This window comes from Ambystoma mexicanum, chromosome 3q (genome assembly GCF_040938575.1).
Source record: "Ambystoma mexicanum isolate Mex_15411 chromosome 3q, UKY_AmexF1_1, whole genome shotgun sequence".
NCBI classification, from domain to species: Eukaryota; Metazoa; Chordata; class Amphibia; order Caudata; family Ambystomatidae; genus Ambystoma; species Ambystoma mexicanum.
This window is the reverse complement of record NC_090926.1, coordinates 771,749,093-771,821,181: the sequence shown is the minus strand read 5'-3', so window position 1 is coordinate 771,821,181 and position 72,089 is coordinate 771,749,093. Positions and strand designations below refer to the sequence as shown.

At 47.5% G+C, this 72,089-nt stretch overlaps 1 pseudogene; it reads right to left on the bottom strand.

Moving 5' to 3' along the window:
* Nucleotides 1-34,494: 34,494 nt before the first annotated feature.
* Nucleotides 34,495-35,431, bottom strand: LOC138448011 (large ribosomal subunit protein uL3 pseudogene; annotated as a pseudogene).
* Nucleotides 35,432-72,089: the final 36,658 nt, after the last annotated feature.

Sequence of the window (72,089 nt, the reverse complement as noted above, 5' to 3'; positions counted from 1 at the left end):
GTGTTTATACCGCAGGGCCTTCATACGCAGGGAGCTTCCCTCAGTATATGCAGCTATTTTGGTGCTGGCCAGGTGTACTGGGCGTGTCCGCCGGGGCAGGTGCTCAGTGGCACAACAAAGGCTTACTCACGCAATGTGTCTTGCCGGAGTCAAGTAAACACAGATCGCAATGTACCCTCATTATTACAATACTGGTCCCATTTCGTGAAAGCCAGCGCGCCTTATTTATGAAGAATACTATTGGTTTGACAATTTTTTTTCCATTAATTAGACTTATTTTACTTTCTCCCTTCTAAAATACCACTCTCTCCAATGCCCGTGTTAATGGGAGGTCCTCTCTCTTGTCTGTACGCAGATGTTGCAGGGCTCCACACTACGACTGAATAACCGCAGCTAAAAGCTTCTCCTAGCTAACCAAAGACCAGCAGCTAGTAGACGGCGTTCCGCAAATCTAACGTCCACATACAATGCAAAAATATCGTTTTGTCGGTTATTTGTGACCCATTCTCATTTAAATGTTGTGTAGATGTGTCACATTGTTTATTTACGGATTCTCTTTAATGCATAAAGGTAAATCCACACAGGGGAGCTTGTTCGGCATTTGTTGGCCTGTGGAACCAAATGTAGCTCCTGGTAGCTGTTTCTGTCACACTAACCAGGCAATTTCGAAGCCTGCCCTGGCGTGTACACTCTCCTAGCCATATGCTTCCCATAGACGTCAACTGGAGCTCTCTCTGCGTTGATGCAGTTAAGATGATGAAAACAATAGAAGGGTATGTGATGTGAGAACATGCAGAACGTTGGGGTGTATCTGTTCTGGGGTCCATGCTAAGTATGCTAAGGGGGCAGCTGGGCTATACCCTAATAGGTAGCGATTAATTTGCAACAATAGTAAGTGCCATTGCCGAAAAATGTTCTAGCATGCCGGTACCCCACCAGGACGGCGGGACACCAGAATTACTGTTAACACCCATTGCACCTCCCCACAGTGTCAAAATATTTGGGGTTGTAGCTGCTATTCAGACTGGCTCAGTGGATTGTGATGGTTGCACCAAACAAAACAGTTGTGAAATTTACAAATACCAATCACCAGAATTCAAAATAGCCTAACATACTAGCTGGGCCTTGAAAGGAGAAACCAAATGTTTAACTGCTTCTTTAAACACATTGGGCCTCATTACGACTTTGGAGGTAATCCAAAATCGTGTCCGGGTTCCCTGAATATGGAAATACCGGGCCATATGGAGGGTCCGGTATTTCCTCCTTCAGGGAACCCGGGCCCGGTCCTTCTCCATTCCCATTGGGAATGGGTAGGGAGCTAACAACGGGCCCATTACGAACGGGCCCGTTGTTAGTTCCCTGGTCCCCTCGCAGGACCCGCTCTGGACGTCTGGTTTTTGCTATGGACGTCTGGAAAAACCAGACGTCCAGAGCGGGTCCCGCGAGGGGACCTCGTAATTGTGCAGAATGGGTTTAACAGCGCCAGCACCATTACCGGCGCCGTTAAACCCATTCCGCACAAGTTATAATGAGTCCCATTATCTTTCTTATCGTCTTCCTATGACTCCACAGGTGGCATGTGGGATATTTTGACCGTTTGTCCACAGATTATCGAGTAAAAGAGCTTCTTTCGTGTAGTCAAACGATGGACAAATGCTGCCAAAATCCTTACTGAACTGATTAGCTTGCCTGTCAAGCACTGCAGCAAGATGATTTTCCATAGATGGGCATCCTGCACAAGCACACTGCTTGGCTGTGACCTTAATCCTGGCCGCTTCCTTTGTGGCGGAGCTGGCTGTTGAGTGACTTTCCTGTTTATGTCTCCTCTTTGCCAGATGTCCCTGTTCCCCACCAATGGCACTGGCAACTGCATAAGACCAATGTCAGTCACTTTCCAGCATGTCTTTAAGACTCAGTGCCTCTGTGGCCTTGCACACGTCTGCTTATCGGCTCACCTCATCCTGGCTGTGCACCAGAACAGAAAAAGGCATTGCTCCTCTGAAGAATTCCCTGCATGTGCTTGCTAGCTGCCCCCATCTGCAGAGACACAGCATCATCAGAGCTGTGTGTGCCAGGCACTAACCATACATTGCGACCTCTCAAAACTCCTCATTCTATGTATCAGAAGGTTATCCAGTCCTGTTTTCTAATTTGCATTGTGTGATGTAGTCCTGAATTAAACATGGCAAAGTCACAACTAGAAGTTCCACAACGGAAAGAAATCAGGAATGGATGATGTGCTCACAAATGGAGTGGGAAAACATGAGATCTTGGTAACACTAACACTGACACAGGCATTTGCATGCCCGCCTGATTCATTAATTAGATGCTCCCTATAGCATGGCTGCTTGGCTACTGCCAACACCACCAAGCCACTCACCCCTCTAGTTATTACAGTAGTGGAGCAGCGCAGTGTCATGAAGATTGACTGGAGCAGTGTGTGGATATGGCCAGCACGAGCACCCAGAATTGTCGGATTCTTGCTTGTTGTTATTCATGAAAATAGTTAAATAACACAGCCACACCGGTGTGGCTCATCAGGTTCACGAAGAACAATGAAGATTACCCCTGAATACTGCGCAGGGAGTCTTGATTCTATTAAAGACGAGGAGGCGAGCATTATGATTCAACTTCTTTAATATTAATCTTCAGCAGATTAAAAAAGTAACAGAAAAAAACTGTGAAAATGCTGCTTTCACCTACTCATTTTCCTTTTTTTCCTTTGCTTTTGAAACTACATTTCCTTTTGTCTCTGTAGTCCCTGCCAGTGACTGCCCAGTCCATATGTCACTCCCTGTCATCTGACTCCTCTTCTTCTTTGGATGCTCTGAACTGATCCATCTCCGTAACTGTAACCAAACGAAAAAACTCACCAACTTCAGGCTTCCAACTGCCTTATCTCCACTGTGCGCTTGCTGCTTCGCATCCCTTGCCTCCATCTGTGTTGCCTGCTGCACTCCATCTCTCTGATAGCCTTCTGGTCTTCCCGTGCAGGAAATAGAAGGCAGTTTCGTTAGGGAGGAATCAATGAACTGTTTGTCACATCATAACAATATCCTCATTCCATGATTCAAACAGTACATGTTCAGGGTGGGAAATTAATGCTCCCCCTTCGTCTTTAATAGAATCAAGACTCTCTCTGCAGTATGCATGGGTAATATTAATTCTATGTCAAGACAGGAGGAGAGCATTATGCTTGTTCAAAGCTTCCCATCACAGCTGGTGCCAACCCTTCAATCTGTTTAAACTAAAAGGTCTTAAATGCGCTATGGCTAGCTCAATCCGCAGCCTGCTTAATGTCTTGGAGTGTCACTCCTGTTACGTACGTTTTAGAGGCCATTGCTCCTCTTACTGAATGCGCTCTGAACCTATTTAGTTTTATACCTGCTAGCTGCATGACTTCTCGCACCCACCTGGAGATGGTGGCTGTTGCTATCGCTTGGAAAGGTTTCCTGCATGCTATTAAGAACTGTGTGACACCTGCTGGTCTCAACTCAGCTGTCCTACTTTCGTACTATCGGATACACGCTGCCACTCACCACGTTTGGGTGGTTTGGTAAATATGGATACAAAATCGATGAAGAGTTCGTCTTTGTTCTCTTATCTAGGGTAAAAGTTACCCCTTCTTGGCCAAAAGTCTTCCTGTTCACCTCCAGCACTCTGATGTCTGCTACTCTCCTGCACGATACAAGGCACAGTAGCATGGCCAGTTTGCCTGATAATTGTTTCAAGGATAGGTACTTGTTAGCTGGCCAGCTCGCCAAGAGGTGCAAGACTACTGTTAGGTCAGAGAGCTGTATGTATTTCGGTTCCGGGGGAACCTTGAAGCTGGGCCACTTTTAGGATACTCACTACTGATGGGCTCTCCCCTACTGGAATTCCATCTATGGGTAGGTGACCTGCCGATATTGCGGACCTATACACTTCAATGGTCCTGATTGCCTTACCATCCTGCACTAGAGATGCCAGGAAATTCAGGATGGCTTCTATAGGCCCCGAAACGGGATGAACATTTCTCTCTCTGCACCAAGTCAACCATTTAGTCCAAGCCGCATCGTAGCTCCTCCGAGTGGATGGTGCGCATGACTCTGCAATGAGCTTAGCTGCTTCTTTTGAAATCTCCTGATATGCTGCACGCTATCAGTGGGAGAGTCTCTTTCACTCTCAGAGGATGAGACGACCCAGCTGGGTTCGTGGGCAGGCGTTCTCTATCCAGTAATATATGAAGAAAATCCATGTTCGGCTCCATCAGGGTGGGAAACCATACCTCAGCCTTTCACATTGGAGTAATGAGCACCAGCTCTGCCTTTTTTCACATAATTTTTGCCAGAACTCTGCTCATCATTATCAAGGGGGGAAATGCGTAGTGTAATCTCCCACGGGAAATGCATCAGCTCCCAGCGCTGACAGGTCTAATTTCCAGCTGTAGTCGCTGTCTTTCTGTGCATTCAGTCAAGACGCAAATAGGTCTATTTGCACTGGTCCCTATAGTTGTTACTGCTGCTGAAAGACCTCTGGGTCCAGTTTCCAGTCACTGGAATCTGTCAGGTATCGGGATTTCCAGTTTGCCACTACATTGGAGCCCCTGGCAGGTACTTCGCTGTGACTGATGCCCCTGACTGAAGGCAGAAGTGCCAAAATGCCTTCGCTAGCTCTGCCAGGAGCTTGGACCTGGTCCATCCCATGTGACATGTGATTTATGTACTTCACTGCTGAGATGTTGTCCATCTTCAGCATGATGCATGAGTTCGCTCTCCCTTTCATAAATGCTTTGATCGCGAAGGATCCAGCTAGGAGTAATAAGTAATTTATATGGAGGTGCAGTTCTTCTGCGCTCCATTTTCCTCTTGTTTCTAGCAATCCGCAGCGTGCCCCCCCATCCTATCCTGATGGGGTCTGATTCCATAACTAGGTCTGGCCGGGCTCCGAAGATGGCTCGTTCCAGGCGTCCATGTTCATCAACTACCATTCCAGCTCTGGGATGGACCTGCGATCTAGCGGAACTGTCTGATGGTATCTCAGACCCTGTTGGACATGTTTCATTTTCAGACTCTGGAGAGCCCGATAATGTAGGGGACCGGGAAGATGGCTTGGATAGATGACGCTGGCAGTCCCACTATCCTTGCCAGCACTCTGAGGGAGATTATCTGTTTGGCAAGGCATGCACTGATCTCCTTTTTGATGTCGCACATTTTACTGACTGGTAGTTCTAGTGTCACTAGCATGGCGTCTAGCACGAAAACTAAAAAGTTAAACCTACTTGCTGGGGTTGTATCTGATTTCTCCTGATTAACTAGTAATCCAAGAGACACCCAAGATGTCTGATTGTCCAGCGGTTCTCTGTTGTCCGCTAATAGTGTATCGTCCAGGTAGATGATCATATGCATCCCTTTCTCTCTGCTCGCTACTGCTACTGGTATTGTAGAGCAGGTCCTAGACCCCTCACCCCCTCAAACTGAATACAGGTAACATGCAAGACTGATCAATGATTCCAGTATCATCAAAATCAGCATTAGTGTTTTTTAAGACAAAAAAATACATATACGGCCACATATATTTTGTGGGTTCAGAATGACCCAGGAAATAAGGGGTGTCTCAGGTAATACAAGCATTTAATGAATATGTAAAAATGTAGTCTGAGAACTGGACAGAAAATGAGTTATGTATCAAAGTAGATTGGTTCACCGTTTGGTAGCTGAACAGAACATTCAAGCTGAACAGGCTCAGATCGATTCTAAGATGGATTCCAAAAACATAATGGCTTCAGGACCAGGTGTCAGAAGGGCTGACTCATTTTCATCTGGAATATTCTTTGGCAGAAGTTCACTGTAGACAAGCTTGTCTGGTATAGTATATTTAGAATTTCTTGGCAGGAAAAGCATGGTATAGCCTGCCAAGTGAATTTGGCAGGTCTCTACAATCAGATATGGGGCTGCTTTTGGCAGACATCTAAGGATTTATAATGAGGTCCGGCTGAATCTCACGCAAGCATATCAAATTATGTGTCAGTGAAATAATGCTTGCCACGGTGAAGTCATGTGGGCTTGGTGATTGGCAAGCAAGCCAGCCAATTGGAGACTAGGAGGGCTTATATCCTAGTTAAGAGAGCCAATTGGGAATGTATCCTGAATTTGCATGAAAACATGAGGTCATTACAATATGCCTATAAAAGCAAAATGATTTTGGGAGCTCAGTGTACCTTCCAGCCTGTCTTCTGATCCTGTATTAAAGATGACGTTGAAACTGTATCCCGGTGTCCGTTTCAAGCCTCTGTCTTTGTCCTGTCTCCAGTGCCTAAGTCCACAGATGTCAAAGTTGGGAGTACAGAGGGTCCCCCTTTATACTTGGTGACCAGCGAAGGGTCCCTGAAGATTTTTCAGCGACAAGAATCCAGAAGCCCATGCTTTTCCAGGAGGAAAATAAAAAAAATGTATTATTAAGAGGTTTGTGGTAGTGAAGACAAGTAATCAGTGGTCTTTAAAAAAGTAATCATAAAAGTAATCAGTGGTTTAAAAAAGTAATGTGGTAATAGAAGTAATGGAGGGCTGTTTAGAATAAATATTGAAGTGTTGATTGAGTAATGTATGGCGAGGAACATCAAGACGAGGAGCGTCTATGTATAAGCCCAGAGTCCTACGCTCAAGGAGCGTCTAGAAGGAGTTATTCCAAAACCCAAGGGGTACTTAGGCGGCGCGCAAACAAGGTCTGTGAGGAGATACATGTTGAAATCAACTAGTCTGTCTGTTATGTGTATGTTGTGAAATTAAGATGTCGAAGAGCGACAATGAGTGTATTAAATTGAGATAAAAATCAAGAAAGGTGATTTGCACCAATTTAAAAGTAAGGCAGGGGTCAGTGAAAAGGTAATAGTTGGAGCAAACCATTGATGAGCGCGCATTTAAAATGCAATTGAAGAGGAGCCAGGCAGAAAATAAATTGAAGTTGAAAAAAAAAGTGTGGCTATTTTGCACCCTTGCAGCAGGAGGGCATCTGTAGACAGAGGGTTAATTTTTATTTTCCTACATAGTTGACAGCTTTAAGATACTAAATGGTTTTGAACTGTAAAGATCCACGCAGCGTTTAATCTAAACGAAGAGCACAGAAGGCATGAGAGGGGAGAGAAATGAATCTTGCTTTAAACAGGGAACTACGCAGTTACAAAGGAAGGAATTTAGGGGTCTTAAATCAAATTGAGGCACAATCAGACATTAGGTCTTTTCTCCCCAGCTGAAGGCGAAGACAATAAGATGTATTACACATTTTTAAAGTGAAATTCCACAGAGATATGAATGTTTGTTTTTATGCAATGTGTGTAATTGGTGGAAAGCCAGCACTGACACACACAGTGAAATATGTTCAAATCCGCGCTGCTGGAAGCAACTTGGAGGTCTGTTCAACGTTGAAGAAATAACAGTTGGCAGACTGATTTATGGTTGTAACAGAACAGGGCTAGTTCTGTGAGTTAGTGTAGCTGAGACAGCTTGCGCAGAAGAAGCAGCAATATGCTGTTGACAAATGTTTTCAGCGAGGCTATGGGTGAATTTGGAACCATTTGTATGTGCATTCACATTAAAAATAGGGAAAGATACATAAAAAATGATGAAATGATTGAAACAAGTAGCTATTAGTAGGGCTAAAACCAGTATGTGTGTAAATATGTAAGAAATATGTTTAGTGATTCATTTGTGCAACTTTGGAAAATTAGTTTTTTTGGTACTAGGCTGGAAGTGGCCTGGGGCTCACCTGTACTCATATGGAAATATAGATTTGAACCAGGACCCATTACATTTTTGTTTTTGGTTAGGTTTTAAGGTACAAATGTGTAGTGTTTATGTTCCTTAGTGGGACACTCAGCTAGGGGTCAAAATGACTGATACCCGCTGAGTAAAATGACAAATAAGTAGGTTTTGAAAAACGGGATTTATTTTCATAGCATTAATGTGTCATCTTCAATGCAGACAGCACAGAAAGACTAGGGCAGACGAAATTACATCGTTGGCCTATCGTTTTGTTATCATCCAGTCAGGAATTGGGCGGCACGGCTCTTATATCAACAGGTCCTGGTCCCGATGATGATCTACGGTATAGAAGCCCTCCTAAATATGGATTTAAACTGGTTGCAGGTGTGGGAAGGGAAATACTGGAGAAAGATCTTAGGCCTCCCTACCTGCATACCGACGGCCATAATTAGGTTGCAACTAGGATTTATTTCTTTAAAATCGCTAGTGCTCAAAAAAAGGGCAGAACTAAATCTGCTGATGCGGAGCAGAACAGGAAACCCTCTGATTGACATATTGAGAGTGGAATCTTGTAAAGAAGCTGGTATTTGTCCTTTTAAAGACAAGGGGGACATCTACCTGAAAGATATCGGGTGGCATATTCGCTCTGAAGGGTTTACTTCTAAAACTAAGTTGGCACTCTCCAAAAAATCAGAGATGCATGATTGGATAAGCAATTATGCCCATTTAGAGAATCTAAAGTCCTACCAATTTATTAAGCATGTGCTGTACTCATACAAAGAGCCACAGTTCTACCTTAATCTTTGTCCAGCAGTCAGACTCAGGCGTTTCATACTGTTACTTAGGATGAATTACCTGCCGGTTTTGGTGCGTACGGGCGTGTTTAATCAGGTACCACAGTCTGAACGATATTGTCGATTATGTCAAAACCAGCTAATCGCAGAATCAGGGAGACATGTGTTAACTAGTTGTCCCAAACTACGTATGACATACCAGACTTACTATGGGAGATATGTACATAATTTTGATTTTATTTCAGAATTGGCTTTCTGGTGGAGCAGCATAAATTCACAGAATATAGGCCGCTTGATCGCAATGTATGATGTATGGTTGGTAGTAGAAAGCCAACTTGGTATCTCCATCTGAAGCATCTGTGTGTTATGGCCACATTTTCTTAATAGGGTCAGTACTTAATTTTTAAGTTGTGATTTATTATGAGTGAAGAACTACACACTGAAGTATTGTCATGATTTTAAGATTTTATGAAATTCAGATTCCTTGGTAACATGTGGTTGTTATTTTGTTCTAACGAATATAACAATCGACATTTAGGATTTTATAACTTTTGCATGATTTTAGGATTATATGATTGAATAGCTCTGGCAGTATGTACTAATTGTGTAGTAGTTAATTAATGTTTATATGCTTACATAATATGTATTTGTACTTGTATTACATATTTTTCATTTCTCTTTCTTTTCTTTTATATGTGTAAAGTTTATTTATAAACTATATCACATTTTATCACATTAAAAATAAAGTTAATGTGTGGTTTGGGAAACCATATGCTGGGAGAAGCGCTGAATTGAATTGATATGTTGTGAGATAATTTAATCCCTGGTTATTGTATATGGGAGAGCTGGGGAGCCTCATTTAGTCAGTGTTTAGGGTTGTATGAGTCATTTCCCATTGTAAGGGGGTGGTTGATCATTTAATGGGGTGGTAATGGATGATTCATTGTTGAGAATACACTAAGAGCACCCCTGAAATGTTGATTTTATGTTGGCAGATAGCCGTCCCTTGTTGAGGAGGGATGGGGCATTTAGAAAGAGCATAGGTCCTGGTGCATGAATGGGCCAATTGTGTAAATGAGGAGAGAAGAAACATATTTGTTAAATAAGTCTTCAGTGTGCTATGAAGGAAAAGGACAGATTGGCAAATGGAAGCACAAAAGAGTGTTATAGGTAATTAGAATGTTGAGAATATTGGTAATTGGGAATAGAGAAAAGGAATGGGATATGTATTGCAATACAATGTAGAGTCATGGGGTGTTATACATGCAGGTTCAAGCATGTGCACCAAGGTTAGAGCACAATGGAGGGGTTCCAAAAATGGAACAATGTTTCCCTCACCATACATTATATCTATGCAATATAGGGGGATTTGGAGACGAAAAGGAAAACATGTGTTCAGGATCACACAAATTGAAAAAGGTGTTTGATAGAGTAAAAATGTAATTATGAGTGTAAATTATAGTAGGAAGTAGGTTAGTGTATTAGTGAATGATATTGAACTAAGCACAGTGAATTTGTATAGGGAATAGCAAGAATAAATAAGATAAACACACCTTTTTTGGCAAAAATATTGGAAGTGCATGTAAAGATGAACATTTTTTATTTGGAATAAGGAAGCAGTGGATAATGAGGGGAACCGCTCGCAAAGCACACTGAGGCTACGGTCTCACACAACACAAGTAAGGGGAATGATACATTTAAACAGTTGGATTGAGAAAACATTAGGTTAAAAAAAGTATTTTTTATAGAAGTATACACCCTGATTGTCTGACTTCTAAGAATAAGAAATCCACTATTTAGGGTTTTTGTAGGGTTTTTGTTAAATGAAAATGTATTTGTGAAAACAATAAAAGCAGAAAGCTGTGCACAGTTATTGAGCACAGAATGGAGTATTATTACACCTGTTTAAGTGATTTATTGGGGAAGAAATAGAGATGATTGAGGATAGAATCTCTTATGATATGCTTACAAAAAGAGGGGGAGTGACACACACACATACATGCATACACATGAGAAGGCATGCATACACACATGCACACAGGATTTTATGGAAGCACAGGCGATCAATGAACTATAGACAATGCATTTTAAAACACACATAGGCAGTCAGAAGAAGGACTTCAATATTATATTGGGAAAACACACACACACTCGATGCTTTTGGTTTAAATTAAGAACACCAGTTAGGGATATTGTGTTTTGCTAACACATGATATGAAAGAAATTCGATTTTTTGAAGACTACAAATAAAAGAGGATGAAGATCCGATTGCTTATATTCAGAAGCACTGAATTCTTGTAGCACTTAAGCAGGGGTGAAAACAGTGGCAGTATTGTACCACATTGTATGTCAGGGATTGTTTGGGCAGGTACAGAGGCACTTGGGAAGCAAGTGGGAAGGGAAGCAAAATAGTAACCTGAGGTACAGTTGACTATGATGCGTCCCTGTCAGCTGTTGCAGGAGAAAAACAGGAAGAAAGACAATGCTAGGAAAACTTGAGGAAGCCAAGTTAGTTCAGAAGAAATTGTCAAAAGAATGCTATAGAGGGGGCAATAACTAAGGTAGTTTTCAGAATATACAGAAAGATAATCAAAATGTGCAAGTAGGATTTAATTAAGGGGGGCTAGTCAGGAGAGCTCCTCCTATATTTTGAATATTTGGGATGACAGAGCACATTGTGTTAACATGCAGAAGCCAAGGATATGTACAAGAGGGGGCCAGCTCATCCCCTAGTATATAGCTCACAAACTAGGGAAGGGTTTGTTCAGGGTCAGGCATTGTTTCAGATGCAAACGCGGAGAGTACAAAAGCCACAGCAGCTAGAGCATGTCCAAAACGGATTCTCTGCAGGGGCAATTGTAGTGACCCCCCATGCAGATTCAGCAATATGCGAACACAGAGCAGGTATGGACACCCAGAATAGAAGGTGTCACTGTGATAGGAGGACATTCTTTCACAGGAACAGGGGTATGCATGCACCCACAATAGAGCAGCTCATAGGACGACTTGATGTGTTCAGAATTATGAGTGACACTAGGCCCCAAGAGGAGCTAGGGGTTAATGTGGCAGTAAGAGGCACCATCTTTGCTCTAATGGTAGACACTGGGACTGCACATCCATGAACGAAGGAGGAAAGGTGTTTAATGGTGGGAATTGCCATGGGTGATCAGGTATTTTTTTTAAGTATGGGTTGAGTTCCTTATCGATGAGTTATCCGTCTCCATCGGAGAGTGTGACATGACTGAACCTTTGTTATATTTGTGACTGAAACCAGTTAAATATTTTGGGAGGGGATTGAATGGCAAAATGTAAAATGATGATTTTTTTTTAGGGATAGTGTGTTCCACTTCTGAGATATTTATATTGGCATGCACAGGGCAAGTGGCTCTGTGAGGTGTTTTAGTAAAACCAGAGGTCTTTTTTTTTATCATGAGGTGAGCATTTTTGTTAACATGGTTACCTAGCTTAGTGTGGAGGACTATGAGGATAATTTGATGAGTTTTTGCTCAGACCATAGATATCTATGGACAAAGAGGGGGGACAGGTACTCCCTCTAGAATTAGAAGCAGCCATAGTGCAAAAGAAAATGGCAAATGTTCAAGGGAATGGACCATGGAGAACAGTAATAGCTCTCAAGGGAGGGTCTAGATTGATTGACTTCACTGATGACACATATTTTAGACAAGACTAAAGAAATGATGAAGTGGTGTTTCTTTAGGAGAATCATACACTGAAAGAAGAAAGTGAAATTATTATTGCATGTGGCTATGATGTAGCAGTGCTCAGCATAATTTTAGGAAAGCTTGGAGAGAGTGCCAAGTGTCCTGTGGACCATAGGCCCTTATGACATGGGTCTAGTAAAACGAATAGGGGAACAAAATAAAAATACACACCAGCAAAGGATTATAATATGAAACATACGAGGGTTTGTGTTGCAATTAGACTAATTAATGTAGGCTAATCATAAACAGATAAGGATACAAGCACAGGAGTAAAAGGCTCAAGCCAAAAAAAGGTATGTCAATTTAGTGAAATAAATAAATAAATAAAAATTAATGGATATAAAAAAAACACACAAGTGGATAAGGTATCCAGATTTGTAAACCGAAGAGCACAATGGATGGTTCTGGTTATAATTGAATATTGTAGTGTAGTTTAATAAAAGAGACAATGGGCCTCATTACGACCTTGGCGGAGGACCATGGCGCTATAAGCACCATGGTCCATGGCGCTAAGCTGCCAACTCCGCCATGGTGGTTGGCGGACTTACCGCCCCATTCCGACCTTGGCGGGGCGGTAAATCCCCAATCCCCATTTTACCCTTCCCCATTCCCATTCTTACCCCATAGGGCATAATGGGAGTGGGGAAGGCGTTAATTACGCCACCGTAAATTACGGTGGCGTAATTAACTCCATGGTCCCTTAGCGCCATGGATTTTAACGCCTGCAAAAAGCAGGCGTTAAAATCACCATGGCGCTAAGGGACCTCGTAATCAGGCGGTAAGGGTCGGCGCAGTTAACGCTGGCGTAAACCCCTTACCGCCTGGGTCGTAATGAGGCCCAATGTGATTAATGAAGGGCCAAAGGGGTATGGATGGCCAGGATTGATTTGATAATATGAGAGAATGTTTTATAGAACTAGACTAAACAACACATGTGAGTAACAAAATGTTGTTTAAATGTATATGATGAGGATGATTTATGTTTTACAGACGAAAATTATTATCACCCTTGAGCACAAGAGGAATGTCTACATGGCCTTAGCGAGGAATAGCAAATATAATGGGAAGAAACATTATATCATGACAAAAGTAATTATTTAATTGAACAGGTAGAGAAGGCAGAGGTGAGTGTCAGTTGACACAGCAAGTGTGTGAACACTCTATTGATCATTACTAGGAGTTAGAGGACCCAGGTGAGGACAGAAAAAAGACAGCTAAGGATACAGTCCTTTGAATAGACAGCAATTTTCCCAAGAAGGGCGCAAACAGGTGTGATCACAGAATAGCATGCATATGTAAGTATGGCCATATCTAATGACAAGGACAAAAGAAGACTTTGGATGAAAGGTGGAGTAACCTTTTTGAAATTCTGGTAAATGGCGAGATGCCAAATGAGTACATTTGGAAAAATACATTAAATATTTAGGGTAGGCAAAACAATGTATTTCTTATGTGTCACACTCGCATGCACTTACTAGAATCTTGCTGCGATTCAAATAACAGGGGAAGGCAAGATTAGTGTAGGTGGAGCAGCAAGCGGCGAGTGGCAAAATATGTCAATTATATCTCACCAGAATAAAGGCACAGCAACTAAAGTAGAAGACTGCGGTCCCACGCTAGTAAATGTGAGAGTGAAGAAATGACAGCAGTAAACAAGGGTCTATGCTAAGGAAAAACCTGACCACTTTTCCAGTCCCAATATAACTTTGCCTCAATTTCAGTTTTCTGAAGAGAGCGAGAACCCATAGCAGCATCATCTTCTTCAGCTACGGATGCACCAAGAAGACAGAAGAGGAGCAATTAAAGAAGAAGACATCCTTTTTTGAAGAAAATATACATGTTTGAATTTGTTATGTTGTCTGTTTGTCGTTTATTATTTTTATTATAAAGAAACAGACCAAATTACTCTTTGGTCTGAGAATGTCGACCATAGAGGAAACATTTTCTTTCATATATTATTCAGTTTTTGAACACGAGAACCCATGAGAAAGTAGGGCAATCCCAGACACAGGCAGATGTATATATTGTATAACCTCAGATCATAGCCAAGTCCCAAAGTCAGACAGTATATGTATTTAGTATAAAGTAAACCTAAGATTTGTGAAAAGAGAAAAAGAAGCAGCCGACTTTGTTATATTAGAAGGAGAGAAAATGTAGTAGAGATTGGTTAGGATGCTGGAGTGTTTAAAAGAAAGACATAGGGCCTCATTACACGGTAGGTGCTAAACCATGGTGCTGAAAGGGGCCCCTAAGGGTCCCTCGTGCTATGGAAACAAGGCAATAACCATACACGAAAAGATGTGCCAGACACGAGGTTCAAATTCCCAATGCTAGTGTTTATTGCAAGCAAAAGATAATATCAATTGGCCAATTCTGATCTCACGCCCCGCGACGTGAGTTTCCTAGACCTCGAGGGACGTAAGAGAGCGAATTATGTACATCAGTTACATATATACAAAATGCATATCATACAATCATCAATGTAATGTTTAACACCCCTCTTTATTAAGTTCCTTTGAACTCGGGATGACGATCGACATATCCGATGAGTATGACGATTATAACATTTTCGATGTCTATTCTAGTAACAATGTGCAATTAGAAAGTGCGGAGGCATCTTTTAGTTGCTGAACAGAACACGGTGGTTCTGTTCTTGGAAGCAAGCTGCACACGGGGAAGAGCCACATTCCAAGCTTTGCTCTCTGCTTACTCTATGAGGTACTATTCGTGTCCTGGGAGCCGACACGTTCTAAAGGGTTTTGCGAGGGGGGGCCGTAAGAAAAGCATAATTCAAGCCTTTTGCTGTATTATTCTAACATATTCTAGCATCGTACGAGACTGGCTGGCAGCTGTGAAGTGATTAAATGCCCTGCAGCTCCCTCCCAAGGCTACAGAGAGGGAGCGTGGGCATTCCTCTCTGGGCTACTCATGAGGAGTTTCAACAAACTCTTCAGTCCCGCGACCTTGTCCTTTCATTTTCAGACAACAATGTTAACAGTTGAGCAGAGTAAGCAGAATCCGCAATAATTGCAAGCTGCAAAGCATTTTTTAGACAGAAAGCAATGAGCAATGGTTAACAAGCAAAATGGCGATTCTTGCTACATTTAAAATGGCCGCTCGTTGGTCAAGCATGGCAGTTTATATTTCTATAATTCGGTGCATAAAACGGTTGGCCCACGGCCATCAAGTTACATCTATCATTCAAATGAAGGGTATTCATTTTTCCAGATTGACAAACCCTCCTTTTGGCCATGTGCCAAACATCTTATTTATTCATTATATCCTCCTCTAATGAGGATAAGTCTGGGGTATCTACATCTGAATCATCTTCATCATTAATGTCTATCGCCATGAATTGTTTTACTATTTTTGTTTCCTCAGTGTCTCTGTTATTCCGGCCATGCGTTTGTTTTCCTCTCGACACCATGTGCACACATCCCTTAGTACATCCATCAGTTATTTCAGTGCACACTATTGGTAAGCATTGTATGCAACAGCAGCATGTTATGAATATCCCGAGTACCATCATTAGAATCGAAATTAACTTCCATCCCCAAGACCGCAATAATCCCCAAAACCAGGATCCTATCCCCCAACCCCCTTCTTCAGTAGAGAGTGTGGAACTTATGACATGTAATTTCCGGATCGCTTTAAATATTGTAGGGGAGTAGTCATCTATATACACACAGCATGCAGTTTGTACGAGCTTGCAAACTCCCCCACGATCAACTAATATTATATCGAGAGCCATCCTGTTTTGAAGTGCCATTAGTCTTATTCCTTTTTCTTTTAACGTCATATTCAATAAAGTATCCATTGTGGAATCTATTGTTTTTGTAATATTCCAGACAGTTTTCTTATATTGTAAGAATTGTCTATTTGGGACAAGAACGGTATAAATGATTTGGCTATATCCATTGCTATCATTCCATCCTCACTACTCCTTTGAGTTCTACCTTTTGTTCGTTTGGCTACTTCTGCTGTCTCCAAGAGGAACACTCCTGGAAACAGTAGACCTAGGTAGCATGTGCCTCCCCAGTTTCTAGGTAACAATGGATATGCTTTTTCTCCACATATAAAGTAAACAGGGTCTCCTACGTACACGGGTTCTATTTCATGTTTTAAAACCACTGTGTTCAGGCAGTTGCTAAACGTTCCTACTTTATAGGAACCCTTTTTCTGTAGACATAGGGGAGCAGTTTTGGGGCTGTGATCCACTGTATAGGCAGGGCACAGCATCTTTGTTCCATTCATCCCTCATCCAAAATGTCATTACTGATGTTCTTTCTGCTGGCGGGGTTGGTCTATTCTGCCTATGTAATCTATCTAGTCTTGTTATTTTTTGTGTATTCTTTATCATGGGTTCTAGTCCAAACACGTGAGCTTTTTGGAATATGGAACAACCCACAGGTCTCATGATCACTTCCTCAAATTCATTCATATTGGTCTCATCTAGCTGACCCGTGTTACTCTTGTTTCATTTCCCAAAGAACATTGCACTTAATGTTACTTCACATGAATAAATCAATGGCAACGGTTGTACATACCAGCCTATCCCTTTCTCACCGTGCTGTGGTAAATGGGTGCAAACCCAGCAATCTTTTTTCTTTAAAAAGCGCGGGTCATGTTCATGATGAGCAACAATGTATTGTTGCCATATCCTTCTCTATGTCTCTCTTCCATTGGGGGCAAAGTACCAGTTATTACATGAACTGGGCTTTCAGTAGCTGCTTTTGGCAAAAGTGTTTCTAATGGGTGTACGTACTCCAGGAACCATAGTGTAATAGCTGTTATTGTTGGTACTGTCATACTTAAAAAACATAGGACCAATGTCCAAATCAGTACCTTATTCCTTTTAGCATGCTTTTTCCCTAAATGTACAGTCTCTAAATCTATTATCTTTTCAGCAGGGGTGCAGGAGGAAGCTGAAACCGGTCTTGACTTGTTCTTCATCGTCCTTCTTCTTGCTGGCAAAGTTCGTCGCGAATGTCTCTCGTTCTTGATGCCAGAAAAGTTCAACGAGTGATGTCACAGTTCAATTCTGCCAGCCTTTTCACAGCCTGGATCATCTATCCACTCCGAGCAAGATTAGTTGTTCTTTCTCCCACTGCTCAGACGATTTCCGGACAGTTCTTTATTGATAGAGTACTATGTGCATCCAGCTTGTTCCGCTCTGGCTTAGGACACATGTACTCTATCGGCCTTAGTACTTATGTGCGTCCAGCTTGTCCTGCTCTGGCTCCTGACACATGTACTTTTATAAGCGCACTGAGGAGCCGTGAGTCTTGGCAGGGTTTGTGTCGCTCGGCAGTGATGTTGTTTCCGCTGAGCAACGTTGGGGCAATTTTCGCCCTTTCCCCTTACTAGCAGCCTCCTCAGGCTCTGTTTCGAGTTTCACTTCTCGTTTGCGCTTCGTTTCAACTTTCACTTCTCGCTCAGTCTGATGCTGTGGCACTGGACTGGCAACAGTTTCTTTCGTTTCTGAGACCGTTTCCTTTCTCTGGTCGTCGGAAGTTGTCAGCAATCCTGGGAATCTTTTGGCATGTGTCACGTGGATCCATGCCTTCCGTCCTCTACTCGGATGGCCGTCTGCGTTGCCAAAAGTACTTGATAGGGGCCGCGCCACCTGGGTGCTAATGCTGTCTTCCGTTCAAAGTTTTTAATTAACACCCAGCTCCAGCGAGTGCCCCGGTCTGGTATATCGCATTGGCAACGCCTCCGGAACCTGCTGATGAATCAAACGCAACTTCTGTATTAAAAGTCCACAATAAGTGCTTAACCTAGGATGCTCGACCTCACATAATCTTTTGGGCTGTGGTGCGCACCATACATTTGCTGGTCTCCCCATTATAATCTCATAGGGGGAGAGCCCAGTCTTAGCCTGCACAGACGTGCGCATACACAACAGCGCTAGGGGTAATGCATCCACCCAACTCAACTTGCTCCCAGCGCAAATATTTTCTATTTTTGACTTCAAGATTCCGTTATGTCTCTCCACAAGCCCGGCAGAACTGGGATGCCTGGAACTGTGGAATCGCTTCTCTATTTGCAGACCTGCACAGATTTGTAGCACTACTGCACCCACAAAGTGGGGGCCGTTGTCTGACCACAGGACACGGGGCAACCCAAACCGGGAGAAATACTCCTTTAGCATTACTTTTGCTGTGGACATGGCATTACAGTCTTTTAAAGGATATGCCTCCACCCACTTGCTGAATGCACAAATTACCACTAACACATATTTGTAGTTCTGGCACCTTTCCATTTCTATGAAATCAAAATGGACCACCTCAAAGGGTATAGAGGGTGGGCCAAAACTACCTGCTGGAGTCACGGTTCCCTTCCCTACATTGTGTTGCAGGCATGTAATACAATTCTGCACTAGTCTTTCTGCATTCTTTATTATGTGCTCATTCTTCCATACTGTGGATAAATGCTGTACCATCTTCTTCGCGCAAATGTGGGTAGGGCTATGCGCCATTATAACCATTGCAGTTACATAACAATTTGGCAACATCCAGTTCTTTGTCTCCTTGTCCACCCAACATCCTTCCACATCTAACTCAGCAGAGCCCTCAGCCAACCCCTGAATCTCTTCGGTCGTGGCCTCAGCCTGCATTTCTTTGACTGTGGCAACTCCATTCTCTATCATACAAGGTACTTCCTCAGTCTGTACTGTCATAATTGTATTCCCCAAATCTGTGGCTGTTTGCTTCGCAATCCTGTCTGCAAATGCGTTTCCCTCTCCCACTCTACATGTTACTTTCCTTTGCGCCTCGCACTTCACTATAGCTAGGCGCTTTGGAAACATGAGTGCAGACAACAATCGCACAATCAAAGGGCCATGCTGAATCCTGGCTCCATGTGATGTCAAGAAACCCCTCTCAGCCCAAAGTTGGCCAAAGTTGTGAACCACGCCAAAGGCGTACTGGCTGTCAGTATTAATATTCACGTTCAAATTCTCAGAGAATTCACAGGCTCGGGTCAGTGCTATTATTTCTGCGGTTTGCGCCAAATTGTAGGGGATTTTTCTGCTTTCTACAACACTCTTTAGGGTAGTAATTGCATATGCGGCTGTTGATGTGCCATCAGGTAATTTAAAACAAGAGCCATCACAAAATAACTCCCCATCTGGCTCTTTTTGTGGGATATCACTCACATCAATCCTTCCCTTTGTTTCTTCTTCAGTGATCATTAAACAATCATGGGGTGGTGATTCGTTGTCACCAATTTCTGCTAAGGGCAGTGGCATTAATTCTGCAGGATTCAATGCGCTACACCACATAATTTGGATGTGGGGTGCAAACAAGATGAGCTCATATCTTGTCAGTCGAGCTGAGGTGAGGTGTTGCGTCTGCGTCCTATTTAATAGAACGTCTATAGCATGTGGCACCATCAGAATTAAAGTGTGCCCCAATACCATTCCTTCCGTTTGTTTCACTGACGCAGCAGCCGCTGCGACGGATCGCAAACATCGTGGTAGTGCGCGCGCTACAGGGTCCAACGCGCAACAAAAATAGCCGCACGGCCTATTTCTTCCACCTTGTTCCTGTGTCAAAACCGCCAATGCAAATCCTTCACTCTCACTCACAAATAGTCTGAAGATCTTTTTATAGTTTGGAGTGCCTAAAACTGGCGCAACACACAATGCAGCTTTCGATTGCTCAAACACTTCCTGACATTCCTCATCCCACTGTAAAGGCATCTCTGCATCCTTTTTTGGCAACTTTATCATCGGCTTCACAATCAACGCAAAATTACTGATCCACTGCCGACAATAAGAGGCCATGCCTATTACAGCTCTCACTCCTTTTTTTGGAATAGGCATACTAGAAATACTTTCTATGCAGTCTGGTGTTAATCTTCTCCCTTCTTTCGAAAGTAGGTAACCCAAATAAGACACCTCCTTCTGGTTATACTGGAATTTCTTCAAACTTGCCTTGTGACCATGGGTCGCTAAGTGTGTCAATAGTAATATAGTACTTTCTTTGCAGATCTCTTTCGTGTCAGCAGCTAATAACAAGTCATCTATGTACTGCAAGAGTACGCAACCTTTGGGTAATTCTAGCATGTCTAGCTGTTCCTTTAGTGCCCTGCTGTAAATGCTCGGGCTTTCTGTGTATCCTTGTGGAATGCGTGTGAATGTGAATGATCGACCTCCTAGAGTGAACGCGAACAGATATCTACTGCTTTTATCCACTGGGATGCTAAAGAACGCGTTCTTCAAATCAACTACACTAAAGTATTCTGCAGTGGCCGGTATCATTGTCAGTATTGTTGTGACATCTGGGACCAAAGGGAATTGTGGGTCTACCAATTTGTTTAATGCGCGCAGATCAATTATGAAACGATAGGATACCTCATTGCCTCCTTTCTTGTAAACTGGAAGAATCGGGCTGTTGCACGTGCTACCTGCAATTTCCTCAACCACCCCCAATCTCACCAGGTCAGTAACAATGCTTTTCAATCCCTTCTCACCTTCAACAGAAATTTTATACTGGGGAATTCGTGGTAGTGTGACACCTTCTTTCAAAGTTATTTTTGCTGGCTCTATTTTCAAGCATCCTACATCATTGTCATGCATTGCCCACAGACAGGTTGGTACTCTACTTAGCTCTTCTGGCAATTCTTTTGACATAGATTCCGTCACCGGTGCATCGTGAGGCCACATCGTGAGGAGCACCCCGTCTGCCGTACAATGTATGACTGCCCCCAATTTTCCCAACAAATTTAATCCTAGCAAGTTCTCTCCACAATTTTCTGTCAAAAGAAACGGACACTGTTCTGTAAATGGTCCTATTGTAATTGGGACAGCTTCGGACATGGGGTTAATTACCTACAGAAACATTCTTCTGCCCCGACAGTGGTATCTCCAGAACCAAGTGGTGGTCTATCGAGCACTTTTGTGCCCCTGTATCTACAAGGAAATGGTGCTCCTTATTCCCGACTCTCATTTCTACGTAGGGTCCTCTCTGATTCACGGGAATAGACACTGGTTCCGACCCCTGTTGTGGGCTGTCCTATCGGGAAAATAACACATCGTCCGATGTGTAGTCACCGCTACTGCTATAATACGTGTTTGGTTGTGTATCAAAAATGTTCCCATGTCCTCCTCGATGTCCTCCACTCTGATCATTTCTCTGTTGGCCCTGCCCGCCCTGATTTTGGTTCGAAACACTTTGGTTCTGTGTCTGGTTCCGTTGTGCTTGGTTTTGACCATATGATTGGTTTTGAGTACCTCCATTGGTATATCCCTGCTGCATATTATTTCTGATTGGGCTATTTGACCCCTGATGTCCTCTATGAGGCCTTCTCTGACCAAACCCACCCCTATTCTGTAGGGGCGGGCATTGCGCTCGCCAGTGTCCTTCCTCCTTACAATACGCACATTGATTTAATCCCAATGACACCCCATGCATATTATTCAAATTTCCCCTGCCTTGTGCGTTTCCTCTACCTCTATTGTATCCAATGACCTGCTGCAGTAACACCCCCACTATCGTTTGCATCGCTTCTTTTCTCATCTCCAATGGGTACCCATTACATATCTCACTTACTTCCTTTACTGACGTTTTTTTGCTCGACATCCATCGCATTGTTTCCCCTACCCATACCTGCAATCTTTGTTTATCGCCTATTTGTCCCGGTACCGGCAAATGCTTTGTACTACCTCGAAAAACTCTCGGCCAAGATTTTTTCATATTCAACCTTGACGCCTCCTTCCTACCTTTCTTAATAAACTCTCTACTATACTCAGGTGTAGCAAACATTTCAGTATATCTATCTTCCATTTCATTTTTTACTTCAATCAGTTTGTGCACATGTTTTCTTACATCCTCATCTCTTTGCTCACTGCATGCTAATTTATTCAAATCTAACAATCGCTGTGGCAGTAAATTCCCAAGTATCTTTTTCCATTCTCCCACCAAAATTTCCCCCATGCATTCCAACACTACCTGTCTCTCGTCTCTTCTTCGGTACCCATACAATGAGGCCAATGCTGCCGTCTCATCATTTCCTTCTATGTACATTTCTGCCTCTTGCCGTAATTCAATCTTTCTTTCTTTGCTGACCGCGCTTCGCGTTACCCGTCCAAATCCTGTTCCTTCAGCCCCGCCTCTCGCCTCCCCCGTCTCAATTTCGACTTCTGGAGGGGCGGATGGTGCTGAATCTGTCTCTAGAGTGGGAGGTGCAGATGGGATAAGTGACACAGGTGGCATCTGTGAAGGGCCTTGCTGAGTGCTGGGAAATTGTACGTCCGCGGTCTGCACTTGTGGGAGTGCTTGCGCTGTGGGCGGGGCTTGGGTTAACGCTTGCGTGAGGGGAAGTGCTTGGGCTGCTGGAGGGGGTATGAGAGCTACTGGTTGGGCCTGCGCAGTCACTGCTGGCGTGTTTGGTTTCGATTCTGGTTTTGGGCCTCGACCCGTGTAAGTTTACAAATGTTCCATTAATTCGTCTGCTATGTGTAGTTCCCGCTGCAGGTATATTCTGTCTATGTTCACCTGGTCACATCTCCCTTCCTGTCTTAGACTCGCAGTCCACTCCTCCTCTTCCTTCTCTTCTGCTATCTCAAGCTTCGTTTTGTGCCTACGCGCATGCTTCTCTCTACTCCTTAGTCGGAGCATTGCTTCCCTCCTCCAATCTTTGACGGTCTCAAAAGCTGCAGGCCGCACTTTCTTTCTAATCAGCACCCTTTCTAGGTTATCTATCCTCCCCATCTCAAAACTACCATTAATCGGCCACTGATGGTCGGGTTGCTTTCTAGTTTGCCTATGCCAAATTTCACAAAATATTATTGCACCCACACCATATTTTGCATACATATCATAAGCCGGCGTTCCCCCAGGCGGTGCACTTTGGCCATATTCCAAGGACTATCTACCGCAGCTGAAAAGCCCGGCTAAAGTGGACAGTACTCCAGGCATGTTTCTTTAACCTTCCCCTTTGGTTAGCCACTTTTACCTGGACGTTTGAGTTTGCAAAATCAACACTCTACCAAAAATCAGGTTTCTCTTTGAATCGGGGAATGACTCACCTGATAAAACAAGTCGCCTGTTCTAACACAACCTCTCCCAACGTCGTGTCTGCGCTTCTCTGGCTTCTGCCTCGTCTCGGGACCCTCGCCTCCTTTGCCCTCTGGCCCGGTACGTCGATCAGGGATCAGATGTGTGCAGATCTGCGGAAGGAATCTCTCCTCTCTTCTACAGGGCTCCCCGTACACTTCTTGATCCCGGCTCGACCGTCCCGTCCTCGCCGTTCTTCCGCCTTTACTCCGTTACAACGTATACGATGGGGCAAGTGGGGGAGGGTCCCTATTCGGGCGCCATCTTGAAAGGGGCCTCTAGGGGTCCCTCGTGCTATGGAAACAAGGCAATAACCATACACGAAAGGATGCGCCAGACACGAGGTTCAAATTCCCAATGCTAGGGTTTATTGCAAGCAAAAGATAATATCAATTGGCCAATTCTGATCTCACGCCCCGCGACGTGATGTTCCTAGACCTCGAGGGACGCAAGAGAGCGAATTACGTACATCAGTTACATATATACAAAATGCATATCATACAATCAGCAAAGTCATGTGCAACACCCCTCTTTATTAAGTTCCTTTGAACTTGGGATGACGATGGACATATCCGACGAGTATGACGATTATAACATTTTCGATGTCTATTCTAGTAACAATGTGCAATTAGAAAGTGCGGAGGCATCTTTTAGTTGTTGAACAGAACACAGTGGTTCTGTTCTTGGAAGCAAGCTGCACACGGGGAAGAGCCACATTCCAAGCTTTGCTATCTATGAGGTACTATTCGTGTCCTGGGAGCCGATACGTTCTAAAGGTTTTTGCGAGGGGGGGCCGTAAGAAAAGCATAATTCAAGCCTTTAGCTGTATTATTCTAACATATTCTACCATCGTGCGAGAATGGCTGGCAGCTGTGAAGTGATTAAATGCCCTGCAGCTCCCTCCCAAGGCTACAGAGAGGGAGCGTGGGCATTCCTCTCTGGGCTACTCATGAGGGGTTTCAACAAACTCTTCAGTCCCGCGACCTTGTCCTTTCATTTTCAGACAACAATGTTAACAGTTGAGCAGAGTAAGCAGAATCTGCAAGAATTGCAAGCTGCAAAGCAGTTTTTAGACAGAAAGCAATGAGCAATGGTTAACAAGCAAAATGGCGATTCTTGCTACATTTAAGATGGCCGCTCGTTGGTCAAGCATGGCAGTTTATATTTATATAATTCGGTGCATAAGACAGTTGGCCCACGGCCATCAAGCTACGTCTATCATTCAAATGAAGGGTATTCATTTTTCCAGATTGACAGTGCTATTAGCACCATGGTTCATGCCGGTAATTTACCGATTCCGCCATGGCCACACGTTTTCCGAAGTTGGTGGGGCGGTAATTCCCCATGCCACCATGGCCCTTCCCCATTCCCATTTTTGCCCCATAGGGCATAATGGGAATGGGGAAGGCGCTAATTACGGTACCGCAAATTGCGGTACCGTAATTAGCACCAAGGTCCCTTTGCGGGTCCCTACTTTAACGGCTGGTCTACACCAGCCGTTAAGGTTGGGTCCCGCAAAGGGACCTCGTAGTAAGGCGGTAAGGGTTAACGGTCACCGGTAGTAATACTGGTGACCGTTAACCCTTACCGCTTTCCGTGTAATGAGGCCCATAGCGTTTTAAAGGTTTGGGGTTGAAGAGCAAGTATTGATGATAGAGACATACTTATTTTTATATTACAAATGGACAGGAGAAACCGATAGACCAGGAGATTGACGGCAACCGATCATGCGAGCAGAGAGAAAAGAACGAGGGACCCAGCCAGATACCCAGCTACAGTTGTTTTCGAAAAGTTTTCCTTACGAAACTCCCCCATCCTTGTGTTCCCCAGAAACAATCGAATGCCCCCCCATTGACTATCCGACTTCACATGAACAACCTAAAAGTCAGAGTATTCTGTGATATAAAGAGCAATGCATTATTGGCCTATGCGTTTAAAGGGCCTGTAAGAACTTTCTGCAAAGCAGCTTACAGGACGAATACAAAATGGACTTACCACGAAAACGGTCCATGGATGAAGAATACACTAAAAGAAGATGAATCAGGTGGAAGATGTGTCAATGGATGACAGGAAAACAAACATTGAAATGTGTATGAAGAGAGGGCAGGGAGTAAGGAAATGTTATGGGGTGGGAGGAAGGAAAAAGTGTGCCGTAAAAGTCACACGTGGACTAATACAAAATGGGCTGGTAGGTTCTCTCAAGTAATGATTTCTCTCGATTTCCGTAGTGGCCGAAATTGCCTGCTGTGTATGATTAGTTTATATATATATTTTTTAACTATGTTTTTATTATTTTTCCAGCAGTGCACAAGTACATACTCCACAAGCAAGTAGTTAATAAAGGACAATGGCCCTCATTACGACCCTGGCGGAAATCGAAAAACGATGGCGGAAATGCAATACCGCCATCGAATAGCGCTCGGTGCGACTATGACCCGTCACCGCAAAGTACGAAGCCATTAGCGACACCGTAGTGAACGCCAACGCTAACTGCACCAAGCACGCGCGCGCGCGCCATGCCAAACCGCAAACACCACCATGGTGCAACGGTACGCCAATTCCGACCCTAGCGGACATGTACCTAACGCCATCAGGCATGGCGGAATGTACCATTCCGCCATGGCGAGAAGTACGGCATCGCGAATCAACCGTAAACGGCCCCACTGAGTGCCTGTACACCGCTCCCTGCCCACAAAGTACAACTCCCGGTAGGTGCAATGAAGTCACAATGCAACCATTGAAATGTACAAAGCACCCATGCATGCCAACGAACAAAAGCAACACAAGAGGGGCCAATGGGAGCTGCAGGTCACAGATGGCACGAATACAGAAGCCATCCCAATGGACATGACCACAGTCCCCCACCAAGAAACGCACGCAAACACAGGCACCTGTGCCCAACAATATTCCGAAAATCACATCATTCCACCAGTCCACCTGGCTGACCGGCATCTGTTACACAAAACCCAATCCCCCGCCCCTGAGCATGACAACATTCAAACTGTCATATAGGCAGCCCCCATCCCTGACCTCACGGGCTTAGTAGGCAAACGCGCCCAGTACAGTACCACGCAACTAAACCCCGAAGCTGGAACCCAATGCAGATCTCCTCACAATACATCGCCCCCCAAATAGGCATATGCCACATCACTTGCAAAGAAAAACGCTACACGGGCCAAATCAGAATAGCAATTTATGCACATCAAAGACACCAAGCCCATACAGCCATCAGGCCATGAACTCCAAAACACTAATCACCATTGTGGGCTGCATCCGCAAGAAATGACCAGCCACTACTTGTGTGTCGCCCTGTACCCCCATGGTACACAGAGCCACATTCACGTACGAAAAGGCAACATGGAAGCGCACAGAACCGCAGGGCTGTCCCAATGGGGAGGCACTAGTCCAGCTGAAAGGCCGAAATGTTGCTCCGAGACACCAGTACTGCGTAAGGGCATGTGGGCCATTGGCGATCGTCCCATAAGATCGTAATGCTGCTCCACCGATTAACACGAAGCAGCAGGTGTCGGGAGTAAAATCCATCTGCAGGAGTGGCATACAGATGGCAGTGGCAAAAGGGGAGGAGATACCTGTCAACCAAAAGAAAAGAAAAAGAACAGAATGGCCATCAGAACTACATTCGAACAACTCACTTCAATGATCACACGAAATCCACAGCCATATGCATGCTAGCCCACTCAAAAGGATCATCACCACCCCAAAACCACTTGCGACTCATAACCATCTATATCGAGGTGCAAACACCATCACAAACGAGTGTACCTGTGCATGCGTCTGTCAAAACAGAATCCATCAGATGGGAATGTCAACGTGCATGGACACAAGTGTCTGAGGGCGCCTCGAGACAGGGAGGGCTCAACAAGGCCAGATAGACGATGGTCCCACTATGGCAGCCCTGCATCACATAGCGTAGGGGAGGCGGATAGATCCCAAGAAGCCCTGTACATGGCAAACTCTGTATCAAATCACCTGCCCATGCATCCATTCATCATTCCCTCATCCCGGGATCAAAACGCTTGAATATTTACTCACATGACATTAGAAACATCCATTGAGTCTGTGCGTTATGCAGCCTGCAAAATCCACAGTGCCCCAGCCCGTAATTCCAGTGTTGTGAAGTAACATGTATTTGGGAACGGCCGGCCTCATCGCCCACGTAGCTAATGCGCATCCCAAACTATTCATATCAATCATTGCTCCCTCGCCATGGGCCCTGTCTCAAGGACATTGAACAATAGAACGTTATATTTGCAGTCAGACCTGTGGGCATCTCCTCGCCGCCAGCTGAAGACCGAAAGCGCCGCCCTTCGAATTCCTCATTTGCAACACCACGTCGGAAAGGCATCTGTGGCCGTTTGAAATCACTAATTATTCCATCGAGTGCGGCTGTGTGTGAAAATGGCAACTGCCTTCACCCACGAATGGGACGCCCCGCCCGTCGTTGCAACTCGGTACAGTGATGCATGAGGGCCCACCGTTACTCGAGTACTACGTTCCACTGACCCTTCACAAGTCTGTTCGCGACTGCACAGATAGAATGGGAAACAATGGGACCATAGCCGAATGAACATAACAACCAATCCAACACGGCCATCGGGTACAAATACATGATAGCAATAGCAAGATACCATTCCCCGAATTGCAGCGTTGTGCGCGTGACGTGCTCGGCCAAAGGGGAGGGCAGTTTGCACAGGTGGAATGAATCACCACAGGTGGAGGCCATACAGCCTGAAAACACATGAATTGCACAGCCAGTCTCCTCCCACAACCACACCGAAATGCTACCGGCAGGACTCGCGATGTTGGCCCTGGGGGACCTGTTAGCACTGCAAGTGCTCCAACTCCAAGAGGAAGACGAACACCAACTACAACCGGCCGCACGGAGGAGACGCAGGAGGAGGAGGAGGGCAAGGCAGGGCCAGCAAGGCCCACCAGCACAGCCACTACCACCACGCAGGCAGCCCGCAATCCCACGCCTCCGAGCACATCCGTTCAACCTCACTGATGAGCAGATCCACACCCTCTACCGTTTGGACCGGGACACCATAGCCGCCATTGTGGACATGACACAGGCTGACCTTGTCAGCATGATAGATAGCCCAACCGCCATCCCACCCCTACTGAAGGTGGTGTCTGTACTCCACTTCCTGGCCACAGGCACCTACCAGCACACAGTCGGACAGTTGCATGGCATTTCTCAGCCACTGTTCTCACGGACACTATTGCAAGTGCTCGATGCCCTCCTGCAGCACGCAGACGACTACATCTCCCTACCACGCTCGGAGCAGGAAATTACAAACACGAAAGTGGGATTCCATGCACTTGCCGGCATACCGGGTTGCATTGGTGCCATCGACTGCACCCATGTGGAATTGGTCGTCCCACATGCCATGGAGGCCCAGTACCGCAACCGAAAACAATTCCATTCCCTGAATGTACAAATGGTGTGTGACTCCAACAGGATCATTACACATTGTTGCGCCCGATTCCCTGGATCAACCCATTATTCTATGGTCTTGAGGAACTCTACAATACCACGCTACATGGAGCGACACGCAGGGAACAGATCCTGGCTACTCGGTGAGTCTCATTACATGCATGATGATGTGGGGTATGTGAATTGGCAATGACCTGGCAGGAAGGGGGGGGGGGTGTGCGTACGTATCAATGGCATTCCACATCATACATTTCTCGTCCACATACAGGTGATGCTGGATATCCACTGAAGAGATGGCTCCTCACACCAGTCCGGAACCCACGGGACCAGCATGAGGAGGACTACAACCATGCCCACTCACGTACCCGTGTAGTCATAGAACAGGCATTCGGCCTACTGAAGGGCCGTTTCCGCTGCCTCAGCAGGTCTGGCGGGGCACTCCTGTACCGCCATGAGAAGGTTGCAAAGATGGTGATGGCATGTGTCATGCTCCACAACATGTGCGTACGTAGAAATGTGCCCATGCCCCCTGACGCAGAACTGCAAGCACCTGAAGATGGTCATGATGAGGGTGGGGATGTGGCAGCACCTCATGGAGTCTGCGAGGCACCGGAGGCCCGTGACATTCGTCAGCATCTCATTGATGTATGCTTCTAGCACTCACGCCTGGTGGCTGATACATGGACACGGGACTCGTGGCACTGCGTGTGTCCGGGACATGCACAATATGGACTGTACGCCTATGATGGCCTAGTACACAAAGATCAATGTCCACACATCTCATTGGTTGATCGTGCACTTTTTATGGCATATGTGATGTCATGTTGAACACCCTATCGACCCGCCACCCAAGTGAGCCCAACACACCCCCTCCACCCCCCTACCTCCCCCCCGAACACCAGTGTCCAAAGATGCTCATTGTCAGTGGGCTGTCGCTATTGCAAGCCCCCTCTGCGGGTATCAGGGGCACCCCTGCCTGTGGAGCGCAGGTTCCTTCCAGATCTACGTTGGGGGCTGCCCTGGACGGAGCTTGCAACGGATGATGTGTCTGCCTGCTCACGTCCATGCATGTCCCTAAGGGTTTGCGAGAGCTCAGTGAGCACACGGCGCACTGCGGCAAGTTCGGCACATACGTCCTTGGCCGTCGCATGCAGTTCCCCCCTGAGGCTCTCGGTGCTTCTCTCCATTTGGACTCTCAGGCTCTCGGTGCTTCTCTCCATTTGGACTCTCAGGCTCTCGGTGCTACTCTCGATTTGTGCCCTAAGTGTCTCAGTTGATGTTTCTATGTCTGCCTTAGTGCCCCCACATTCATCAGCATGGTCCTTGAGGAGCGTGGCCAGTTGCTGCTGTTGTTCGATCAACTGGTCGAGGGACTGTTGCCTCTGCTGGGCCAAGGCCATTTGCGGGGGTGTCACAGAGGGGCTGTTGTCCTCATGTTGCATTGCCACAGGGCTTGTGGGGGATGGCCAGTCGTCGTCTTGTGGGTGCCCCTGCGTGGTATCCTCATGGTGTACGGGATGAAACAAACAGGGGGATTGGGACAGGTCATGGATGGATCTGACTTCGGCATCCCCGTTTTCTGTGTCGGAGCATGCTGCCATCAATGGGGTGTCACCTATGGTGCTGCTGCCACCGGAGGCAGTGCCTTCTGTGGCATCCATTGGGGGGACCTGTGGTGGTGGTGTTGTGGGCATGCTGGCTGCTGGGGTGCCTGTTGATGTTCCCTCCTCTGTGCTGCCACCTGATTTGTGCTGCTGCCGTGTCTTGATGCGTGCAGCTGAGGTGGAGGGTCTCTGGCCGTTGGTCTTGGCCCTCTTTGCAGGTGTGCTGGTAGGGGTGTCCTGTAGCTCGTCGTTTGGATCGGACCCTGTGGTGGAGTAGAGGAGGGCGAGGGTTATTGGTGGGTCTGTGGGAATTGGAATGGCATTGTATCACATGCATTGGGGTGGTACCTGAGGGTGATTTGGGCCGGGCCCTTGGAGGTGCTTTGATTTGTGTGTGGAGTGAGGGTGCAGTTGTTTGGCAGCCTGCAGTTAGGGTGTGCCTGCTGCACGTGTAGTGCGTGTATTAGGGGTTTTTAATTATTTAAGTATTTATTGTGGGTTTTAACGTGCGCTATCAGGCCGATGTGTGTGGACGTTCTCCTGGACATGTGTTTCTGTTGCACTATGTGGACGCATGGTACTTCACATGGATGGACTGTGTGGATTTGGCATTGTTTTTTCTGGCCCACCTACCTGTATCTTCGGATGTCTGCACTCCTTTCTCCATCCCTCCGACTCCCTCTATGCTCTCCATTCCGATGGTGGAGGCACAGATTTCTTCCCAGGGGGTCAACTTGATGGGTGATTCAGGACCTCCCCCGGTGGCTGTGGCAATGTTGCGGTTGGCAGAGAGTATGCTGCGGACGCGTATCCGCAGGTCGTCCCATCGCTTGCGGCATTGCTGTGGGGTGCGGGGTGCGGTCCCCACCGCACTTACCCGCTGTGCCACCAGAGCCCATATGGCCTTCTTGTTTGCAAGTGCCGTCCTGGTCATTTGCGTGGAGAAGACGACGGCAGCATTCTCCTGGAGGGTCTCTGTTAGCACGGTGAGTTCCTCACGGGAGAAGTGGACCTGCCGCTTGCGGTCGCACGCTTTCTTCGCTGCTTTTCCCATTATTCTTGGTTTCGCTAGGGTGGTTGACGGGTTGGGGTGTGTTTCAGGGTAGTGATTTTAGTGGTTGTGTGGTTTTAGTGTATTTATAGGTGTACGCCGGGATGTTTCCCGTTCCGGGCCCATGTTTTAACTTCCGTTTCCGTATATTTCCGGGAACCGTACTTTCCGGTAGGCGCACACTGCGGTGACCGCTAAGAGGGGTGGCGGTATTGCACCTGGGGTGCCGTACGGCGGCGGTGTGGGCCGTTTTGGGGTCATTTCCGCCATCGCGGACTTTGCACTTCCGCCATGCCGTGGTGCTCGTGCCCGATGGGTCGGAATGGGCCGCACTTTGCTCCTTCGTGCAATGGCGGAAACGCTATTTACGCTGTGGCGCTCCGGTCAGTCGCTTTCCGCCAGGGTCGTAATGAGGGCCAATGAGTTTTGCAATAATCATTACTGTCCCCCTCCCCACTCAATGTAGTGACTTGATCTCCATGAAATGTCAATCACCAGACTTTAGTGTCCATGCCTGCGTTGTAACAGGCCTCCTATCCAGCTATTAACTTTTCTTTGGTGAAGTCCTCGAGGCAGTTCATTATTTTCCCCTTCTGAGGGGGAGTAAGTAGTCCATTCCGCCTAGGCTCCCCCCAGCAGTTGCTACAGTCATGACTTTTGCTTGCTCTGCTACTAACCATTGCCTGAATAAAACCAGAACTCCAACCCCTCCTATTCCCCCTCCACCCCTGCCCCCCTTTCCTAACATACCTACCTCCCCCCTATCCCTAAGACCCCCTCCCCCCAGCTCCAGCACCGTCTTTCCCTGGTAACCCCCATGGTTTCCTTCTGCTCCCCTATTCTGTGTAGATGATGGGCTTTCTTTTTCCAGCGGTTCTGACGTAGCACTGCCTTTACATCTTTCCTGCGGTTCCTGTCTCGTACGCCCTATGGGGGCCTCAGGTACTACGATGATGCTAACTCGTTCAATAATTGACCCCAGTCTATCGTAAGTGTGCTTACCCCCTTCCGGATCCCGTGCTGCTTTATGTAATCTACTTTCGCTAGCCCCCTTCGGCGTACCTCTTGAAGCCACAGTCGTATTGAGGGGCCGGACCCTTTCTTCCACTCCATTGCTATCCTCCTCTTGGCTAGTATAAGGAGGAATCCTGCTATTTTGTTTCTTTTCTTGTATTTTATTTCCCCCCCGGCATGATTCCCAACAAGCACACTGTGTGAGAGCATTCGTAGTTTCCCCCCGTCAGAGTGTTCACTCTATTGATCACCTCCTCCCAGTATGAGGCCACCGCTGGGCAGCTCCAGACCATGTGCCAGAACCCAGCATGTTCCTCTGACATCGTGTACAAGTGTGTGGCGTTGTGTGATTGATCACATTTAGCCTTTCCGGTGTTAGATACTCTCTGTGAAGGTAGTAGAACTGCGTGAGTTGGAATCTCACATTCCCGGACACCTTTTTAACATGCTCCCACATTCGTGTCCACTGCTCTTCTGAAATAAATACTCCCACATCTCTTTCCGATCTGTCCTTATTTGCGAGTCCCCCATACCCCCTTGGTGCCTGCAGTGCTGTATACATTCTCGATACTCTGCCCTGCCTTCATCCAAACCCAGTAGTGTTTGCAGAACCGGGTCCTCCTCCGTCTCTTCCGGGATGCCAGCCCACAGCTCAGCCATTTGTTTGACTACCCTGCCCTTTCGGTATTTGGTATGTTTGTCTCCATTCCTCAAACGTCTGTAGTTTCCCATCTTTGTACAGATCCCCCATCGTGGTACACTGTTTATCTACCAGTGATTTGAGACCCACGTTCAGCAGTGCCTTCCTGATTGTTGCATCAAACCCAATCGGGAGACTCCTGCAATATAATTGTTTCGGCTGTACCCTCTTCAGTAGCCTTGACCACAACGCCCGAACCGCTCCGAAGACCACTGTGTCTCCTCTCTCCGCTATGGGCCCCAATAGCAATTCTATACCCTGTCTCTCTGTTTGTACTTCCCCCAGTAAGCTTATCAATTCCCCCTCCGGCCCCGCTCGCCACCGTGCCGTTGTTTGCAATTGCACCACCATAAAATATATCTCAAAGTCTGGAAAGTTGAGACCCCCTTCCTCCCTTCTGCGACGTAGTGTCCGCAAAGCCACCCTGGTGCGTCCTGTGTGCCATAGCAGCTCCCCCAACATCTTACCCAGGTTCTTAAAAAATATATTTTTCACCACATATGGAATATTTGTAAAATAATATAAAAGGCGCGGGAGCACTACCATTTTACAGAGTGCGTCCCTCCCCATCAGAGATAATGGTAGATTCGTCCAAAATTTCACTGCATCCCCTATCCGTGATATAGCCCTCCCGGTGTTGTGGACAAATGTATCTTCCATTTCATGGTAAATTTGGATTCCCAAGTATTTAAAGGATTCCCATTCCCAACTGAGCTCTCCGCTCATGATCCCTTCCTCCCTTCTGTCCTTCAGACCTGCCAGCGGAAAAACCAATGATTTCTCTTTATTTACTTGAAACCCTGACAGAGTGCGGAAATTGCCTAGGACATCCAGGATTACCGGGATGTTGTGTCGTGGGTTGTCTATAAAGAGCAACACATCGTCTGCATAGAGCGATATATTGTGCATCACCCCTCCTGCCTGTATGTTCATTTCTCTGATGTATGACCGAATGCATCTTGCCAGCGGTTCCAACGCCAAGGCAAATATGATGGTAGAGACCGGGGTCCCTGGCGTGTGCCCCTCTCCAAGTGCCACTTTTGCGAGACCCATCCCCCTGTTTTTACCCTTGCCATGGGGTGAGTTATATAACATCCGCAACCATTTCAACATTCCTTCACCTATACCACATGCCTCCAACACCTAAAAGAGCCATGGCCATTCCAGCGAATCAAAGGCCTTGACCGCATCAACTGCCATCAAAGCCAGCTCTCTGTTCGAATTTTTGACTAGGTCCATCACATGGTGTACCCTGCAGAGTTTCATCCCTGTGTCTCTTCCCCCTACGAATCCACATTTTTTTTTTTTTAAATAATGTTTTTTTTCCAAATCAGACAAAAGCACCACATTAGAGGCACAAAGATCTAAGCAGTCTCCTTTTTGGTGACACGGTCCTTCTTGAGTGGTCCCATGAAAGCCTTCTTTTCCTCCATAGCCTAGAAACGGCGATGGCCGAACTTTGAGGTGGTGTCAATAAACTTGAGGTCAATCTTCTCTAGGGCACGTCGGCTAGCCTGTACCAGAAGTGACTTTCTCAGAGTACGTACTCGCTTCTTGGTCCCGATTACATAGCCCTTTAGCATGATGAAGTCATTAGTCACCTCACCGTAGTGCACAAAGCCACTCAGGGGGTTAATACTCTTGACAGGCAAGTCGTAGTCAGTAGATGCATTGTTCTTTATCACTTTGCCGTCCTTCGTGTGGTAACCTTGACCAATCTTGTAAATCTTCTTGTTTACTTCCGTTCGATGATGGTAGCCTTTCTGACCAGCAGGGGCAACAGAAAAGGCCACATGGGCTGGATGCCAACCTCCAATGCAAGCCACCTTTCGCAGACCTCTGTGGGTCTTGCTTGGCAGTTTCTTTGTGTGCCATCTGCTAGTTACACCTTTGTATCCCTTGCCCTTTGTAACTCCAATGACATCGATCCGGGCATCACCCTTGCTAGTCTATTCACTATCACTTTCCTCAAAATCTTTGTGTCAATATTTAGCAGTTAAATGGGTCTGTATGACGTGTAATGTTGTGGATCCCTCCTTTTTTAAACAGGACTTTGATTACCGCCTTCCTCATTGACTCCAGTAGCAATCCCTTTTGGAGTGCTTGGTCATAGACTTGTTTCAATTGGGGGACTAGAATATCTGTGAATGTTTGGTAGAATTCCACATGGAAGCCATTGCTACCTGGTGCTTTGTTCATCTGCATCAATTTGATTCCCCCCAGTATCTCCATCTCCTCTATTGGTAAATCCAGACTCTCTCTATACCCTTCATCCAGCCTGGGCATGTGCACCAACTCTAACAGATCTGAGACTTCTTGGTCCGAGTATGTCTTTTTGGACTAATGTAGATGTTGGTAGTAACTCGGGAAGACCTCATTTATCCCCCTTTGTGATGTCACCAGGCTTCCCTCTGAGTCCCTTATTTGCGTGATGGCCCCTCCTGGTGTTTCCCGTTTGATTAAGCAGGCCAGTAGCCTCCCTGCATTGTCCCTTTCCTCATGGATCTTGGTCGTGTATGTGCCTCTATCAAACTGCTCTAATGGTTTCAAGGCTCCCTTATGGAGGCTGAGTTTCTCTGACAGCTCTTCCCCCACCTGCCGACCCCCTTCCTGTTCAACCTCCAGTTGACATATTTCCATTTCTAGGCATTTAATAGTGTTGTCTAGGGATCTCCGGACACTCACTGTCTGTGATTTGCATACTCGTCTTAATGTCACCTTAAATGTCTCCCACAGCACTCCCATATCTTCCACACGGCCCTTGTTAGTTTCAAAGAATGCCGTGATCGCTTCTCTTATGGTCTGTGTATTGGCTACATCCCGTAGAGGTCCCTGCCTCATGCGCTGGGCGCCTATACCTGCAATCTCAGTGACTAGCGGTGAGTGATCCGATATAGCCCTATCTAGGTACCTTGGGTCATGGAATCGGTGGAATCTCTCTTTCCCTACGAATAAGTAGTCCAGTCTAGAAAAAGACCTGTGTAACCCTGACTGGAAGGAGTATTCCCTCTCTGATCCATGAGTTTCCCCTCCAGATTTCTACGAGGTCCATCTTGTCTATAACTAATTAAAAACGTCCCAGGCCTGTGGTTTTGTTATGCCCCCTTTCACTGTGCTTTCAGTATCGGGTCGAATACGCAGTTAAAATCCCCCCGCCCAAATGAATAGTCCCGCTCTCTGTCCTCTCATGAGATCCATATCTGAGGCGACGTAGGATTTGTCATTTGTGTTTGGGTCGTAGGAGTTTATTACACAGATATCCTGCCCTTCCTATTGGCCTACCAAGGCTATTGTACTGCCCTCTGAATCCCCTATTGTTTGTTATATCTGTATGGGGACCCCGGCCACCACCCAGATCAACAGTCCTCCTGTGTATGTGGAATATGAGGAGCCATACACTCTGCCCCCCCATTTAGATTCCAATTCTTTCAGCTACCCCCCGGAGGTGATTCTCTCCCCTCTGTTCTCCAGCCCTCGCACATTCCATGTGCCCATTTTAAGGTGGGTAACCCTTGTTGGTGTCGGTGTCGGTATCATTTCCTATTGGCTGTACCACATTTCTGAGGCCAACTCCTCAGGTGCATTCCCTTCAACCTGTATCAACCGGGAAGAACCTCCAACTCGCATCTCTTGTGTGATGTGTTGGACGGGTCCCGATTCCGGGGTGGGCTGAGATGTCTTACCGTCCCAGCCACCTCCACATTTCTCAGTCACCTTTACCTTGTGGTGAGCACCGTTCCCTTCCTTGTTTCCTCGCGGCATTGGGCTTGGCTTTTAGAGCCCCCCAGTGACCTGATAAGGTAGGCCTGGACATTGGGGGTCACCTTTACTCCTTCTGTTGCCGGTCATCCGGGTCCTTTGCCCTTTGCTCAGGGCCTTTCCCATCCAACCATTCCCAAGCATCCTTTGGAGAGGTGAATATAAGGGACAGGCCTCCATCCATTACTTTCAGTTTCGCTGGGAAGATTGTCATTATTTATTTATTCAGATTTATAGAGCGCACTTCAGCCCGGGGGCATCGAGGCAGAGTCATGTAGCAGAGATTTAGTTCCCGCAGTCTGCGATGGACTGAGTCAAACGATCTATTCTGTTTCTGCACCTCCTGTGTAAAGTCTGGAAAAATCAGTATTCTGGCGTTGTCCACCTCGATGAATCCAGCTTTTCGTGCCATCTTCAGTACTGTGTCCCTATCTCTAAAGTTCAAAATGTTGGCGATGATCACCCTGGGCTGTCCCCCTGGCCGCGGTGGTCTTCCTGGTACATGGTGTGCTCTCTCAATTGTGAAGAGTTTCGTTATACCTTTTGGGCGCAGGGACTCCATTATCAGCTTTTCCACGTACAATTTGGTGCTGGGTCCCTCGCAGCCTTCCCGGACCCCTACCAGGCGTATATTATTACGGAGGGAACGGACTTCCGCATCTTAAGCCACCCTCATTTTAAGCCGCCGTGTCGCTCCAATGAGCCCTCACACCTGGTTCTTGAGCGTGGATAGGTCGTCCTCCACCGCACTCACATGTTGTTCCACCTCCGTCACCCTCTCTCTGGTTTTGCGCAGGTCCGCCCGCATGTAGAGACACATCCTTCCCTACCTTTTGTACCTTCCCTTCCAATGATGTGTGAGATTCCTGTTTTGGTAATTTTTTGCTTTGGAGCCGCAAAGTGGTCAATCTTCTGTTGGCCCTTCACCATCGTGCTGGTATTGGGGGCTTGCCCCAGTCTTGGTGTGTAAGTCGGCCTCTGCGTCTGCTGATTTCAGGCGGGGGTATAGCGCATCCCCTTGCATATGTGCAACTTGCCGTTATTTTTTATTTTTATTTTTTATTTTTTTATCTGTGAGGTGCACGCCTTTCCTCTGTTCTCATGGGCCGGCGGGTGCCCTTGCCCAATATAGCAAGCGGCAGGCATTATTGCCTCTTTGTTTCCTGTAGATTGAGGCCCCTTCTGCATTTCCTGCCCCTGGGGAGGACTCTAAGTTCCTTTGTGGCCTTCCTTCCTGTTTGTGCTGGGTACGTGTCCGCCTTTGATCCCTTGCATCGGGGTGCTGTTATTTGATTTCTCCTAAGTGTGTTTTGTATTCCTGGCCTGCTTGCGGCTTTGTGGGCTATCCCTCACCCCCAACTCCTCTGGTGGGGTGGTTGTACCCCTTCTTCCAACGTCCCACTGTGCAGCCTATATGCGAAGAGGCAGGTCACCCTGCCGCTCGCTTGTTTATTGAACCAGTCCCCGTGGCCGGGGTCCTCTGTGCCGGCGTGCACTTTTAGTCAGTGCTTGTATTGTGCCTATGCGGTGAGCTATCTGGTGTCCCTCCTCTATCCCGCGGTATGGTGGTATGGTGGAGCAGACTCCTGCTTGAATGTAATACACAACATTAATTCAATTAATATTTGATATTGACTCTGAGCTAAGAAAATATCTACTTATCTTGCTGAAGAGCAGGTAAAGAAAAGGAGGAGTCATAGGACAGGAAGTGATATATGGACTGGGTAGTCACTGGCAGGGACTACAGAGACAGAAGGACATGTAGTTCTAAAGGCAAAGAAAAAAAGAAAGAAAAAATTAGTAGTGAAAGAATCATTTTCACTGTTTTTTCTGTTATTTTGTTGAATCTGCTGAAGAGTAATATTAAAGAAGTTGAAGCATAATTGGCCTCCTGTCTTGACATAGAATGAGCCAGCCCGCGATGCAGAGGTACGTGGTCCGTTCCCACTGTTGTTGTTTATCGTGTGTGTATGAGTGACTGATAATTAAAATAATATATTTGCCAAAGACAAAGTAATCACTAATACTAAGGCAATGCCTGAAGAGCCAGCCCAACATGCTTGTGAGTAGTGCATGTGTCCCCCTTTTGTGCGCATCAACATTTTGACAGGTGGGAACTCCCCCTGTTTGCAGTCTTAGTCCCCCCCTTTTGATATGGATTTGATATAAAGTGAATATAAATTTGATATGAACATGATATCAAAAACGAAATCGATTTGATATCAAATTTATATTTGATATAAAGTGGGTATAAAACAGTTATCAAAATGTTTTGATATTATTTTGAGATGATTTGATTTAAAGTGAATTACATTTCTATATAAAAATGATGTAAACATTGACGCAGCGGTTGGTGGTGGTGCCTGGATGACTTTTGAGGGCGAAGTGAGCTCTGAAGATGGGGACTGTGAACCTAGGGTTTTGCAGAGTGACGCATTGATGATGCGGCAGAAGGGTTCCGACCCAAGGTTATAGGAAACAGATATAAATTCTATAGATAGTATAGATGACGCAATGATTTTATAATTCCAATGACACAGGCTAGCGAGTATAGATGGACATTGATTTGATATAAAATGATCGAGCTATAAATAGGTCTGGGACGTTTCTAAGGCTATGGTGGGGCCAGGAGAGGGGTTTACAGTGCCGTTATATAGCCTTGTGGTAGGCCTGGGAAACACGTGCGCTCTTTCAGCTTTTCTGGGGTTATCAGGCATAACATTTAGGAAACAGCGATTATGAACAGCTACAGTTACGACGAGGGGAAAACACCCAGAGGAAGCACAGGGGGTTCAGAGGATAGTAATACTCCTTATTTTCTAATGGGGGTGATGAGCTGGAGGCCGCTCAGGACTTGGTGGATCGTGAGGCCGGTGAGCTCTGCAAGAACATGTCTACCCCCTCTATCGACAGCAAGCTACTGCTCACTGTTACGGTTAACAGGCCAGTCTTTTGGAGATTACATTCAAAACATTAAGCTGCATGCACCCATATCAGTTGCTAATCTGGAAATGGCGATCTTGGATGGTGACGACGTGATTCCAGACCAGCCGCTGGTCGTGGAGTCTGGGCTACCATCAGCGACCGATGTGGGCTCTGAAAACAGTGAATATGAATCTATGTTTCTGCATGTGGATGCAGCTATGAGGCAGGAGAGTGACCCCGTCCCACTGAGACCTCAGGAAAAATGGGGGTTTAAGTGCCCTGGCTATCTGATGGCCTGTTATCCGGTAGGTATATTTCAAAGCGAGCATTTATGTTTTGTAGGGCGTAAGTTTTGTAGCCGTAGTTAAAACCATGCACCTCTGTTTTGTTTACAGCCTTGACCGATAAAGTGGACGGTGGTGAGGAGAGCCAAGCTGTAGCTGAGACTATGAATAATTATTGTGTTTGCTGTTCAAACCAAATTGAAAATGCAAAAGATCATGATAATAGTTTATGTAAGGCTTGTGTTTCGCTAATGGAAACTGATAGCATTGAAGATGATGTGGTTACATCAACTGTGACCTGGATTGATATTCTGGCCATCCAAGGTTTTACGGCCATCGTGGTGAAAATGTCAGAGATGAGGGAAGGAGAGGAGGAGGCCGAGGGTAGCCTGAAAATGAGCTGGGTATCATCTGCATAGCACTGAAAGTTGGGGCAGAGAGCGGCGATGCAGTGGGCAAGGAGAGATACTAGTTGAACAGCCAGGGAGAGAGGTTAGATCCCTGGGGGACACCACAGGTAGAGAAAAAGATGTCAGAGAGGAAGGACCACAGTTGGACTTGGGAGGGTCGATTGGAGAGGAAAGAGGTCTGCCACGCCAGAGCCTGACCAGTGATACCCAGGTTATCACGGAGACGGTTGAGCAGGATGGCATGGTTGACAGTATCAAAGGCAGAAGAGAAATCGAGCAAAATGAGAACACACAGAGTGTTGGAGTCAAGGTTCAAGAGCAGGTCCTCATGGATATTCAGGAGAGCAGTTTCTGTGCTTCTGGCAGCTCTGAGGCCAGACTGATGGTCATGAAGACTACCAACATATTCAGCATGGAGATTAAGCTGGGAGATGGCCAGTTTCTCCAGGAGTTTGCCCAGGAAGGGAGTGATGGAGATTGGGCCATAGTTAGCCAGGCAGGAGGGGTTGGAAGAGGGTTTCTTAAGAAGAGGGTGCATAGAGGCTATTGGGCACACTTCTAAATTCAACTCTCACATGGAAGCTATTGGGCATACATCTAAATCCAACTTTTACACAGAAGCTATTGGGCACGCTTCTAAATTCCCCTCCCTTTCCCCTTGCACTTTTCCCTTCCCCCTACCCATGCACTTGCGCGATCTGAATGATACCTGGCCTAGTAGGATCGCTGTCTGTCTTCCCTCTGTTCCCCCCTCCCTGCCTCTTTGCGCCTTGAAACACTTGTGTATAGGCGCGTTACAAATGCCATATCATATCATATCATAACACTTTCACAGATGGTGCTCAGGGCACAAAATTGATGATCCCCGACAGTATGCTCACGAATGTTTGGAAATATTTTACACAGATAATTTGCTATGTAAAATATGTCACATGTGGAGCTCTAAATGCCTTGTAGAAATGATGCGGCTGATACAGTCGCTAACACAGCTAAGGGTTGGGAATGGGGGCGAACGATATGTAACTAAAACATTGTGGGCTATACAATCGGCGAGTAACCCCCTTTTGAAAATGAAGCAGTTTAGATGCCGTTGTCCGATGTGTGTTCGAAGCATCATTGAGAAAACAGTTTGCAAGTGAGGGATAAAGTATATCAAAAACAGTATGGTAGAGCATCGTGCATGGGGCCCCATACACTGAGCTATGAGGATTGAGACTGTAGATGTTTTAATATGTATTTGCACTTACATGCAGGAAATACAAAAATTCACACCTGTTGAAAAGCAATCAATTTAATGTGAAGCCACCTTTGGCTGTGTACAATGATTATTGATGTATTTACTTAAAGAGCATCTGGGTACTATATGTCCAAGGCTGTAATGTTATCTGAAGCACCAACAGAGGTATACAGAAGGGCATGTAACAATCTTTTATGTATCGCAAACATATGTGTCAACACCAGCTACCTGCTAATGGACAACTACTGGCAAAAGAACCAGAAAGGGGGTTTTGTCGATTTAAGGTCGCCAGTGGGACCCTCATTGCGACTGAAGGCGGCCAACCTGCAACAGAGTTTCCGTTGCGTTAAAATACCTCCTTGGCAATGTGTCACCATGAGATATGTGCCCTAGCAACCAGCGCGCAGTCCATCATATGCCGCCATTATAAGTCACGTTTTGACAACAGCCCCAGTTGCCCACCAATGCATTGTTCTTTATTTGGGCACAACGTACGCACCCTGCGACCCAGGTCACATCCAGTCACAAATATATGTGCACAATAATTCTTTTGGCTGATCCTACTCACCCGGTACGTAGGACGAGCACTGGACCGTCTACGTATGTGGAGCCACCCAGTCTGCAGACCCGCACTTCGCGCGGGTCGCCATGGCAACTGAATAAACTACCAGACCAAAAAAAGCACGCGTCCACACTCCAACCACACAGTACTTCCTGATTCCACGAGATTGGCCGGCGTTTTTGGAGCCACTCACTCCACGCATGTGTGGTTACTAGGGACGCGTTCATTTAGACCTTGGCTCCCAGTGCCCGCGTTCATCCTGAGCACACTCAACAGCAGTCCACCGCAGCCAGCCAGCACTGCACCTGATGTGGAGACGCGCGTGAGTGCTTTCACCACGAAAGGTAACTTATCCGCCCCCGTGATAAATCTGCAGATGTATTCTAACGTACACCGGTGGTCACCTCAACATGCATCCTTAAATAATTTTTCTTGCCCCGAACTCTATCACGGCACCGCACAGACAGTGTCTACCTACATGGAGCACTGCTTTCTTACTTCCAATTCACTACTAATGCTATCTATGCCATCTCCATATAGCCACATTAATCTATTGACAGTGCACTTTCACAGGATTTCTTTATACTTTTCGCCTGCATTATTTTTTGAATGGTTACGCTCCCTAACCCCATAGATGTATGCTTTACAGCCAGATTACCACTGGCTCACATTAACTGCCCAGTTCCTTCATGTCCTCTCCGCTGTTTCTCATTTTCCACTGCCCAGTTATCCTGACCACTCCAGGATCCGACCAAAGCAACCTATTGGCTACTCCGAAGTTAAGAGGGAGAATACTAATAGCACTTCCAACCTCTTCTCCATGCAGTGAATCACCCTGTCGTGATCAGCAGGTACCCAGTTTTTGCAATTTTTTTAATATACTCCTGCAACATCATTGTGGAATTTAATTCCCTGTCTATGCATTGCCTTAAAGTGTTTCCACCACTAGCAGTGTGGATTTAGGCACTGGTTCCTCACGCACCATCCCATTTCTTTGCTCTTTACCCTCTACACAGCATCGTGATGTAGAGTTTATCCTCGACTGCAAGGTTCCACACTTCCCAGCAGGTTTACATCGGAGGATAATCTAATGCTCAGCCCCTGGCCCCTCTGTGATTCAGAACCGAGTACTTGGGATCTAAAGCACCGGCAGGTAAGCTGCCAGCATGGTGTTTTGAGAATATGTATTGTGTTTCATTATGCTCTACTGAGGATTGGTTCCTCATTACTATACTCACTGGAGTTTTCTCTACATACACTACAGGGTCGCCCCTGCGGAGCCCTGATGAAGGCAGACTCAATTTGATGCAAATCCGCCGAAACGTGACTCGAACTGGGAACACTTGTTTGTTTGTTTCCTCTTTGCACCAGATTCTGTACCTACAGTTTCTGCCACGTTGGCCTAAAACATATCTTGTTTTCCCCAAGACCCTGGAACATTTCATTGTCATAATTGGAAGAAATATCAACCATAAAAAGCAATTACCCAAAAATTAGGAAATTTAATGAGATTTGGGAAACTATTTTGTCGCTCCTGTCTCTTTCTAGTTGTTTACTCTGGATTTATTTAGAATAACACTTCTTCACTTAAATCAACATGTATATTGTCAAACAATAATGAAATTATTGAAACCTATCTGTATACTAACCATACAGTTTTTTATGCTTTTTTGGTTTTTTTGTTTATTTGTTTTTGCTTTTTGGTTGTTGTATATATTACACTTTTCTTTTGTTAAGTAATGTCATGATGAATCAATATTGTTTTTGCACATGTATCCTGTAATCCACAGCACTGTTTTTTTAAATCTATGCACTATATGTTAGTCCGTATGAGAAAATAAATCTCTGTTTTTTGCATTTATGTATTTCTGAACACAGTGAATGGTTTGTACATGTCTTTGACCGATTGGATCTCGATTGGATCTGCTATTTAGCAACCAACCACTTCGCTAAAGCGAGTTTTTGGACCAGCTTTAATATTTGAACTGGTCCACCCCAACTCTTACCTTGAGTATTGTTCACGAGCAAGGGTACTTCTATATATGTTTATCCGTTGCGTTAAAAGACAATGGCTGTTTGACACAGAACTTTATACATTTTTGTGTACCGTTTCTCTATTATGTATGCTTGCTTATCGACTCAATTGAAAGACAGTATGTCTATGAAGTAATTGCTGATACCACCCATTTTGTAGCCAATAGGATTTTCGTACAGCAACTGATAACGCACACTATTTTAATGTGAATACAATCTGGATAAAAATTGCTGTTTTGAATGTTAATACAAATATGTTGTTTATAACACCTGGTTGTGTCTTTATGTACGGCGGATATCGGTGAACATGACGTTGTCGAAAACATATTATGTAAAAGGGGTGTTGGTAGGTATGGAGGGTGTCAAGAATTTAGAGCATAATCTGTGGAAAAAAAGCCAACATTTGAAACAAGGATAGAGTTCTACTTTGTGTTTTAGCTTACACAGTGTGATTAAAAACATAGAAACTGTTTCTCAAGCCCATAGCTCCGAGGGGGATAGCTTAGCGGCTACGTGCTTGCCTTGAAAACAAGACGCACAATGTAACACTGGTTCGATGCCCGGGTCCACGCTTAGAAACCTCTGGGTATTAAGCGCGTTATAAATACGCAACTAAGAGACATATCCCTGTAACAGCGCCTCGATGCCCTCGGGCTGTGTGAGCGCTTTAAAAAAATACAAATAAATAAATAAACAAATAAATAAATAGCAAATTGTTGATCCAGCACAGCTTAGCATTACACTTCTGAATAAAATAACATTTTTATAGATCAACAAGCGATGTGTGTTATTATACATAATAAATAGGACCACATACCTAAGAGCCAGGCCATTTATGAAATGAAAACATATTTATTTATATAAAAAAGACATATTTAATACAGAAAGGAAAAAAAGGTTATGAGCAATCAGTTCAATGTAGAGAAGTAAAGTTTGAATGCAAAGGAAAAATAAACATGCAGATTCAAACAACCAACTCTAAGACAGACAGCTATCAGGTTATTTTTGAAATCGGTTTAATAACGTGGTTATTGTGGTCACAGCTTATCAAGGTTCACATTTAGTAATCAAGTTACAGCATTGCATACATGTCATTGCACTACATTGCAGATGTAACACGATACTGCTTGGCCAAACCAGACCAAACATTCCTACCTACTAATCAGGCTTGCCTAAACGGTACAGTCTAATCAGTGGGCGTTTCGGGGTGGGGTAGGCCTTCGGGAGCACCGTGCATGTGCATAGTTACAAGATGCAAGTTCATTATTGAGTTACATTTCATTCAGGGTGGTTTATCATCAGATGGATGAAACATAGCTGTGGTGAGAATCTTCCAGGCCTTGAAGGCGGTATCCAAGTTGTCATTGTGTGTCTGTAATGCCTCAAGCCACGCACTAGTTTCAGCATCACACCAAATTTCAAAATCATGACACCATATAGTTTATTGCAGGCCCTTTTTAAGCTTCCATGACATGGCCAATCATCATTTTGCAAGTATACATGCAAGGTCCATGAATCTGGTAATATGCTTGTATTTGCTTGGTCTACGGTATGCACCCAGTAAGCATTTGAGTGGGTTCCAGTCGTATCTAGTAACACCAGCCGTCGTACAGGCTTGCACAATTCGGGACCAGAAACGCTGCACCCTCGTGCACTTCCAGAACATGTGTATTAGGTCGGAACCCTCCTGGTTGCACCATGGGCAGGACGACTTCGAACTAGTATTAAATGTAGCCACTCTGCTGGGGGTCAATGTACGTACGATGAAGTACGTTAATTTGGAGTAGTCAAAATCTTGCATTGCGGACACCTTCTTGGTGAAACTCAGTGATTGTTCCCATCGTTGGTCAGTGAGAGCCTACAGCCGTTTCCCAGCACACCTTCAATTTGGAGTTTCTAGTGCTAGTCCCATTCAGCAAGCATTCGTACAGTCGAGACACAGGTCTCCAGCCATCTTCCAGGTTATACATCAGGACCAGGAGCGCAGTTTCCTCTGGCTCAGCAGGCCACACATTCCATTTGCATCTAGCCACCTCCACCACCCTCATGTACATCAAGAATTGGCCCTTAGGGAGGCCCTCCTGCTGTATTAAACTGTCCAAGTCACGGAATGTCCCACTATCATACATGTCACCCCAGTTAGATATGCCTAGTTCCTCCCAGTGTCTTGCAAAACTTAGTTCCTGTATGTTCGAGCACACATCAGCAGCTATTGGGATTTTGCGTGAGTAAGGATTTCTTATCCATAGTAGTTGTATCGATCTGGACCAGATCCGCACGCCCAGTTTCACTAGCAAAGGTTGAGGGTTAATATTGAAGCTCGGGAGCCATAGAATCTCTTTGAGCCAAGAAGGTTTCACCAGTGTCTGGAGCAGTTGGATTCAGATGTAAAGTCATCTGACAGCCATTTCATAACAAAATGTAATTGGGCAGCCAGATTATAACGCTCCAATCCTGGTAATTGCGTCGCCCCGTCCTTGTAGGGTAGGCACAGAGTGCTGAGTGCCAGTCTATGTCACCTTGGGCCCCACAGGCAGCCCCTAAGGAGGGCATGAAGGGAACGGAAAAGCACAGTCTCTATGTAATAGCGGACATTCATGAAGGTGTATGAACACCTGGGAAGGATGATCATCTTAACTATGGCAATCCTGCCCATAAGAGAAAGTGGTAACCTAAACCACAAATTGATAGACCTCTTAACGCCATCTACTAGCCTCAGTATGTTACATGCGTGCATGTCTTTAGGCATGTGTGTGATTTGGATTGCCAGATATCTAAAGGAATATGTCTCTCACTTCAGCCCCAGATCAGGTAGGCTAGCTTCATCCTCCCTGCAAAGTCCTGCCAGGCAGAAAAGACATGATTTCTGTGTGGTAAAGGATATCCCGGATAGCACTACAAATTCATCTAGCACGCTCAGGACAATAGACAAGTTATATTGTGGTTTACATAGATAAAGCAAAATGTCAGCGGCGTACAGTGATATGAGATGCTTGAATCCACCTTTTGCAATGCCCCTCTCCAGGTATTCTTTGTGGAAATATGCAGCCGTCGGCTCTAGAGCCAGTATGTATTGCATGGGGGAAGTGGACATCCCTGGCAAGTCCCCCTTTCTATACTCCATGTCTATGATATCTGCCTGCCCGATTTCACTCTGGCCATTGGGGATGCGTACAGTAGTGTCACCCAGCGAATGAAGGTCTCCCCGAACCCAAAACCTTGTAAAGCAGCGACCATCCACTCCGAATAGACTGAGTCAAAAGCCTTCATGGCATCTAGAGACATCACCACGTAGTGTTCAGTGTGAGGGGTGGTTTGATCAATGATGTGTTGTAATCAATGGCGGTTCAGGGTATTGTTGCAACCAGGCACAAACCCAGTTTGATCTGCATGTAATTTGTAGGGATAATTTTACAGAGGCGCGCAGCCAGCACTGTGGTAAGTATATTCACGTTGTAATTTAATATAGCGAGAGGGCGATATAAGTTGCACTTCTCCATTGGTTTCTCTGGCTTGGGGATAGATATCACCAGTGTCTCCCGCATGCTGGCCGGGAGTATGTCCCTATCGTATGCCTCTTCAAAGACCTTTAAAAGTTCCAGGGACAAGGTGGATCAGTATGCCTCATAAAATACTGCTGGAAGCCCATCACTTCCAGGTGTGTTGCTGGTGGAGATGGAGGTAATTGCTTCTCTTAGTTCTTCCACAGTTATAGGCAGATCAGGAAACCTTCTGGCCAGCAGTGAGCTTTGGGAGTTGGATCAGTAAGAGCGCCTCTGGTATATCGTCTGAGGTTACTTGGATGTCGTGTTTGCACAATTGTGTGTAGAAAGTAGGAAAGGTGCCATTCATTGCTGTCTGGGACCTCCAGGGGGCACTGCATTCGTCGTGTAGCAGGATGGTCATGGTTCTAGGGCTCGGGTGCACAACTGATTTTGACAGAGGGCTGAAAGTACCTTACATGAGGGCTATAGTGGGCCGAAAAGTAAAAGTGGGCGGGGCGGTAGGCGGGACATGTCAGGAGGCTTTTTCAATCCCCAATTTGTATTAAACACATGGAAAAAGAATATGTTTTTGAGGGGTAACGATTTTTATTGCATTTCAAACTTACATTTTGTACTATACATTTTCCATTGTTATCATTTATTTCGATTTAGTTATTGTATATCATCTGTTTAATTAAATTATATATATTTTATTGACCCTTGATTGGACATTCTGTTATTTTGGACTGCTATAGTTTGCTGTTTGGGTTGCCCAAGAGGAGTATGGCCTTCGTTGAGTCAGGTTTCCTCAAAAAAGCAAAGGATGTACATCTAACTGTGCCTGTTTTAGCTTTATTATTGAGTTCACTCTTAGAGTGCAACACTATGCCCCATGGCTCCCATCCCCAACCAAACACTATGCCCCATGGCCCCCTCACCCCCAACCAAACACTATGCCCCATGGCTCCCACCCCCAACCAAACACTATGCCCCATGGCCCCCTCACCCCCAACTAAACACTATGCCCCATGGCCCCCTCACCCCCAACCAAACACTATGCTCCATGGCTCCCACCCCCAACCAAACACTATGCCCCCTGTCCCTCACCCCCCAAGCAAACACTATGCCCCATGCCCCCCTCACCCCCAACTAAACACTATGCCCCATGGCCCCCTCACCCCCAACCAAACACTATGCCCTATGGCTCCCACCCCCAACCAAATACTATGCCCCCTGTCCCTCACCCCGACCAAACATTATGCCCCATGGCCCCCTCACCCCCAACCATTAACTATGCCCCATGGCCCCCTCACCCCCAACCAAACACTATGCCCCATGGCTCCCACCCTCAACCAAACACTATGCCCCCTGTCCCTCACCCCCCAAGCAAACACTATGCCCAATGTCCCTCACCCCCAACCAAACACTATGCCCCATGGCCCCCTCACCCCCAACCAAACACTATGTCCACTGTCCCTCACCCCCCAAGCAAACACTATGCCCACTGTCCCTCACCCCCAAGCAAACACTATGCCCACTGTCCCTCACCCCCAACCAAACACTATGCCCCATGGCCCCCTCACCCCCGACCAAACACTATGCCCCATAGCTCCCACCCCCAACCAAACACTATGCCCCCTGTCCCTCACCCCCAACCAAACACTATGCCCCATGGCCCCCTCACCCCCAACCAAACACTATGCCCCATGGCTCCCACGCCCAACCAAACACTATGCCCCCTGTCCCTCACCCCCCAAGCAAACACGATGCCCACTGTCCCTCACCCCCAACCAAACACTATGCCCCATGGCCCCCTCACACCCAACCAAACACTATGCCCCATAGCTCCCACCCCCAACCAAACACTATGCCCCCTGTCCCTCACCCCCCAAGCAAACACTATGCCACATGCCCCCTCACCCCCAACCAAACACTATGCCCCCTGTTCCTCACCCTCAAGCAAACACTATGCCCACTGTCCCTCACCCCCCAAGCAAACACTATGCCCACTGTCCCTCACCCCCAACCAAACACTATGCCCCATGGCTCCCACCCCCAACCAAACACTATGCCCCCTGTCACTCACCCCCAACCAAACACTATGCCCCATGGCCCCCTCACCCCCAACCAAACACTATGCCCCATGGCTCCCACCCCCAACCAAACACTATGCCCCCTGTCCCTCATCCCCCAAGCAAACACTATGCCCACTGTCCCTCACCCCCAACCAAACACTATGCCCCATGGCCCCCTCACCCCCGACCAAACACTATGCCCCATAGCTCCCACCCCCAACCAAACACTATGCCCCATGGCCCCCTCACCCCCAACCAAACACTATGCCCACTGTCCCTCACCCCCAACCAAACACTATGCCCCATGGCCCCTCACCCCCAACCAAACACTATGCCCCATGGCTCCCACCCCCAACCAAACACTATGCCCCATGGCCCTCACCCCCAACCAAACACTATGCCCCATGGCCCCTCACCCCCAACCAAACACTATGCCCCATGGCTCCCACCCCCAACCAAACACTATGCCCCATGCCCCTCTCACCCCCAACTAAACACTATGCCCCATGGCTCCCCTCACCCCCAACCAAACACTATGCCCCAAACACACTCTCAAGCATGCACCCATACAGACCCGAACCCCCGAACCCCCCAACTCACCACACACTCTCAAGCATACACCATGCACCCATACAGACCTGAAGCCCCCACCCCCAAATCAGCACACTCTCAAACATGCACCCATACAGACCCGAACCCCCCACCCCCCAACTCAGCACACACACTCTCAAACATGCACCAATACAGACCCAAACCCCCACACTCAGCACACAAACTCTGAAGCATGCACCCATACATGCATATCAACATACACAGCACAAACATACAAAAACAAACATTCATGCACACCTGACCCCCCCAATACCCCAACTCAGCACACACACTCTCAAGCATACACCATGCACCCATACAGACCCGAACCCCCCTCCCCCAACTCAGCACACACACTCTCAAACATGCACCCATACGGACCCGAACCCCCCACTCCCCAAATCAGCACTCTCAAACATGCACCCATACAGACCCGAACCCCCCACCCCCCAACTCAGCACACACACTCTCAAACATGCACCCATACAGACCCGAACCCCCCACCCCCCAACTCAGCACACACTCTCAAGCATACACCTTGCACCCATACAGACCCGAACCCCCCACCCCCCAACTCAGCACACACACTCTCAAGCATGCACCCATACAGACCCAAACCCCCCACCCCCCAAATCAGCACACTCTCAAACATGCACCCATACAGACACGAACCCCCCACCCCCCCAACTGAGCACACACTCTCAAGCATACACCATGCACCCATACAGACCCGAACCCCCCACCCCGCAGCTCAGCACACACACTCTCAAACATGCACCCATACAGACCCGAAACCCCAGCCCCCAAATCAGCACTCTCAAACATGCACCCATACAGACCCGAACCCCCCACCCCCAACTCAGCACACACACTCTCAAACATGCACACATACAGACCTGAACCCCCCACCCCCCAACTCAGCACACACTCTCAAGCATACACCTTGCACCCATACAGACCCGACCCCCCCACCCCCCAACTCAGCACACACACTCTCAAACATGCACCCATACAGACCCAAACCTCCACCCCACAAATCAGCACACTCTCAAACATGCACCCATACAGACCCGAACCCCCACCCCCAACTCAGCACACACTCTCAAGCATACACCTTGCACCCATACAAACCCAAACCCCCACCCCCAAATCAGCACACTCTCAAACATGCACCAATACAGACCCAAACCCCCCACCCCCCAAATCAGCACTCTCTCAAACATGCACCCATACCGACCCAAACCCCCCACCCCCCAAATCAGCACACTCTCAAGCATGCACCCATACAGACCCAAACCCCCCACCCCCCAAATCAGCACACTCTCAAACATGCATCCATACAGACCCGAACCCCCCACCCCCCTACTTAGCACACACACTCTCAAACATGCACCCATACAGACCCGAACCCCCCACCCCCTAACTCAGCACACACTCTCAAGCATACACCTTGCACCCATACAGACCCGAACCCCCCACCCCCAACTCAGCACACACACTCTCAAGCATGCACCCATACAGACCCAAACCCCCCACCCCCCAAATCAGCACACTCTCAAACATGCGCCCATACAGACACGAACTCCCCACCCCCCAACTGAGCACACACACTCTCAAACATGCACCCATACAGACCCGAACCCCCCACCCCCCCAACTGAGCACACACTCTCAAGCATACACCATGCACCCATACAGACCCGAACCCCCCACCCCGCAGCTCAGCACACACACTCTCAAACATGCACCCATACAGACCCGAACCCCCCACCCCCAACTCAGCACACACACTCTCAAACATGCACACATACAGACCTGAACCCCCCACCCCCCAACTCAGCACACACTCTCAAGCATACACCTTGCACCCATACGGACCCGACCCCCCCACCCCCAACTCAGCACACACACTCTCAAACATGCACCCATACAGACCCAAACCTCCACCCCACAAATCAGCACACTCTCAAACATGCACCCATACAGACCCGAACCCCCACCCCCAACTCAGCACACACTCTCAAGCATACACCTTGCACCCATACAAACCCAAACCCCCACCCCAAATCAGCACACTCTCAAACATGCACCAATACAGACCCAAACCCCCCACCCCCCAAATCAGCACTCTCTCAAACATGCACCCATACCGACCCAAACCCCCCACCCCCCAAATCAGCACACTCTCAAGCATGCACCCGTACAGACCCAAACCCCCCACCCCCCAAATCAGCACACTCTCAAACATGCACCCATACAGACCCGAACCCCCCACCCCCCTACTCAGCACACACACTCTCAAACATGCACCCATACAGACCCGAACCCCCCACCCCCGAACTCAGCACACACTCTCAAGCATACACCATGCACCCATACAGACCCGAACCCCCACCCCCAACTCAGCACACACACTCTCAAGCATGCCCCCATACAGACCCAAACCCCCATCCCCCAACTCAGCACACACACTCTCAAGCATGCACCCATACATGCATCTCAACATACACAACACAAACACTCAAAAAGAAACATTCATACACATCCGGCACCCCCCCACCCCCCATCTCAACATACACAACACAAACACTCAAAAACAAACATTCATACACATCCGACATGCTCCCCACCCCCCATCTCAACATACACAACACAAACACTCAAAAACAAACATTCATACACATCCGACACCCCGCCACCCCCTACCTCAACATACACAACACAAACACTCAAAAACAAACATTCATACACATCCGACATGCTCCCCACCCCCCATCTCAACATACACAACACAAACACTCAAAAACAAACATTCATACACATCCGGCACGCCCCCCACCCCCCAATCTCAACATACACAACACAAACATACAGCAGAACAGACCCGACACACAAACACACAGACCACTTACCGGAGACGTGCTGGAAGGCAGGTACGCTGGAACGCTGGCGAGGTAAGTGGAATCGTACTACGGCTGGCGTGGCAAGCAAGGCTGAAATGCCTTCCGGCATCAAGCCTTACTGGCCGCGCCAGCTGTAGTGCTGGCACTCCATTGGTGCAGCAAACACGCACTACGTGGCTCGTAGGAGTGACGTGGTAGGTGTGTGCTGAGCCAATGACGGCCAGTGTTTTGTCCGGCCCGGAAGACAACAAAGACTTTCCTAATGGGGGGCGGCCGATGCTGCTTGCGGTCCGCCCTGCATTAGGAAAGTCTTTGTGCCTCGCGGGCCGGAAAAAACAGCATGGCGGGCCGCAACTGGCCCGCAGGCCGTATGTTGTGCACCCATGTTCTAGAGCATTCATATTTGCACAGCCATGCCAGAATTCTCCCGGATTTATCCCCCTTCACATGCGTTCGAGCAATTCATGTGGTATAGTCAAATTTAGCTAGTCTTTCCCATGCCGTAGGCATCTAGAGTGGATTTTAAGCAAGTTCCGCCTCAGCCGATCTCAGGCCCGGGTACAGAGTCTTCAAAGTGCCTATTTCATTCTCCATGGCCTCTAGCTCATCCCGCAATTTTCGGCAGATACCTCCTGTGCTAGCAATGATTTAACCTCTGATCAGCACTTTCATGGTTTAACAGACAATGCCCCAGCTGTCTACACTCCTGACAGTGTCTTCTAAAAAGTTAGTCAGGGTGTCCCGTAACTTCTCTTTAACTAAAATGTCTCTCAAGGTATCAGCAGGCATCTGTTTATTGGCCTTTATGAGCAAACATTAGTGCAGGAAACCATTATGCATCATTCACAAGTACGCAGTAAATTCAAGTAGAGCAATCAGCCATAACAATAAACAAATATAACAAGTCAAAGACTATAGCAATAGCTTCCCAGGCATGTGGACTAGGTTTTGGCATTGTCTATTTCGTGGTCAGGCCCGGTGTAAGAGACTAGCAGCATTGCATTCGCATAGGTCTGGCCAAAATCTCCGAGCACCAGCTCATTCTGTAGGCTGTAGATCCGACTGCGGCGGATGAGAAAAGTAATGAATCCAGTTGTCTAAGCAACATTTTAGGCTATGGCAGAGCACTCATGGTGACTTATTGTCTGTGGGGTGAAACATGTCCCTAACCAATTGCTTCCATAGATCATAAGCTCCCCCCATGGCCACATCTAAACCCTGCGTCGACCTGACCCACACTCTGGTTTCTACCTCAGCCCAAATCTCAAAGTCCCTATGCCAGCGTGAGTACTGCGGGCCCCGAGCTGATTTCCTGGACATGGCAACACAACATTTAACAAGGATGCACGCAAGGTCCATAAACTTAATGATGTGTTTGTGCTTACTATTCCTGGGGTACGCACCCAGTAGGCACTCCATTGGGTTCCAGGAATACCTTGTGACCCCAGCCCTAATGCATGCTTGCTCCACGCGGGTCGAGAGACCCTGTAGCCTTGTGCAGCGCCAAAACATGTGTATCACGTCAGCCGCAACACCACAACACCAAGGGCACGTTGACTGTTTAGCTTTATTAAATTTGGCTACTTTATTAGGTGTCATGTAGGTACGGTGACGTACGTTCAGTTGGATCAATTTGAAGCAAGCGTTTCTAGAAACATCCTTGGGAAACCTAAGGATACGTTCCCACCCCCGCTCCCCAATCTCCACTCCCAGATAATATTCCCAGCACATTTTCAGTCTGGAGCCCCGGGGATTAGGTCTAATGGTTAAGACACCGTACAATCTGGACACTGGGCTCAACCATCCTCCAGAGAGTACATTAAGACCAGCAATGCAGTTGCCTCCGGCTATCAGGCCACCCGCACCATTTCCGCCTAGCTACCCCCGCTATTCACATATACCGCAGAAACTGGCCACCAGGTAATCCAGTCTGCTCGGCTATAGAGTCCAATGCTTTGAATTTGCCATTTTCAAACATATCACCACATGTTGCAACTCCCCAAGGTATCAACAGGCACGCGCCCTGTCAGAATAGGTGGTCTGGGACCCACGCTCTCCCATGTTAACACTAGGGCAGAGTGATCAGACATTGTGCGGCCCATGTACTCTGTGCTGACGAATTTGGCGGTAAGATAGCTCAGTGGGTTGAGCACTCGCTGCTGCGATCTATGTGTGATCTGCAGGTCGCAGGTTCGAATCTCGGTAAGGCCAACTCAGCCTTTCATCCTTCCGAGGTCGATAAATGAGTACCAACTTTGGTTGGGACGATAAATGTATGTAAATATGTTCTCTGTAACGCATTTTGGCTTAAAGCGCTATATAAATAACAAATCATTATCATTATCATTCAGCCAGTTGTCTTGTCCCAACAAAGACATATTCTATCCTAGTGTGCAGCTTGTGTGGGCAAGAGTAAAAGAAATATCCCCTGGTGTTTGGGTGGAGGTACCGCAGACATCTACCAAGTCCAGCTCAGAAAGCACTGCATTCAAGGCACTAGTGGCCAGAGGCAGGCCACCTGGTGGGGGGGCGGTGGTGGAGGAGGTTCTATCAGGCATTGCGTCCCTCACACAATTGAAATCTCAACCCCAAATAAAGAAAACATCCCTTCTTGATGCAATACGACTGCAGTGTGCGGATATGGGTCGGTATCATGTGATTTGGGAAGTAGGAATTTACAATGCATATTTCACTGTTGTTAATATAGCCCTGCAGAATCAAGTATCTCCCATCCCTGTCCTTCTCTACGTCTAACAGGTGGAATGGTAGCTACCCATCTATTCATATGAGTACCCCCCTGGCAAATCTAGAATATGTGGTGCCATGAACAGTCCCACCCAGCGATTCATGACGCGTCTTGGTCCTGCGCCATTAAGTGGGTCTCCTGGAGTGGTGCAATAAATATTTTCCTTCAGTGTAAATAAGACTTCAGCCTGTTCCTGCGTAGGTAGGATCCCAGGCCCCTTACATTCCAGGTCAGCACCCTAATTTGCATCATGATCGAGTTATAGATGATGCTGTCGCCTTAGCGCCCAAGTGGCCGCCCCCGCGTTGTAGGATTTTAATCGCAAATTACCCTGCTCTCATCTTAAAGATCATGTACCCATATCCGCAGCCGACATGCATAATGTGATTGTAAGGAGCACACAATTGCTTCCCTCATGCTCCCCTCTCCTTCCTAAAGTGTTACGTTGCAAGCACCTAACGTAAACTGAACAAAAAGAAAACAACAACATCTTAAACACAAGAACTAAACATTGCCAAACAGAAATGCACTGTTCGGGCACCCCTGTACCTCTAAGGCCTGTCGTGGCCATTGTGTACCAAGTAGAGAACAAGCAACAGGCTGGTACTAAGTGCCTTATCACAGGTTGGGTGGTAGCCCTTAAATGTGGTGGTAACAGTGTTACCGCCGCATTTAAGAATCCACCCAATCTCGAACCTGGCGTGTTTACCCCCAGCTCAGAGCTTGGGGGAAAACACGCCAGAAAAATGCCAATTTTTGGGGCAATTACCACTGGCAGTGTTACCGCATTGTAATTGTACCAACAATTCCCCATTGGGTCCATTGAACCATAATACCACCGGATGGGTGGTCGCTAACGCAAATAAAGTTGGGTGGTATCCCAGCCGGCATTGAGCTATTTTAGCGTGGCATCATCTGGAAGTTCCTGAAGCAGCACATCCCAGGTCATGGTCTGTCTACATAGTCGGATTAACCATTGTGCATGCACTCTGCACAAGCCAGTAGTTCCACGGCGGGTTGTCTCCCCTGCAGTGGGGAGGAACTCGGAGCAACAAGTCTGCATGGCGCCTCTTCACCCCTCAGGCGTTCGTGTCATTTTGGTTAGGCAGGTTGTTGTGCTCGATTCATGTGTTTGTCGCCTCTGGACTGTCAAAAAAGTGTGTTCTTCCTTTGTGGAGGACCTTTAGCCTGGCCGGGTACATAAGCATGCATTTAAGTAACAACTGCCTGAGCCTCATCTTAGTGGGTACAAACATGTTCCTCGCCCTTTGGACCGTGGGGGTGTAGTCCGGGTATATGGCAATCTAGGTGTTATCTCTCAGTATCGTGCCTCCTTCACTGGAGTATTGTAAGATTAGCTCCCAGTATCTAAAGTTTAGAATTCTGGCTATGGGTCTAGGGTAAGACGATGGTGGTGGTTTCTTCTGGACGGAACAGTGACCCCTCTCAACTACAAAACCTTATGATAGTTTCCCAGGGCCGATTTCCTGGGGCATCAAGTTTTCGATATAGGTGGTTGTGTCTGGCCCCCCCACAGCCTCCGGGAATCCCAGCACGCAAATGTTGTTTCTGCGGGACCTACCCTCCGCATCTTCAGCCCTCGGTTTCAGCATAGCATTTCGTGCCACCAGTTACATCATTCGCGACACAAGGTCCTCTGTAGTGGTTGTGTTTTCCTTCAACAGCAATTCTGCAGTTGTGACTGTTTCGGCTAGCATATGCACATCTTGCCGGAAAAGTTGGACGTCTGTTTTAATCTCGTCACTCTTCTTCTCCAGTGAGGACCTTAGAGCAGCTATCGCAGCAAGGACCTGGTTCTCTTGTGAGTCCTTAGATGGAGGTTGGGATTCCGCTTCTGCCATGTCCATGGCTGGGGTAGAATCACAATGCTTGTTCTGGTTTGTGAAGGAGCCCATTATGGTGCTTTTGCCTTTGTTCTTGATGGGCGACATGGCAAAAAGTGTGGTTAGGATGTGGGTTACATTGTGTGATGTATCGCTATGCGCATAAAAACGGGGGGGACCTTGATGAAGGAGTGCTGGTGTAAAGTAGTGGTAGTGGGGTTTTGCTTGTAGAGAGTGTTGCCCCAAGTGTCAGATGGAAGTTGGCAGCAGGGCAATCATTGGGAAGATCATCTGTTACTGTGTGTATGTAGAGTCTCAACAAGGCGTTCCAACCCCTTACCAATGTGGACATGGGCCTACTTGTTAAGCATCTGTAGGGGCCCATGGGCTCTCCCCCTGGGTGAGTGGATCACAAGGTTTAGTGCAAGCGATTCTGTGTGGCCTTGTCCCTATCGGTGTAGCATTTGCCTCCCTCAGAAAGGGGCAGTTCCTTGGTCGCCGGTCCATTATGATGTAAATATCCTGGCACGTGGTGCCTCAGGTGCCCTTGTATATGGCTATTTATTATGCAATGATCCAGACTGCAAGGGGGAGAGGCACCCCATGAGTAGGGCAATTGCCGGAGCGTAAGCTCCAGTGGGCCCTCAGCGGGCACAGGGCATGTCGTGCCCAACAACTAAGTGACAGTATGGTATTTCCAGGGATTTCTCAGAGTTTAAGGGCAGTCTGCAAGAGCCAGCTGGAGTTCATCTGGTCAGCTCAACCAGGAGGTGTGGATGAGGCTTTCAACTAGGGCAGGGAATTCGCGGTGTATTTTTCAGTGCAGCACATTAATGTGAGCTAGTGCGTCGGCAGCAGCTGGGTTACTATCTCCCGTGAGGTCCTAGTGTATATCCCGGGTAACTGCTTGCCGCTGTCGTCCCCCAGGGTGGTCTTCCGTTGACTGAGGTGGAATTTTGCTGCCTGGGTTAGACACCCACACCCAGGGGGCCTGCAGCCTGTCCCACGCTTCCTTACCACTTTCCTCGTTAGTGGTGGTTTGTGTATCCTGGTCCACCCGAGCACCAGTCTCTCAGGTCGGGCGTGGGGTTACTCATACAGCAGCTTGCCGCAGCAGCAGGTTGCTCATGTCTCTCAGCCCCAGCTCGTGTGTCCGTGGGGAAATTATGGGAAAACCTCCGGCGCTCACTAATGAAGGCGCCAGCTCAGTCTGTGCCGTAGATCGTCAGGAAAGCTCTACAAAGCTGATGTGGCCGCCATCTTGGGACTTCCAAGCTTCAATTTTCTGCTAGGATTTCACTGCCCCCCCCGACTCCGATTTCAATCAGGGGAAAGCTGTGTGTGTAGGCACTCATTTCTTCAATCAGGAGATGCCCATAGGAGAAGGTAATTTAGCAGTCACTGGATGTAGGATCTGAATATAGGATCACAGTGGGAGCTCCGAACAGTCGCGGCCTCACCCCATTAGCTCAGGCCACGTCCCCAGACCTAAAATGATTCAGAGGTATAAGAGGCAAGGGCGCTGTGGAATATTGAGGTGGTGGGTAAAAGATTAACCACAAAATATTTAAAGGGGTAGTTTAGTCAGAATTTGTATTGGCCTAATCGATCGGGCATGTATTTTAGATCATACATCGATGGTTCTTAAAAATAATTTCAATGCAACTTACCCTCCATCTTGTGCTATTCTTATCCATTGATCCATCGCCCTAAATTCAAGTTCCCTTGCGGCACTGATTCAGGTCACCCTCCCCTAACACTGACATCACTAGATGCTCACGCCCCATTTCACAACGCCAATTCACATCACATGTTAACGTCCTCTGTGCACAATCTATTGACGTGTCTCCATGGAAATTCCAAGACACCTCGTTCCTCCACAAGTGTAAACAAACCCTTTCTGATCACACAACATTTGGAGTTTCTTTTTCCTTTGTGTCAGTGTATTTCATTTCGAGCTTCCTTGACTTGTTACTGCTGTGTTCAGCTATCTGTCAAGTACAACACACTGAGAACCGGTACTTATACTGCCTGAATGAATTAGCACAGTAGTTGCTTTTAATTTCTTATATTATGGACAAATGTCTTTACCAAACCCTATTTAAATATGTGCCCTTGCAAACTTTTAAAGTTTGAGGCTATTGATTGTTGGGGGTCGCCTCCCATGGTCATCCGGCTGGCGCCCCTGGGTGCTATCTCTGCGAGCATGACACAGGCCCACTATCTGTGGGGGTTGGGGTCTGCCCTGGACATCTGGCAGGGCCCCTGGTGCTATGGGACATCAGCACCATGAGGTGGGGTCACAGCCTGCCAGGCCCCTGACCGTGCGGACATCGGCTGCCATCCTGGCATGCAGGTCCCACGGCATCAGGGTATGCAGGCCTGCGGCCTACATCAGTAATGAGACACGGACTCAGTCGTTCCTCTTTGGGAGTCTGCAGTCGTTCTGTCTCACGTGTCTGCAGGGGCTCCTTTTATTAGATTGGGCCATGACACAGTCCTGGCCCATCTTAAAGGGGCCATACACGTGAGGGAAACACATCCCCTTAAAGGGGCAACGCACACAGGAGGGTCCCACCTAACATTGATCTTGTCTTTTCACAATGTGTTTTTGGAACATGAGGTTTTTCAGATGAAAGTCATGAGGATCAATCATCGGAGGCTGAACCTAGTCGCATTGGAACACATTTCCACCTGGTGAACCTGCCATCATTGTGAGCTTATGCCTACTCTGATGGAGAACTGTTGCTGCACAGAATTCTCTGGCTGCTTGGCCTACATTGCCGAAGAAGACACACACCACCGCTATGCGTTACCGAGCTGCTTGACTTCAGGGCCGCCTGCCTTATAAGATCCGCGTTGCAAATAATGACGGTCCTTATGGACAAAATTCGAGCTATAGTTTGCCCTTGTAATCCAAGTAACGAGTAAGTTCTCTATGTATGTTGTGTTATTGACGGCCGAGACGACTAAGATAATATGCTGTTCTCCTACATCAATATAACTTGGATGGATTACTGACTAAATAATTTTTCGGTAAATTGAATAAATGACTCATTCTAATCTGAAACCAAAGCGTTCACCTTTAGATTTATAATCCGAACAATTATGTTTCATTCACCTGGATGTATCGCCCAAACAGTTTTTGCTGGAATGTGCGTTCACATTTCTAATTGATCCCTACTTGAAATCACAAGTACTGTCAATACTTTGCACAAAAAGGAAAAGGTACTGTTTAAGGCATAGCAATGCCTTACATTTTGCAAGGTAGTGCAAACAAAAAAAAATGCAGGGTTTAAATCAAGTAAAATATTTCTGTATCTCTTACACAGGTGGTACAGACCTGTGGCATATCGTGCCTATACGTGGTGGATTCATGGAAGACTGGGAATTTGCATTAAACGAGTAATACCTGCCTGTTGGATGAATTCCCCAGTGACCACGGACAATACGGTGGATTTATACAGACAGTACCTTGACCGCAGCAGAATAATTTGTAGTGTCATTGTCATCCACTTCACCAAACTAAATAAAAAAATAAAATTAGTTAATCTGAACAGTTGTTAGAAATTGTTTGTAAGTTCACATCACGTCCAAACATCTAAGAGTATTGTAAAAGATTGGCGTGCTTTAACAAGTTTTGTTTTTTAAAGTTTTTTATTGATTTTTCAACGCAAACAACAATACAAACCAAACAGCAGTGCAATAAACAATATTCCAGTAAACATATAACCATTAGTGCGCACTACTCCCCTGATCCCTCCCCCCTCGCGAGCCATTTTCCATGTCTTGTTCCGCTTCTGTTGCACATGAGCGGGCATCGTCATCATCTGGATTTCCCAAAACCCCTGTCCCGAATATGCAGGATATCAATGTCTTCCATGCCATCAAAGAGCCCAGTTCCTCCTCCCAAGACATACAACTCGCCTCTTGCCACACCGCTGTCTCAGCCTCCGCCCATTTCTGTAGGTCATTCCACCACACCTCAACCCGTGGCTTGCTACATTTTTTCCAGCCCATGGCTATTCGTCGTTTGGCCAGCACATACGCTAGGTCTTTCAGTTTGCTTACATGTTTCTGCTGCCGAGGTCTGGGAAACCCACCCAGAAGGCATGCCCAGGCGGTGTCTATGGCAAACGTGACCCCTCTCTCTCTCAGCTTGCGCGCCGCCTCCCTCCAGAACCCCTCAATCACTGGGCACGCCCAAAACATATGCGTCATGTCCGCATTTTCTTCGTCGCATTTGGGGCACGCCTGTCTGCCTGCATTCCGAAATGTGGATATCCTCAGAGGGGTCATGTACGCTCTGTGCGTGACGTACAGTTGTATTTGCTGCAGTCTGGCATTTCGAGACACTTTCCTGTGGTACCCCAAAGCCCGTTCCCACATCCCATCTCCCATTTCGATCCCCACCTCACTCTCCCATTCCAATCGTAGGCATGTCAGTTCCTTCCCGGCTTTCGACATCACCATCTCATACAGCCTAGAAATTTCATGTCCCCCTTCCGTTGTATCATATATCCCCGCCATCGTAACCTCCGATTCGTCTGCCATGATATTCTCAGGCCACAGTTCCCGAATTTTCTTCCCCAATCTGTGGTATGTAACATATTGGCCTTCGTGCAATCCAATCTCCTCGCTAAGTTCCACAAACCCCTTAATAGCACCCTCCTGCCACACATCGCCCAATGTCACCAACCCCACCGATTCCCAGTAGTTCCTAATAATCTCCCTCAGCTGTCCATCCACCCCCGCAAGGGCAACCAGTGGAATCTGCGGAGAACACGGAAGTGGGTCACCCATCATTGTACATGCCCGTCTCCACACCTTCCACCCCAGCTTCACCATCGCCGGGTACCTTCTCGTGACAGCCTCGGGCAACCAAATGACCTCCTTTAAGAAAAATGGGGCACAATCTTGCCCGAATAGTCTGAGTTCTGGGGTCTCTTCGTCGGACAGCCATTTAGACACAAACTGTAGTTGGCTCGCTATGTAATACGCCTCAAAGTTTGGGAGTTTGACTCCCCCCTTTTCATGAAAGTTCTGTAACTTCCAGAGCGCAACTCTGTTACGAGTACCATGCCACAGAAACTCTCTGCAAACCCCATTTATTTTAGTGAAAAAACCCTTAGGGATCATGTATGGGATGTTGCTAAAGTAATGTAGCAGCCTAGGCAGAACTACCATCTTGATCATCGCCCCACGCCCCATCATCGCTAGGGGCAACTTCTGCCAAAAGCTCATACATGCGCGTATCTTCTCAACAGCCATCTCTGTGTTGCGCTTGTATTCTTCCTCCACCGTGTGGTAGATGTCTATTCCCAGGTAACGGAATGTATTGACTGACCAGGGCACCTGGAGCACCGGCAGCCGCTCCGTGGGAACACCCCTATAGCAGCCCAACGGGAAAATGTACGATTTCTGGGGGTTGACCGCTATGCCCGACAACCTCGCATATCTCCCCATCACGTCCAGGATATATTGTAAATTCTCCTCCGGATGACTCAGGTACAATAACAAGTCATCCGCATACAGGGATATCAGATGGTTTTCTCCCCCCACCTCAATGCCCACGATATCATACTGCTGCCGTAAGTACAGTGCCAGAGGCTCCAGGGCCAAGATATACAACATCGGGGACCAAGGACACCCCTGTCTGGTGCCTCTACTAAGCTGCCATCTCTCGGATATAATCATGCCCGTCCGAACTCTAGCCAGCGGAGCGCTGTACAGCAGCTCCGCCCATCTAATATATCCTGGTCCCAGTCCGTATTCTCTCAAGGCCGCCAGCAGCCACTTCCAATTAACCGAGTCGAAGGCTTTAACAGCGTCCAACGACACTATCGCCATTTCCCCATCACTGTTAGATCCCATTTCAATCACCCGGTGGAGTCGTCTATGGTTTTGGGCAATGTTTCTCCCCGGGACATATCCCGTTTGGTCCGGGTGTACCAGTTTGCCTATCACCCTCCGCAGTCTGTTGGCCAGGACAGCCATTAGTATTTTGCTGTCCTGATTCAGCATAGATATTTGTGTGTACGACCCACAACTATGCCCGGGTTTATTAGGCTTAGGGAGCGGTATAATAATCGCTTCCCTGAGCGATTCCGGCAACCTCCCCTTCTCGAACGCCTCATTAAGCATATCAAGCATCGGGGGGAGTACTTCCGCTCCAAAAGTTTTATAAAATTCACTGGGCAGGCCGTCCGTTCCTGGGGTCTTGCTAGTGGGTAGCTGCCGGACGACCGCCTCCAACTCCCCTAGTGTTATTGGGGCATCTAGTTCCTCTCTTTCCTCCGTGCTTATCCTGGGCAGCCCGAAATCTTGCAGGGTCTCCACCATTTCCTCCCGGTCGCCGCCGCCCGGATCCCCATACAATGCTTTATAGTAATTTACGAATTCCTCATTGACACCCTCCTGGGTATCTATCTGCTCCCCATCCTCTCTAGTTATTGTCCTAATCGGGGGCCTCGGGGTTTCTCTTTTATATAACCATGCCAAAAGACGACCCGTTTTATCTCCTCCCGCATGTTGCCTTTCAATATACTTTTTGTAATTTAGATTACAGAGCCTCCCCCAATGTTCTGTACACTGCTGCTGCAGTTTAAGCACCAGTTCGTTATCTATATGCTCGCTCTTCAGCACCTTTTCCAGCTCTCTCTCCGCCTTCTGTAAATCGACCAGGGCCCCATTCTGCAAACCTTTCGATTTAGCAATCGCCACCCCTCGTACCACAACCTTAAAGGCCTCCCACAGAGTTCCCGCCGAGTCAACGCTGCCAGTGTTGGTATCGAAATAGCTAACTATTTCCTCCCGCATGTCTTCCCTAAAAGCCTGGTCTTTAAGCGCCTCTGCGCGCAGGCGCCACGTCGGGATCCGCGCTCTGGGGCGGCCATATTGCCATCCCACCACCATAGGCGAGTGGTCCGAGAGGACCCTCGCTCTATATTCCGCACTAGACACATCCCCCAAGACGTCCGACGTGGCAAAAATATAGTCTAGCCTAGTGTGCAACCGCTGCAGGGCCGAGTAATGCGAGTACTGTCTCTCATTGGGGTGCTTGGTCCTCCACACGTCATCGAGCTCAAAGTCCCGCAGCAGCGTCCGCAGCACCCGGGCTGCCGGGGCGGGCCTAATCACCTTATCGTCGGATCTGTCCATCCCCGGGTCCAACACACAGTTAAAATCCCCTCCCCAGAACACCGCACTCCCCACACACCAACTCAAGTTGGTACTCATGGTCCGGAGGTACTCTGCCGTGCCCTGGTTCGGGGCATACGTGTTCACTACACACATCTCTCTGTTCTCGACTACCCCTCTCACCATAGCCAGACGCCCCTCAGTATCCACACGTTCCTGCTGCAGTTGAAACGGGACATGCGGCGCCACCCAGATCAGCACGCCTCTAGCATAAGCTGAGTACGCGGATCCTACCACCGTTCCACCCCATTTTTTCTTCACCAGCTCTAATTTGTCTCGGGTCAAATGCGTCTCTTGCAGTAATGCGACGTCTATCTTTTGTCGCCTCAAGTACAACATAACTTTATTCCGTTTAAGATAGCTATTGAGGCCCCTGACGTTCCATGTCAACAATTTTAGCTCCCCCATGATGTACTGATATCTTGCACTCTTCCCCCCGACCATCCCTGCTCGTTCATGCTATCCAGAAGTCTCATCCAAAATCTTCCCTCAGGGCTCGCGATCCCGTTCAAACCTCCCAACACTATGTACACCCCAACTGCCCCCACACCCCCCATTCCCCCTGTCCATCCTCTCCCCCCCAACTCCCTCCCCAACTGTTGCCCAGCTCCGTCCCGGAAACTCAGGCCCCCCCACATCTAGTTCCGGCTGTTACACACAGAGCCCAGTAGGGTAAAGTCGCCCTAGCGGCCACTTAACTAAGAAATACTAAACGGGGGTGAATGGACCAGCCCTGAAAGGTTCCCATGTACGACAACAATTACAGTGCAAACAGTGCATTTAACATCCAGTTCCAGGCCCGACCTCCCCAGGCCATAGCAATAACTATAGTCAAGTCCCATAGTCTCCGGCAACACCCTCTCACGTCGTAGAGCACTTATCTCTCATTGCCACCTTCATCCGCCCGGACCTCCGACTCCTGGGGGCTGCCCTGCATGTCCAGCCAACCCATGGCTTCCTCCGGTGACTCAAAAAACAGGGATCTATTATTGTGGATCACCTTTAATTTGGCCGGGTAGAGGAGCATATATTTCTTCCCTGCCTCTCTCAATCTTCTCTTGACCGCCCCGAAGTTCATCCGACTCCTCTGCACCATCATGGTGTAGTCTGGGTAGGCCGTTATAGTGGCCTCCCCCCTTTTGATGGTTCCTCCTTTACGAAAATGCTCCAAAATCCTTTCCCGGTCACGGTAGTTGAGGATTTTGGCTATCATTGGCCTGGGCGGACCGCCTGGTGGAGGCCTCCTAGCCAATGCTCTATGTGCTCGCTCCACCGCAAAACCCTGCGACAGCGCACCCCCGGTGATCTCTTGGAACAACATATTTTCAATGAAGTCCGTGGGGTTATGACCCTCCAATCCTTCCGGGATGCCCACAACACGGATATTGTTCCTTCGGGCGCGCCCCTCCGCTTCTTCGGCCCTGTTCTCCAAGTTGCGTACTTTCTGTTCCAAAATATGCAGGTCGGCCTTGTGTGAGGCACAATCTGCCGTGTTGGCGCTGCCCTCCTTTTCCAGACTCTCTGTGCGCTCCGATAGGGCCTTCACATCCTGTCGAAGTAGGTTCACCTCCTCCCGAACCTCTCCGACTTTGAGGTCGAGCGCTGTTTTCAGGTCCGCCACCACCATTTCAAGCTTGGCCTCCCAAGCGCTTTTCAAGTCCGCTTTCAGTTCAGCGAGAGCAGCCAGCACGTCCTGGTTGGGGCTAGCCGCGGCCATGGGTGGCTTCTCCTTGGTCCGAGCACTCTCTGGGCCCGTCGGTGTCTTGGTAAACTCGTCCAATGTGGGCTGTTTTGCTCTCTGTCTGACGGCCTTATTCGCCATTCCTCAGCCACTGTAGGCCGTGGGCCCGTACACGCGACCCCGTCGTAGGATCAGCCACTATCCGAGTGTCCCCCAAAGGTCAGGGCCAAAGCACGTAGTCCGTTGCACCAGTCAGCTCAGGCGGGTCCTAGTGCCGACCGCCGACCGTCGCCGACCGTTTCCCAGGCCCGCGTTAGGTCATCGGTGCCCGCAGAGACGCGCTGACGCTCTCCCAAAAGCTTATCTGTATCTCCACGGCCTGCACCGCCCACGTCGCCGCCGATCACCGCGAGGGTGTTCCTTTCAACGCGTTTGTGTCCCCTCCATTGTCCGGTGTGGCCGCCATTTTCACTCCGTCCGGTCCGCGACTCCAGGAACTTCGATGGCATTTATCTACCGTTGCCGGGCTTGTGGAGGTTTCAGCTCTTCCATAGTTGTGCAGCTCACATTCATGGACAGGTGCTCTCGTTTCTGGCCTGCGGGAGTTAGTGCCAATGCACTATTGCACAGGATAAATGTAGGATCTCCGGGAGCTCTCCCAAGAGCGCGTCCTCTCACATGGCTTCCAAGCCACGCCCCTGTGCTTTAACAAGTTTACTGTCCTATTTTGCTCCCCTCACCCACATCCATCCCCCCTCTGTTATCAGTGGCTGTTCGCACCTGACGGTGTGCGCTCGCAAGGCGGATGGGAGGATGGCATTGCTCAAGGTGCCGAATACCATGTACACCACAAAGGGTTCTTTCACTCGGGCACCCATATACACATGGCCACCCAGACCCAGTGTCTCCAGACTCCCCTTTGAAGGCCCCATCCCTGCAATCAACACACGTCTGTGTCCTTTGACTGTGTTCCGGGCCTATTGTGCCGCCTCATCCACATCCATCCCCCCGCTGCTATCAATGAAAGTTTGCACCTGTGGCTGGGTACTCACAAGGGGGCTGTTAGGATGGGAACCGTCAAGGTGCCAAATACCATGTACACCACAAAAGGGCTCTTTCGCATGGGCACCCATATCCACCCGGCCACCCCAGACCCGGTGACTCCAGACTCCCCTTTTAAGACCCCGTCCCTGCAATCAACATATATCTGTGTCCTTTGACTGTGTTCCGGGCCTATTGAACTCGCCTCATCCACATCCATCCCTCCTCCGCTACCAATGAATGTTCGTACCTGTGGGCGTGGGCTCGCAAGGGGGCTGCACTGGCGGGATTGAGGAAGTCAAACATTGACATAGAGGCCTGGTGGGTGGGAACGAACACGTCAGACATTCACATACACAACCACTTCTGTAATCCTTTATAAACACTGTGGGAGTTAGCAAGAAAACATCTGTGAGATCGACAACAGATATCGCCAGCTCTCCACTTTTTACCCTGCTTACTGAGTCAGCTCATCTGTACTTCTAAGTAATGGCCACTTTCTATTGCTCTATACTCAATGTACACCCTATTCTCATTTCATTTTATTCAAAAAGTCTACACCATCATCAACAGTCCTATGCATTTTTATCTCTATAATGTGTGCATAACATTACAGAGTATTGTTTTCGTAGTACATGTTTTCAATGCATTTTTGCTTTAGGTGTCATTTTTTATAAAGTACATTTCTTTTTTATTATCAAAGAAATATGATGTTTGATATATATTTGGGAAATGAGTGGTAAATGATTCATTTAATAAGACATTGGGCCTCATTACACGGTGGGCGCTAAGGGATTACCGGCACCAGTAAGGGCACCGGTGCCGGTAATCCCTTAGCGCCCTACTACGAGGTCCCTCAGTGGGTCCCGTTCTTAACGCCTGGTCTGACCAGGCGTTAAGGACGGGACCCGCTAAGGGACTTCAGAGATAATAACGGTACTGCAAATTGCAGTACTGTTATTAGCTCCTTCCCCATTCCCATTGAGCCCCATGGGGGCTCAATGGGAATGGGGAATGGTATTTGGCATGGGGACTTACCGGGTCCTCCAGGGTCGGAATGACCTGGTAAGTCCCCATACCGCCTACCCGGACCCGGTATGCGGTAAGTGAGTAGCCACGCCGCTAATAGCGGCATGGTTACCTCCTACCGTGTAATGAAGGAGGCCGGTACGGGACCGGCCCCCTTCATTACGGGAGCGCCTATTACAAGTTTCCCTTTGCAGGACCCGGATCAGAAGTCTGTAAAACCAGACGTTTTTTCCGGGTCCTGCGAGGGGAAGAGGGAGGTAACAACGGGACACTTGTAATGTGCCCGTTGTTACCTGCCTCCCCATTCCCATTGAGTCCTATGGGGGCTCAAATGGGAATGGGGAATGGTTCCTGCAAGGAGGAATTACCGGGTCCTCCTATGTCGGAATGACCCGGTAAGTCCCCATTGCAGGAACCTGGTAATGGAGCCCGGTTTGGAGGCAGCCATGGTGCTAATAGCTCCATGGCTACCTCCAAACTCATAATGAGGCCCATTGTCCCAGTAAAATGATAGGATTTAAAGAAACATTTACAGGTTTTTGGAAGTTTTCTTGTAATATGCGTTTGTAAAAAGAAAGTGGTAAAAGGGACAGTTGAGGGCACGTTGGGCCACTACAACGGGTCACAGGTTATATCATTTTCTTGTTCACATGTTTATTGATCCCAGCACAAGCGTAACAATGCACACAAGATAAGGAATGAACATGGCAGTGATATAGGATTTTAGGTTTCACAAAAAATAAGATCAAAGAAGGAAACTGACCGGTTTCCACCCCCAAAACTTCCTAGCCATCCCTGGTAGTTGCAAGGCACCGATTCCAGACCTTTAGGCCCGAAAAGAAAATCAGAGGAGCAGCAATGAAAATTGGAAGTGGTCCAGAATAGCAGGTGTTCAGATTATAGGTTCATCAGGAGAGCATGGGAGTGTCGCCACCAAAGGGACATAAAACAGGTACCAACAGAGCGGGCCCATATATCAGGATGGCATCGTCTAGTAGACAAAAGGTTGCAATAATTACATTAGTCTCATTACAGTGGTCCTAATCATGAAACCACCCAGATACTGATGGCGACCCTCATCCCCCCAGGACACGACAATACATCCTTTAGCAAGAAACAATGATATGGAAAGTAGCCTATAAGTGCCCCAAGGGATACTACAGCCCCCGCTCCCATGCCCCCCAACGCCAGCAGAAAACCTAGCGATCAAGCACCAGGAATACCGGTGTAACACCCTTCAGTTTTGGTAGAATAGATTGTAAGAAACATTGAACCACGGGGCACTACAATAACATGTGAAAAAAGCTCCCACCGCCCCTCCAGGAGAGATCTAGGGCAGTTGGATGGTAGCACTCGGGTCGAAGGCTGCTGATGTAGCTGGGGTTATATCGGCCCTGTTAGGAATTTTGAGCCGGATCAGTTTATGTCTTGAAGTGAGGGAAACCCTACATGAATGGGATTATACAAGGCTGGAAAGTCCACCTCCCACTGTCAAAATGAATCCACTGGGCCTCATTCCAAGTCCGGCGGTAACCGTGGCGGAAAAAACGGCAGGTTACTGCCGGACCCAGAATGAATTGCCAGCACTGTTTTTTCCTGGAATTACCGATATGGTCATTCCGGAGCCGGCATTCCGTTACTCCACATTCCCATGGAGTCCAGTAGGACCGTGGAAACACTGGCACCCTAATTAACGGTGCCAGTGTTTCCATTTCCACCAGCAGGCGGGTGGCGTTACTCCCGCTATTTCAGACCTGGTGGGAGTAAGTCCACCCGCCTGCTGAACTCGTAGTCTGCCGGTCCGGAGACAACGGTGGCAGCGGGTTTACAGTCACCGTTGTTTCCGGACCAGCAGGGTCACAATGTCCTCCTGCCATCACCTCTTTTGTTTTGCCCCTTCCACTGTAGCCTGGCCTTCTGGGGGCCTATCTCTGAAGAGTCCAGCAACACTCGATGTATTTTGGAAATCACCTTCTCTAGCTGATAGCAGTCGCAAGGTTCTTTAAAAGGGCCCTTTGCAGAGGGTGAAGTGGATAGCATTCATGGCAAATTTTGAAGGTGCTTTTCATCCTGTAATACTGAAAGGTTACTCCTTACCATTTTACACTAGGCATCATGAGACCCACAGGAGCCTCACTTCCCCCCTGCGAACATGGCACCCATCCAGATCAGACAAGTCCATCCCCCCCACAACTCCTGATGGAATGATTGCCTCCCAACAGCCACTGCTGGAATTTAGCTGGATTTCACCAGATTTGAAATTCATCAAAGATTGTCTACAGAGATTTCGAATTCGATGGAACGAAAAAGCCTTGCCCTTGCTGAGCCAACACAATACACTGCACCCGCAGTGATTAGCTATTCCCAGTGCTCTGAGACATTTGGCGACCAAACATTTGTTTCGTTTTGCACGTGAGCACATTAAAGTGCAGTCAAGGTTAGATAGTTGCAGACACAGCAGTGAGTGAATGACTTGGAGAGGCTATTGTATCTTAAGAGGTGAGGCTGTTCTGTGATAGAAAACTGGAGGTATGCATAAACCTGTATGCTAAGTGACAAAATTGCTAACATCAGTTGCGTTTTCTTTTACTGTGTTTCTCTTTAGATCTATGGAATTTTCTAAGCTTACATTTACCTGTAAAAATAAAGCTGGAATCATATTATTTATGATCATATATATTGTCAGGTGGGTTTATTGTGTAATCGGTGCATGTTTCAAGTCATCTCTCCAAAACGTAATATTATTTTAATCTGCATTTTTGGTACTTTTTTAATCTCAAATGTATACATTTGCAAATTACAGATCGGGGAATGGCAGCAATACACACATCAAAACACACAGTGAATTTGAAGCAAAGGTGGAAGAAGCAGGGCTTGTATAGAAAGGGAGGGGAATGAGAGTCCCACATCAAGTCCAAAGTCAGATAGAGTATCTGTAAGACAATATAAAATGGAACATAGCATAAGCAGGCACAGTCCAGCAGACAATGATGGCCCTAGGTGCTGAGTAGGGGCAACAGGCATGCTGGTGATCAGGGCCACTAATGGAACCTGGTAAGCAGTTGGCCCAAACGTTGCGCTCCACCCAAGGGGGCCTGCCACCCATCCCTCCCCTGAGCAGGGCCCTAGACACTTCAGG